At 41.1% G+C, this 70324-nt stretch overlaps 1 pseudogene across 1 annotated transcript; it reads right to left on the bottom strand.

Moving 5' to 3' along the window:
* Positions 1-21701: 21701 nt before the first annotated feature.
* On the bottom strand, positions 21702-69342 carry LOC144373979 (phosphatidate cytidylyltransferase, mitochondrial-like; annotated as a pseudogene). The gene is made up of 10 exons (XR_013433520.1): positions 68950-69342; positions 66426-66608; positions 63491-63583; positions 53579-53729; positions 41557-41702; positions 32890-33055; positions 31295-31357; positions 27930-27963; positions 27719-27816; positions 21702-21842 (listed from the first exon to the last, which is right to left on the bottom strand). The product of XR_013433520.1 is annotated as a phosphatidate cytidylyltransferase, mitochondrial-like (transcript).
* Between the last annotated feature and the right edge of the window lie 982 nt (positions 69343-70324).

Here is a 70324-nt window from a genome sequence, read left to right as displayed (position 1 = left end):
AATTGCATTGTCCTAATGACTAACAATGTTGAACTTTTTAAAATTTGCTTACTGGACATTTTATTTACTTACTTATTTATTTATTGGTACTGGAGATTGAACTCAGGGGCACTCAACCACTAAGCCACATCCCCAGCCCTATTTTGTATTTTATTTAGAGACAGGGTCTCACTGAGTTGCTTAGTGAGACCTCTTTTGCTGAGGCTGGCTTTGAACTCATGGTTTTCCTGTCTCAGCCTCCCAAGACACTGGGATTACAGGTGTGCATTACTGTACCCAGCTTACTGTACATTTTAATATTTTCTTTGGCTGGAGCTAGAATATTCAAAAGTCCTAAATGTACTCAATGGTAAACTGAACGTGACAATGTGTTTCCTGCATTTTGATGTTAGAAAAGAAGAGAAAAACGTGTATTTTATCCACTTGCATACTCATTCAGATATTTTTTTGAGCACCAGTGTTATTCCATCTCTCAGGAGGTACAAAGATAAATAAGAAACCCAACAGCCAATTACAAAAGGTGGTACAGAAGAGTCTGTTTCTGACTCAGTTAATTATCCAGATGGTTCTTCTCCCTTCCTGGCAGGGGCAGAAAGGCAATGAGGCAAGGACCCAGATCTCGAGCACAGCATGCACAAGGGCATGACCAGTGATGTCAGAGATGAGGGGGAGTAGAAGTAGTGAATGAAGATAGGGACAGAAGGGAATGTGAACCACGTCACAAAGATCCACGCTAAGAAGCATCCACCAATACAGTGAATTTTGAGATTTTTTTTGTAAGCACAGAGTGATGTGATTGGATATGAATCTTAAGGGATCGCTCTGAGACAACCAGGTACATGGATTATGAAGCTCTTACTTACAAAGCCAGGTGAGGTGGATATTTCTAGAGGGCTATAGTTTAATGACTTCTAGATTAGACTTCGGAAAGAATGAAAGCAAGTAGACTTTTGTTCTGACTATGTGGAAATTCTCTTACTGGTGGTGAAAATCAAAATGGCAGAGGAAGCATGGCTTTGAGGCACAGCTTACCTTCAAATCTTAGGAGGATTCAGTCCTTGAACACAGGCTTTGCATTTCCTACTAAGCAAGGCAGAGTCCCGTAGGTATGTCACAGTGTATCACTCATTGGGGTCACTGTAGTGACACAGGAGATATGACAATCCTGCCCAGGGAAGGAGAAGTCTTGAAAACTAAGGAGAAAGTCTTGGAAAAGCACCATTCGGTTTGACATATAGAAATGCTTGATTCCAGATATTTTAAGTAGTCTTTGTTCAGGATACTCGTAGAAATGAAGAGGGGTGTATAGTTAGTTGATCCTGGACTCCAGGAGTCTGAAAGTCAGGGGGAGGTACCCCTCCTGGCCTACCTTGGGCTACACAAACTCTTTCCTCCATGCCTATTCTCATCTTTGCACAATGACTTGCTTCCTCTATGTGTAAACGGCTAATCAGCCCAAGTGAGATAGAGACAGGGAAAAAGGTTTAGAATTATATGAGCGCAGCAGCACCCGGAGGTCACTCTGAAGCTGGAAGGTCCCTGCTGCTAATACCTCTTATGTGACCCTGGTCAAACCCCCTTCCCTTCTTGGGGCAAATGAAGGGAACTGGGCTACATCACTGGTTCTGAACTGGGATTTCCCCAAGAAAGTAACGAGGTCGACCTGCAAGTATTTGCAGGCTTTCCAAAAACCATTTGAAAGGCTCTGTGTCTGCTGACAAAAGCTGTCAAGTTTCTTTGCTCTTGGCTAGGATTATGTCAACCCAGGTAGTAACACTGGTTAGGGTAGCTGATCAGAAGCTCTGATTGGCTGTTGGTGATGTAATAGGAATTCCAGGAACGTGATTGGCCAGCAGTTTCTCACCAGCGGAGCTACAAACCAGGAAGCCAAGGCAGCATGCTTAAGGTTGTGGAGTCGGGGAGACAACCAACCAACGTCTTTTAAAGCACTGGGTCCACGTTCCAAGATAATGGAAACTATGCACGTTCCTAAGGTGCTCTGGGTTCTTTTGTATTACTTCTGCTTCTCCTCATGTCCCAGGTGTCCCTCTCTCCCCAGGGAGGGCTGGGCTGAGGTTTGCAGACAAGTGCTGACACGTTCCCCCTCCACTCCCAGTCCCCTCCTCTCTGCCCAAACCTGCTCTCTGCAGCCCCGGAGCTGGCAGCCAGCCCTCCGCCCCCAGCTCAGCAGCCTCTGGCAGGTGTGGACCCCAGCCCTTCTCTGCCCTATTGGCCACAATACCAGAATCTGAAGCTGTGGTCTCTGCAGGGACAGGCACCCCCCACACCGACACTTTACGAATTCTCCGAACAGAGGACAGGAATAAAAATAACAAGGAACACAAACGCGTGGGCACAGTTGAGAGAAGAGTGTTTTCTTTAACAAGGAAGAGTCAGAAGGGATTGGGGACTGGCTCACCTGGTGAGTCACCAAACATTCACTCCTTTTGGCTGGCTACCAAAAGAGAATGCAATAGCCTGTGGCCTCCGGGGAGGCATGTGGGGCATTTTAGAGAGGCCCTGGGTTTGCAGAAGAGAACAGCACAGTGTGGGAGGAGAGCCACTGGGAGCTGGAATTGTATACCTGGCTTCTACAAACTTGAGGTGTCTGTGACTCCGGGCTCCCCTCTGAAGCTGTGTTACTTGCTCTGTGAAGGCCTTTTCTAGCTAAGTCTGTCCCTCCTAATGGAACACTAGTGTTTAATGAGACTGATAATATTAACAATACCCACGAAGCCACCTACCTAAGGCCAGGGGCTGTGCTGCTGGCTTTGCACACGGTAATGTGAATCTCCAGAATCACTCTGCAAAGGAATTATTTCCACCACTTTCCACAAGAAGTAAGCGCTGGGATTTAGTTCCATGGTATAGCACTTGCCCAGCCTGTGCAAGGACCTGGGTTTAATCCTTGGTTGGGGAGGGGGTGGATATTGAAACCTAGGTCTTTTTGACTCCAAAGCCCCTAAAATATGATCTGTTTGGAAAGAAAGGGGAGCTAATGTCTAATATTTGTCAAATTTAATTTGTTCTCCCAACATTTTTCTTTCACGTCTACTATCAAGAACTATCAAGTACTAACAGTACTTGATAGTAGACATCAAAGAAAAATGTACAAATTAATAGCTAATCCAGCTATTAGCTAGTGAATAGTAATGGAGACACTTGGAAACTTGAGCCCCTGTAGCTGTACTCCTTGTTTTCTCCATGAGCCGGCATGTTTATGGCTGGAATTTTTTGACTTTACAACAGTATGAACCTTTTTTTTTTTTTTAAGTGGTACTCAGGTGGGTGCTATCACTGAGCTTCATCCCCAGCACCGCTCCCCCTCTCTTCCTTTTGGGCAAAGGCCTTGTTAAATTATTGAGTCTGGCCTTGAATTTGAGCTCCTCTTGCCTCAGCCTCCCAAGTCAAGTCCCTGGGATTACATGTGCGCACCACTAGGCCTTGCTAAGATGCACATTTGATTAAACAGAATGTTTCTAGTTCAGCCTAAATGCTAAATCCATCAATGTGTTCTGAGCTAAATCATGGCTCATATAATGAGAAATGGAAATGTCAGTGCTTCATTATCTCATGCAAAGGAAGCTAAGACTTCCAGGTGTTCTGCCACTTAAAACAGGTTTGAGCACTCTTGTGCTTTGGCTCTATGAATGCACAATTTATGCAGAGGAAAACTTCCTGGAGAAAACAGCAAGAGAGCTCCCTTACCAGCTAAGAATCTCTGGCCCTAGGAGTCGTTCTGTTTTCTTCCCTGGGAATCAGAGGGTGCTCTTCCCCTTTTTGTGTGCACCAGGAAAGTTCTCCTTCAAACCGAGTTGACAAAGAGAGGCCCTTCACCCTGTCAACAAAAACAGAAATCGAGTGTCAGAGAGGCATTATCTAGAAGGCCAGGAGAGCACAGAATAGGTCAGTTGTGCCAAAAGCAGAAGAGGAAGCACTTTCCATAAAGCAGCCACATGCAGAGGCCCAGGGCTGGAGCCTGCAATATCCTGGACACAAGTCGGCCACAATCCTCTCTCTGTCCCTTTGAGGCTTATCTTTGTCTCCTTTAACAAAACACCATAACTGGGTATCTTTTAAACAACAGAAATGTATTTTGCAAAGATCAAGGCCTTGGCAGATTTAGAGTCTGGGAGGGGGAGTTTTCTCACACCTGGCTGTCCCCTTGCTACATCGGTACCTGGCAGAAGAGAGAAAGGCTCTCTCTCAGCTTCCAGAGCTGCTGGTGATAAGTTTTAAAAGAAAGTTATGCAGGGTGCAGTGTGCCTGCCTGTAATCCCAGCAGCTTGGGAAGCTGAGGCAAGAATATTTCAAGTTTAAGGCCAGCTTCAGCAACTTATGGAGGCCCCAAGCAACTCAGTGAGACCCTGTCCTAAAACAAAAAAATAAAAAGGGCTGGGAATGTAGCTCAATGGTAAATTGCCCTTGGATAAGTTAATCATAACCAATAACCAATATTAACCAATACCTGGCCCCATTTTCCAAAAAGAAAAAGAAAAGAAAGTCAGCATGCTGGCAGAAGTAATTTTACTTAGATTTGGGTATAGTAAGTATTTCTCCAGCTTCTACAGAGTCTGGTGTCACTATGTATGTTATCTGGTGGGACCCTGAAGGTAACCACTTGAGCAGCATTGTTTACAATAGCCAAGAAGCAGAAACAACCCAAGTGGTGATGGATGAAGGAAAAAAAGTTGTACACTGTGCAGACAGGCAATGGAATATTATTTAGCCAATAAAAAGAAAGCAATCCTGCTATTTGTAACAACATAGATAAAACACTGAAGGACAGGACGCTAAATGGAATAGGTCAAACACAGAAAAACATAGACCATGATCTCATGTGTACGTGAAATCTAAAGGCAAAGAAACTAAAGAGACAGAGAGCAGAGTGGTGATTGCCAGGGACAGGGTGAAATGGGGTTATGAACCAGTTCCTGGGATCTACTGTCCAGTCTGGTGACTATTTACATAGGATTTACATGGTATTAGGTATTCAGGTAAAAAATACTGTATTGTATACCTGATATATGCCAAGAGAGTAGCTCTTGAATATTTTCAATATGCTCATAACTACGTGAGGTGATGAGTATATTAATTAACTCAACTGTGGCATTCATTTCATTACATATATATATATATGAATATATAGGGCTGGGGTTGGGGCTCAGAGGTAAAGCACTTGCCTAGCATGTGAGAAGCACTGGGTTCAATTCTCAGCACCACATGAAAATAAAATAAAGATATTGTGTCCACCTATAACTAAAAACTAAATATTAAAAAAGATATATTTAGTAGTAAATATAAATAGTGAGGTGAATTTATTACCATATAAATATAAAAAATAGAATAATCACATGGTATATCTTAAATGCATATAATTTTATTTGATAAGTATATTTCAATAAAGCCGGAAGAAAAAAAGAGCCATTGGAAGTGTCACTTTTTTTTTTAAATTTTTTTTAGTTGTTGATAGACCTTTATTTATTTTACATGGTGCTGAGAATTGAACCCAGTGCCTCACATATGCCAGGCAAGTGCACTACTGCTGAGCCCCAGCCCCAGCCCAGCTGTCACTTTTTATTTAGAGCTAATGGTGCTCTAAAAGATTGTAAGCCTTTTCAAAAAGGAATTAAGGGGCTAATAAGTGATATCAGGATTAATACTACTACTTTTTTTTTTTTTACAGATAAGAAAACTGAGCGTTAGAATAAATGAGGTCCCCAAGGCCATGGAAACTTTAACTTCAGTCTAAAATGTCTAGTGAGGAGATTGCAAATGGAAATATTAACAGCCTACCTGGCAGAGTTATGGTAAGGAAAATGATGCAGCTTATGTAAAGTACCAGGCTGACAGTGGGTACTTATTAATGCTATTCTCTTTCCCTCTTGGGACTTTACGTCCAGAGTTCTTGCTATTGCACCACACCACCTCTTCATGACTGCAATTCATCAAAGACAATGTTATTCATGAACTTCAGCTACCAAGGTCATTTAATTTGAGACTCAAGCCACCTTTGGAAGGTAGGTATTATTATTACCATTGTCTCTTAGGGACAAATGATCTCCCAGGGCCACTCAGCTGACAAGCAATAGGGTTGGGGTTTGAATTCAAGTCTTACTTGAGGCCACAGTTTTCCCATGAACCCACACAGCAACTTTCTGAATTGATGATTAAACTTCTAACAGCAATAGAATTAAAAGAATATGTATTTCCTTTGGATAAGTTAATCATGTAGAGAGAGATAATTTGAGAACTGGAAAGTGAGAATGCTTTCTTCTCTGTCCTGTGAATAAAAAGGAAGGAGAGGCATTGGAGGTGTAGTTCAGTGGTAAAGAACTTGTTTAGCATCCATTAGAACCTGGGATTGAATCCTAACACACACACACACACACCACACACACACAGTGTGTGTGGTGTGTGTGTGTGTGTGTGTGTGTGTGTGTGTGTGAGAGAGAGAGAGAGAGAGAGAGAGAGAGAGAGAGAGAGAGAGAGAGAAACAGAAGAATGTGGCTACAATCAATCATATAATCGTTATCTGTAAAATAATTATGGGAGGGGTTTACTGGGCATTGAACCCAGGGACACTTTACCATGGAGCCACATCCCCAGCCCTTTCTTTTCTTTTTTTTTCCTTCCTTTCTTTTTTTTTTTTTTTTTTAATTTTGAGACAGAGTCTTAGCTAAGGTGCTGAAGGTCTGCCAAATTGCCCAGATTGGCATCAGACTTGTAATCCTGCCACTTCAGCCTCCTGAGTCACTGGGATTATAGGCATGTGCCACTGAGTTGGGCAATAACTGAATATTTTAAGATCTACACACCAATCTGATGTCAACAACCTATTTAGCACATATCGACAGTTCTCCCTCTTCACCTGAAGGTTCCCCATCTGTAGATTGGACCAAGCAGATTGCGACCTGAGTACTTAGACATAAATATCTACACCTATACTGAACTTAACACAGACTTTTCCCCTTTTCATTATCCCCTGAACAATTTAGAATAACAACTATTTACACAGTATTTCCGTGGTAGTAGGTATTCAAGTAAAATAGAGATGATTCAAAGTCTTTAGGAAGATGTATATATAAGGGACTTGAACATCTGTGGATTGTGGGATTGTTGGGGGGTCCTAGAAGTGATCCCTTGCAGATATTGAGTGTATTGAGTGAGGGACTGTAGGCATATAGTTGTAGATGGACAGCATGCCTTTATTTTATTTATTTATTTTTTTTATGCATTGCTGAGGATTGAACCCAGTGCTTCACATGTGTTAGGCAAGCACTCTACTACTGAGCTATAGCCCAGGCCAGGACTATATTTTTTAAAGTGTATTTTATATTTGTAAATGAATTCGCATTAAAACAATTCCCATTCCTTTATTGGGAAAAAAGTCATTTTTTCCCTTCAATAAAAATATCTGGAGGGGCTGGGGATGTGGCTCAAGCGATAGCATGCTTGCCTAGCATGCTCGGGGCACTGGGTTCGATCCTCAGCACCACATGAAAATAAAATAAAGATGTTGTATCCACCGAAAACTAAAATAAATAAATAAATAAATATTTAAAAAATTCTCTCTCTCTTTCTTTCTCTTTAAAACAAATAATATCTAGAAAACATGTTTGTTGTTTAGTTAAATAAAACCACTGATACTCTACATTTGCTGACCATGACTGTACTCCTAATAAAATGTTTACCCCCAAACCCTGCCCTGGACTGCTGAGCCGGAATGGGGTCACCTCCCAGAGAATTCACAGTTATCTGCCTCCATTAGTTTCATGTTCTGAAATAGCTCCAAAATTTGAAAAAATACATAATTTTCAGCATCTGTTCCTCCCAAAAAAGAAATCTTAAAATTATCTTTGAGTTCAGAAAGATACATTACAAGGTTATGTCAAGAACTACAATGTATTACAAAAAAAATGTAAATCAAATTTGCTATACTAGGGACCAAATCATGTCTTCATAAATATCTGTAAATATTTAAAGATTTATAAATATTTAAATCACAACGTAAATGTATTTTATTCAAAAGTTCAATGGTGCTTACCTATAGGCCTAGCCTTTCTTAAGAGGCTGAGGCAGGAGGAGCACCTGAGGGCAAGAGTTTGAGGCTGGTTTGCACAACTTAGAGAGGCCTGTTTCAAACACATAAAGAAAAACCATATAAGTTGAGTCCAAATCTTTGAATTAAAATTGAGTGGTTTGGGCATATAGCACTTAGCATACATAAGACCTTGAGTTTGATCTCCAGCAAAGAAGAAGAGAAGGAAAAGAAGACAATGACTTAGATTCAAACCCCATTCATTTGGTTTTAATCAGTTTTGGAAAATATCTATTTTAAGCTGGGCGTGGTGGCGCATGCCTGTAATTCCAATGATTCAGGAGGCTAAGATAGGAGGATCACAAATTCAAGGCTAACCCGGGCAACTTAACAAGATCCTAAGCAAGGTAGCAAGACCCTGTCTCAAAATAAAAAATAAAAAGGGCTGAGGATGTGGCCCAGTGGAAAAACACCCCCTAGGTTCAATTCCTGGGACCAAAATAAATATTTATGTATAAAAGAAATAAATCTATATGTATTTATATAAAATTTTATAAATAAATGTTATTTAATAATATTATTTGATAAGTAAGTATTATTCAATTTATTTTATAAATGTTATATAAATTTATTTACATAATATTTATATATTTATTTACAAAATAAAAATTTATTTATTTTATTAACACATTTATTTGTATGTAGTAGTAGAATTCAGTATGATATTTTCACACATGTACACAGCTGCAATGGATCATATCCATCCACTCTTCTTCCACCTTTGACCCGCAGTTTTTTGCTTTTTTGTGAAGCTGGGGTTTGACTCTAAGGCCTAGGACATGCTAAGCATGCATTTTACCACCAAATGACACTCCCAGCCCCCTTCAATTCTTTTTGTCAAATATTTTTTAAAATATACTATTTATATATTAATAAAAATATACTATTTATGTATTAAAATAATATAGCATTATGTTTGAAACTATAATATTTTCAAATATTAAAAATATATAATTGGCCAAGCAACTGTAGTCAGAACCTCAAATCCCATAGTATCAGCCAGGTTATATAAAATAGAGTTTGGAGAGACAAAAGTTATCTCACCTGTGAAAATAAGGACATTAAAAATATACACCTCAGAGTAACATTATGAGGATTAAGTTAGAAAATACCCATGAAAAGGCATGCAAGAAAGTCACTTTCTTTTTGTTGTTCTGGGGCTCAAACCCAGCAGCATTCTACCTCTGATCTATATCCTTAGTCCTTTTTTTAAATATTTATTTTTTAGTTGTATTTGGACACAATACCTTTATTTATTTTTATGTGGTGCTGAGGATCAAACCCAGGGCCTCATGCATGCTAGGCAAGCACTCTACCACTGAGCCACAACCTCAGCCTAGTCCTTTTTAATTTTATTTTGAAACAGGATCTCACTATGTCTCCCAGGCTGGCTTTAAACTTTCGACCCTCCTGCCTCAGCTTCTTTTGTTGCCTTACACAGCCCAGCTAGAAAGACATTTCATAGCTGTTGAACTCTGCAAAGTAGAGGTCATTGTTATTGGACAATCCTCATCAGATTGCTTTCTTTGAATGATATCACTACTTCCAATAAGCCACTCTTCCTCTCACAGACCTTTGACACACCCACAACCTTTCTTCTTTCCCAGCTGTGATGAAGCTGATAAATAAACTAGTATAGCATCCTCCACAAGAGAGAAAGAAGCCAAAGCAGGGGTTTCTTAATTCATCATTTTCCTCAAAAAATTGGTGAAAGCTTACTGTGGGCCATGCGTGATTTGCCAGAGGAAATGAATATTAATTCTTACTTGTTATCAAATGAAGCGGAAAAATACCCCTGCTTCCTTCCCACTTCCTTCTGAAGAGGTCCATGGCAGCATCGGACAGTGGGAACCACACATGTACTTTCAAATCTCCTAGGAGCATATTGAAAGAAAAAAGTAAAAAGGAATAGGTGAGATTTGTATTGAGATTAGTATTACTATACTGTAGTCAATATATCTAAAATATTATCATTCCAATACACAATCAGTATCTTAAAAATTACTAACGAGATATTCCTCATTCCTTTCTTCATACCAAGCGTTCTTAATCTGGTGTGATTTGACACTGAAGGTCACTTCTCAATTTGGACCAGTCACATTTTAAGTACTCCACAGCCACGTGTGTCTAGTGGCCACCATGTTAGTTTATGAAGTCTTTGAGGGCTTTGTAAAAAAAATGTTAACATACAAATATTTAATATTTGATTGCTTCTCCTGCATTAGAGAGCCTCTAAGGTTTTATAGATAAAAAATAAATAAATAAAAGGTAGCCCTTTTGACTTTGGTACCATACAGATTTCCCCTTTGGAAACAGGGCAGACATTCCTCTAGCTGCCAAGACTTATTGACTATTCTGTGGGAATTGGCCACCAGTTGAAAGAAGTCACCTACTCAGAATCAGCCTTTAGATCTGATAACTGGTTCTTGCTGTGATTCAAAAGGCTACAGTCTCACCTCAAGTTGAGACCAAATTCTGAAGGGCCACCTATGTTAGTTAGTTTTCCGTTACTGTGACATAATACCTGAGGTGTTCCATTTATAACGTGGAAAGTTTTATTTTGGCTCTTAAGTTTTGGAGGTTTCAGTTGCATGATCCTTGGTGCTTTGGGGCCTGTGGCAAAGCAACAAATCATGGTGAAGAGGATGTGGTGGAGCTCCATTGTTTACCAGGAAGTGAAGAAAAACAAAGTAGGTGAGTCTGGGATCCCAATATTCCTCCAAGGGCACTCCTCCAGTGACCTAACTTCCTTCTATTAGGCCACACTTCCTAAAGGTTTCACCATCTCCCAATGGTGCCACAGGCTGGCAACAAAGCCTTTAACACACAGACCTCTGGGGGTCACTTATCTAAACCATCCCCCCACTTCCAGGTTTTCCCAAGGGATGCAGGATGCACTGAAGCCTGCAGTGTAGCTATTTCATGGCCCTAGTGTCTCTGCCTGTTGCTACTTCCTTTGCTTTCTTCCAGATGTATTGATGTATTGATTGATTGATTGTACTGGGGATGGAACCCAATAAATAATAAACAAACAAATAAATAAATATTTGTTGCTCTATTACTGAGCCACACCCCCAGCACTTATTTTTAATTTTGAGATGGGGTCTCCCTGAGTTGCCCAGCCTAGCCTCAAACTTGACATCTTCCTGCCTCAGCCTCCTGAGTCACTGGGATTACAGATGTGTGCCTCTGCTCCTGGCACTTGCAGGTGTTATTCGTAAGAGCATTGCTCAATAAAACTCCTGCAGGTAGAATGCTTCTCAAGAGTCATTTCCCAGAGAACTCACAAAGACAAGTGCCATGGCACACATCCCTGTGTTACACTATCCTCTAAAGAAGCAGCTGTTACCAACAGACTGAGAATTGTGTTAGTCAGATTTGCACAAAGATGCCCAGATCCCTGGGTCTCTTGCCAAGCAATTGGCTACAGAGCTGTAGCGTGGGAGAAAAATATGCAGTCGCTGCAAATTCCTCTTTAAAGTCCCTTCAGTTTTAGAAATCATATTGGCTTCTCCAGTTTCTATAAAAGAATGGGGAAAAATTTGTTCTTTGTTATGCAAATGAGGTAAGATCTGATGTCACTATTGGGTCTGCCATTTATGTCTTGCTTTGCCACCCAAGGGTGAGGTCTGTACATAGTCAACTCTAAGGTTCCCATAACCTTAGATCTTCAAGGGCAGTGCCAACTCTGGGGCAGGCTGAAGACTTCTATCTTCTGTTAGAGGGCTGGAGGCAATGAGCAAAAATATGCAGGTATTTTCTGGAACAGACTTGACAGGAAACAAAGGCAGTTTGATATCCTTTATGCCTGTGTTCCAAAATTTAGCTTTGTTTAGTGATGAGAGGTAGCCCTGGCTTAAAGCCCTAACACAAAACCCTAATATCTAATATAAAAGAAAAAAACATTACTCTTTCCTGTTCCCTGTCAACTCCTTACTTTACCAAGATTTATGCCCCTCCTACTTGTTCTGCCTTCATTTATTAAACTCTTACCATTCTTTTGAGATCATATCAAATATCTTTTTCTCCCCGAAAACTTTGTTAAAATTTTGAATGGCCTATACAATCCAACTATTTAAGGTGCACAATTCAGTGGTTTGCAGAATATTCAGAGTTGTGCAACCTTCACAATCAATTTTATAACATTTTCATTAATCCAAAAGAAACCCCCAGTCCCTTAGCTGTAACCCCCAAGCCCCCATTATCAACCTTTTCTAGCTCTAGACAGTCACCAACCTACTTTCTGTCTCTATACACTTGACTTTTCTGGGCGTTTCTTATACATAGGATCATACAATTGGGGTGTTTTGAGTGTGGCTTCTTTCACTTGGCATACTGTTTCCAAGACTGAGCCACGTTGTAACACATATCAGTACCTCATCTTTTATTGTGACTATTCCATCTGTTATGGTTTAGATATGTGATGTCCCCAAAAGCCCTTATGTGAGACAATTCTAGAAGGTTCAGAGATACAATGATTAGAGGATGAGGGTTGTAACCAAATCAGTGGATTAATCTACTGATAGCTATGGAGTCAGTTGTCTGTGGACTGAGATCTCTGAAACTATGAACACCAAACAAACGTTTCCTCCACTAAAATTGTCCTGGTCAGGCCTTTTGGTCACAGTGGTGAAGAAGCTGACAAAACACCATTGAACGATACATGTCACATTTTAATTACTCACTCATCAGTTGATGAACATGGGGATGTTTCCACTTTCCAGCTATTATGGCTAATGGTATTGTGGACTTTCATGTATAAGATTTTGTGTGGACATATGTTTTCATTTCTCCTGGGTAGGTACTTGGGAGTGGAATTGCCAGGTCGTACGGATACTGTTCAGTCATGTGAGGAAGTGCCAGATGTTTTTCATACAGCTGGGCCACTTTACATTCCCACCAACAGTGTAGGAGCATTCTGATTCCTCCACTTCTTCCCCACACTTGTTAAAACATCCTTTTTACTTTAGCCTTCTCATTCTGGGTCCATTTGCATTTCCTTAATGATTGGTGATACTGAACATCTTTTCACGTATTTTTTTTGTTTTAATTAGTTACACATAACAGTACAATGATCCTGACAATCATACATTTGAATCAGATGGGATATAATTTCTCATTTTTCTGAGTGTACAGGTTGCAGAATTACATTGGCCACTTATGTATTCTCTGGGGAGAAATGTGTATTCAAATCCTTTGCCCCTTTTAAAATGGCAGATTATTTTTTGTTATTGAATTATAATATCTATTTTATGCATAAGCACCTTACCAGATAAAGGATTTGCAAGTATTTTCTCCCATTTTGGGGGTATCCTTTTCACTTTCTTGATGATAGCTTTGAAACACAAAAGTTTTACATTTTAATGATGTCCAGTTGATCTATTTATTGCTTATGGTTTGGTGTCTGAGAAGACAGTGACTGATCCAAGGTCACAAAGATTTAACTGTACATTTTCTTCTTAGGCTTCTGTAGTTTTAGTGATTACGTTTCAGTCTTTGATCCAATTGAGTAATTTTGTACATGGTGAGAGGTAAGAGTCCTTTGTCAAAAATCAATTGACTACATGAAACTTTTATTGACTGGATCTCCCAGCTGCCTCTGACTTTCCCCATCTTGTCTAGGCTAGGTTGTACTATAGTAATGATCGGTTCCAACACCTCAGAGGCTACAGCAACAAATGTTTATTTCTCACTCATGCTAAGTGTGCATCATGGGTCAGCTTTGACCCTGCTGCATGTTGCTCCAGGACCTGGCTGATGGGAGAGTCTCTGTCTGGAATGTTGCCAGTCCTGTGGCAGAGGGAAGACGAGACACAGTCAGCTCTAGGCTGGCCCTTACTTTTCTGCTCAGAAGTGACCCATTTTGCTCCCATTCTCAATCTATTAGCTAAAACAAGTCATAAGGTCAAACATGACGTCCATCAGGGAGAGAAATTATTCCTCCCATAAGGAGGGTGATGCTGCAGGGAGAAAAGTAGGTGGTGATTGTTATTATTGTAGTAGGGAACTAGTTCAATAAGAAGGAGGGCTCTAACACTGAGCTACATCTCTAGTCTTTTTTATTTTGAGGCAGGATCTTGTTAAGTTGCTAAGGCTGGCCTCAAACTTGTGATCCTCCTGCCATAGCCTCCCAAGGAGCTGAGATTATAGGTGTGCACCTCCATACCCTGCAGGAAAGTAGCTGACTGGCAACATCCCAGACAGAGACTCTCCTATCAGCCAGGTCCTGAAAGTAGGAGAGGAACAGTAACAGGACTGAACACATCTTCACCATCTGTCCCTATAGGGCCTGATGTTCTGTCTTCCTGGTTGCCCTCTGACCTTCAGTTATTCCTCTGATGCCTTTGGCGCTTTCTTTCATGTTGCTGTCCATCAGTGGTGTCTTTGGTTCTCTTTTCTTGGTACTCTGCAGATGTCCTGGGGGCATCTCATCCATGGTGTCTATAACCACCATCATCTCTGCTGCAGACCTGAATAGGTAACTACCTGCTAAACATCTTCCACAGACATGCCCAGGCACACCACTGTCCTCATGCCACCTCCAAATCTGCCACTTCTCCTCGATCCCCTGCTTGGCACACAGGCACATGCTGTTCTAGTTTTCTTGGCCAGAGTCTTGGAACCAACTGCTTCCCAGTCGACCACCAGGTTGTACTGAGTCTACTTTCTATGCATTCCTGGAATATACCCTCTTCTGGTCCATTCTCAGCACTTCCGCCCTACGCCACAGACCTGCCCCTTCAAATTCAGTCTCCAAGCTGCAGCCATACTGCTTTTAATAAAATGCAAATCCTGTTTCGTTACTCTCCAGCTCAAAATTCCTCACAGGCTCTCCAATGCTCTGGGGATAAGGAATAACAGACTACCAGGCCAGGATCTTTCCTAATCTGGCCTCGGTCGTTGCTCCAGCCCTGCTCCTGTGCAGCATCTGCCTGGCACTTCATTCTTCTGGAGCTAACTGGGTTCCCTAGACACACTCATCTCTTCTTCATCCAGGGCTTTTGAATATCCATGTCCCTATGCCTGGACTACCCTTCCTTCTCTGAGTAACTCCTTCTTGTTCTTAAAGCAACAGACTGAGCATCACTTTCTCTTTCCCTTCCAACTGGGAGAACACAAAGTGACTAAAAGACAGTCTAGGAAAGCGTGAATAAATGAGTGAATATATTGAAGGTGCTGAGCACAGTGCCTGACACACTGAACTGGCTCAACCAATGTTTGCCATTACCTTGACATATCTCCACAGCAGCCAATAATTACACCTATAATTATGCACTTATAAAAAAAGGAATCTACAAGTTATTTGCTTACTTACTCTTCTGCATTGTAAGACCATTAGAGCTGGGATGACTCTCTAGGACTTCAGTTCCTAACATGCAATAATCATTTACTAAATAGTTATTAAATATTTGAGAAAAAACATTAAATGAGGGAACTTTGTTACTTCTCATTTTGCATTTTGATGCACAGGTAAATTTTGTTCAAACCTTTTAAGCTTATTGAATGTTCCTCTGGGCATATTCCTTTGCTCTCTGACCTAATATCACTTAGCAATATTTTATTCTTGGTACACATTGAATTGAAACCTATTCAATCAAACTCTCCTGAGATCTGCCTTAAGACTTTTCCTGTTTTCCACCTACCATGTCCTGTGATCTGTTTCTATATAATCCACTGTACCCTGGAATTCTAAGGAAAGACTTTCTTCTGAAGCTCAATTATTAGATTAGCTATACAAGATGGGTGGAGGGCAATGAAACCCAAGTCAGAGGTGGCAGTTATATTTAGGTCAGGTATCGTGTAATTTTTTAAAAATAGGGAGCCCAGAGATTTTGTTCCTCTATATCTAAGGCCTGAGACCCTGTTATAATTCACCCATATGTTGCGTGAGTAGAACACAATGCTGAAGCAAAGAGGGGATTAAGTAGAAAGTAAGAGACTCAGGTTTCAGTCCAGCCTGTCAACAAATAGACGTGACCTTGGAAGTCACAACCTGTGACTGACTTACGGCACTTTGAAAGTGAGGGAGTTTTAATGATTTTTAACTTTCCTATCAATTCTGACATGTAATAGACCACCTCTCTCCAGAGCTGCTCATTCTAGGATGGAATTTTCTATGGCCTCACTTGATCTCAGAAGGAAGAGAAGAAAGAGAAAGAAACAAGACCAGGTGTCTCTAGCTCCATGGCCAGTAATGAAGAATAAAGGAGAGATCATCTGGATAAATTTGGAGAGAAACGTCCATATCTTGTAGGCAAGGCCCAAAAGGCATGGTGTGATAGGAAAGTTGAGAGGAGAATTAGGAGTTACATAAAACTGAATTCAAATTCCAGTTATTGGGCTGGGGTGGTGGCTCAGTGGTAGATCGCTTGTCTAGCATGTGTGAGGTACCAAATAAGTATAAATAGAGGTTAAATTCTTTTTTAAAAAAAACATATTTCAGTTAACACCTAACCTTTGTAATCGTGTTTCATTGGTTGGGGGGAAAAATGGGACTGAGCCTTTGTTGTAGGATTAGGATAAGGATTAAATGAAGCTGTTTATATATCATACCTGCTATGTAAAAGCCTCCCATAAATGTTAGACTATTTTCCCTATTTTATACAATCCTTCACTACATTAAAGGTAGGTACAAGGATACTAGCTTATACCTATAAAACTTTACTCACTCTTCACCACAAGTTAGAATTTGGGATAGATACTTTTGTGGGTCAGAATAGCTGGCTGTGATTTGGTGGCATGCAGTAACTACATCAATGTGCATCTTCCAAGTCTGGTAAGATTCAGTCCTATGCTTCCTGTAGCTCACAGTGGGTGTTTTGGCAATTAAGGTGATCACCAGCTCTGGAGCACTAGAGGGCAGGGCTCAGTTGGGACATGGGACCTGAAGATTCCCAGGCACCTAGTACCTCAAAGAGTAAGAAGTCATGATTCAGAACTTCAATCCAGGCTTCTGGCTGTGGAGACCCTCAGCAACTCATAGGGAACCATTAGACTTCTTATTTCTAAGAAGTTCTGCTCATGTGACTGAGAATAAAGGAAGCTGAGTGCATGGCTATTTGAATTCTCGTTTGGGTTCCAACATCACATTGTGAGCACACGAAGTGTGGAGCTTGCTTGCATTTATTGCTTTGCTGAGCCACTTTTTCCTCCAATCTCTCAAAGACTGATCATCTTGAAGCTCAACCACCAGCAAGATCAGACCCAATGTCATTGGGCTGATGTGTGGCAGAGCCAACTTGGGATGCAATTATGTAGTTTTGGTTATCAAATCCAAAGCTTTTCCCACCTGGCTGATAGAGGAAAATGTTGTAACTGCAAACCAGGACCCTCAATTCACTTTCTTTTGGGAATCAGATGTTTCATGACACAGTTTTAAGTTCTGAAACTGTTTTAAGGAATTGTTAAAAATCAGAAAGATACCCTTTCTTTGATGGACATTGTTTAGCCAACTGATTGTTTTATAAGGCAGAGAGTAAAAGATTTACAATGCCTATTGAATGAGAGTAACACCAATAATAACAGCTGGTTTTTACTAGGCACTGACTGCATGCTCAGTATTTTTTGGGTTTCTTTGTTTTTTGCAGTACTGGGGATCGAATCTCAGGTCAGGTCTTGCACATGATAGGCAAGTGCTCTACCACTGAACTATACCCCCAGCCCTGCACAGCAGTTAGAAGTACTGAGACTGAATTTAGACTATTCAAAGACACAGATTTGAATCTTGGCTCTACCACTTAGCTACTAGCTGACTTTGGGCAAACTTCTTAACCTCTTTAAGACTCAGTTACTCAGCTGTCAAGTTAGAATAATAGTCCATGCCTTATAAGGTTACTGTGGGGATAAATGAGTTCATATGAGAAATGCTGTAAGAACTAATCAAATTCTCACTATCCAATATATGGTATGGAGCCATGTTCAATGGAAGAAAAACAACAAAAGCCTGGAGCAACTCCATAAAGACAGCTCTTTAGTAATGAGGGCTCGGGTCATTCTAAAAGGTAAGGAAATGCCCAACAGAAGTGCAGGCTAAGGACAATAGGAACACAGGATGGGTAATGGAAGAAATATGTTATAATCATCAATAGGATATCATGATCAATGTTAAAATGAGCTATGAATATGTATTTCCTTCCTTGCTTGATAAGGTAGATGTATACACTCTATCCCTCTCTCTCACACAGGCACATATGTATTTTTAACCCTCTTTGTTCACCTATTTTTCTATATAGAGTGTGGGTGGCTAGCCAGTTTCTAGGTTATATAATATCCAGCTGGGATTGTAATTAAAAAGGAGTTACTATTGCAGAGATTGATGAAGTTCAACTTCAGGGACTTTACTCTTCTCTCTCCTGCCAGAGTGAGAGCCTCTTCTATTGGGTGAAGGTGAGCTGCTTCATGATGGATGGAAGGGGCTGATTGCTGCAGTTGGGCAGAGGTCTTCATATGACTGAAGGGCACATGTGGATGCTGTCCCCACAAGAGTGGACCATGTCAGTTATCTGGAGTCTCTGCACTCAACACCTATTTTTCTAATACTCATCTCTGTTCTGCTCATATTCAAGGAAGGAAAATTAAATTCCACATACTGATGTAAGGAGGGCCAAAGAATTTGAGGATGTATTTTTTTAAACCACCATAGGCAGCAACAGCAACTGCAAACCACAGTCCCCAGCTTCTATTCAGTTCTTCCCATTGGAGACAGTGGCAGATCAGGTGTGAGGATGAGAGAAGTTCACAGGGTCGACTCAACAGCAGCAGCAAGCACTGGTGATTGACAAGTGGCATCTCCAGCAGTGGTGGGGGCACTATGCCAGTTATCTAAGGCTGCCCACAAGCCTCCCCCAAACTTACAGACTTCAAGAATTATTGTTTTCTTAGATTTTGGGGAGCTGATTTGGCTTGGCTAAGTGGTTCCTGCTTGGGGTATCTCCAGCTGTTGCAGAAAAGGGGCTGGGGCTGGAGTTGTGGCAAAGCCTTGCTCACTCACTCACTTGGCAGTTGATGTTGGCTGTAGCTGGCTGGCTGAGTGTCCCAGGATTTCTTATAACATGGCAACCTTAGAAGCTGTTAAGGGTGTTAAGAGGCATTCCAAGAGCCAGGCTGAAGTTTATTAACTTTTGTTCTCTTTCTTGAGATCTAGCTTCAGAAGAAGGCACATAATATCTTTGTCTACTGTATTCTGTTACAAGCAAGTCACTAAGGCCAGCTCATATTCAAGGAAGGAAAATTAAATTCCACATACTGATGGAAGGAGGGCCAAAGAATTTGAGGATGTATTTTTTTAAACCACCATAGGCAGCAACACAGCATTAGATGTTGGCCTGTAGATTCTAGCACAGGGGTGTAAGCAGCTCCCTGCTCTCTGCACACAGCCCCTCTTCCTCCTTTAGCACCCCCCTTCTCTCTTATTAGCTCCTTCAATATTTTAACAACTATTTCCCTATATTAAATTCCTTCTACTTGATATACTTAGGGTAGTTTCTTTCTTCCTAACAGGACTCTAACTAATGTGGGATTACCTCTAGCTATCCAAATTCACCATTTGAATTGAATGGCTACGATACTTGTAGAAATATTAACTATGTACCAAGAACCACACTAGATGGATTATGAATTATCACACTTAATTCTAACACCAACCCTGACAGAGGGGTGTGAGTATGCCTACATTACAGATGTGGAGACTGAGGCTCTTAAGTTTTAAACAACTTGCCCAAGGACACAGCTGGAGAGGGAACACATTTCTTTCTTGGATCTTCAGTAACAAAAAGCACTACTTCTTGCCAAAGGGCTCCATCTTCCCCACAGGAACGCTCACCTCTCATCCTTATGTACCAGTTGGATAACTCCCAACTTAGAAAGTATGTACCTTTCAACTGGATCAAGGAAGAGGAATATGAGAATGCATGTAGGGGACAGAGGAACACAAAGACTTGAGTGTTCATTTCTCATGAGAGCTGCAGGGTGTGTGGGAAAAGGCACGGGACAGACGCTTGGGAGCTGGGTTCAAGTCCCAGCTACGTCACTCACCTGTTATGACCCCAGGCAGTCGCCTTCTCTCCAGATGTCTCAGATTCCACATCTGTAGAATGGATCTGCTATTCTGACACTCTCTACTTTGCAAAGTTATCTACCTTGGGGATATAAAAAGCTGTATCAGACACAGGGGCAAAGGTTTAAGTAAAATAAAGCCCAATTATAGAAGGTATGGTTGAGGCTGGTAAGATTCTTCCTTTTGGGGAGGGTTCCCAGGGTGTTTAACCACTGAGCCACATCCCTCAGCCTTTTTGTATTTTGAGACAGGGTCTTGCTAAGTTGCTCATGGCCTCACTAAATTGTTGAGGTTGGCTTTCAACCTGCGATCCTCCTGCTTTAGCCTCCCAAGCTCCTGGGATTACAGACATGTGCCACTGCACCCAGCAAGGCAGGTAAGATTCTTATTTGTCCTATAAGCAGTGGGAAATCATCTTAGCTTTTTAAGGAAGAAAATAACAAAAACCATGGTACAAAAGATGATGGCAGCAAATGACAAAGAATGAATAAATCTTAGTTCTCAATTCATGAAATATTGTAATGTTATCCCTGTTTCCCAGATGGTGAAACTGTTGAGAGATTAAATAATTCATCCAAAGTCACATGGCTGTGAAGGAAAAAAGAATCTTGAGCTTTGACTGGACAGATCCATGTAATGAGATGGATATGGGCTTGCTTCTTGATGCCCTTCCTCCTCAGTTTCTATTCAGGTGTCCAGTCCTTCTCCGCAGTCCCAGAGCCTGTGGGGAAGCGGCCTCTTGGAGAGGGGTAAGGAGCTCAGGCCCGAGCTCATCAGCATGGTCCATCCTTCTGTCACTTAATGGCTCAGGAATGAATATGTCACTCAATTAGGGCCCATGAATACAAACAGAGGCTTGCTGGGGGCTGCTGGGAAGTTTTCCTTCTTGTGTTTCTAAGATAAGTCCTGAAAAGAATCTTCTGTCTCCTCAAAATGGGACAGGGAAACGACAGCCCTGGAAATGGTTGCCAGCATTCTCACAACTATGAGGGAAGCCAGCTTCAGTAAGACACCAACACTGTGAAGGGCGAACAGCAGAGAGATGGAAAGAGACTGGGGAGAATGAATGAGTCCATCCTGTTAGTCCAGGTAACTGTCATGGGGGTCCTGTTGCCTAAACATGTCTGTAGGCTCTGTAGTGTCTGTCTCAGGCTCCTCATCTGAAAGTCACTCTGTCACACACCTTGGAAAACAAAAAGATAAAAAGCCTAATCCAGAAAAATCCTCACACGATACTCTTGCTGGCAAAGCCAGAGGAAACAAGAGAGACTATGGACAGAAGCAGACAGGCCAAGCTCCGCCTACTCAGCCTGCAATCCTCCTGGGCTGCATGTCCATCTGTGCACACATCACCTGTCGTGTCTCCGATCTCCAATGTCTACAAAATGCAGGACTCATGGTTCTCTTCTTTGGCTGCTCAGCCCTCTTACATATTTGGAATCCCACCTGGGTAAATATCTGATGAATACATTTCAAAAAAATCAAATAGAAGACAAATAGCAGTCTCTTCAAAATTCACGCAGTGGGTCAAGGTAACAAACACTGTTCTGTTAAAAAGGATCAAACACTTTATTCATCTATACATAACACTTATAAAAAGCAAGCAAAATCAGGATGTTTTCCTCAGCCATCCTTTCCACATTTTGTGCAGTTTTAGTGAACTGTAAATCACTGAATTCTTCAAGCCTGAAAGAGAAGAGAGGGTGAGAAAATGGAGGCTGTTGGGATGGATGTGCAGAGAGGTTCAGGGATGTTCTATGGAAGATTTTTCTAGAAGTGGGGCAGTGATGGGCAGACGGGGATGCTCCGAAGCTCAGGGAGTGAAAGGTTACCAAAGGTTATCGTGACTGGTAAGGGGGAAGTGATTCTGGTCTAGGTATCTATCTGTTGAAACAGTGATATGGATGCCAATAAAACCTGAGTCCTTGGGATAAGTGAAGTTTTGAGTTATGAGTGTGTTGTCAGCCTTTGGATTTGGTAGATCTCTTAAAAAGGAGAAAGGCACAGATAAGAGCCTGTATGCAGCCAGCAGAGTAGTGCATGCCTGTAATCCCAGAACTTGTGAAGCGGAGGCAGGAGGATCCCAAGTTCAAGGCCAGCCTCAGCAATTTAGTGAAACCCTGTCTCAAAATAAAAAATAAGGGCTGGGAATGTAGCTCAGTGGTATGGCGTTGGCCTAGGATGAATGATGTCCTAGGTTCAGTTCCTAGCACTGAAAAATAAAAATAAAATTAAAAGGCTCAGTGGTAAAGTGCCCCTGAGTTCAATCCCTAGTTATATATAGGAAAAAAAAAAAAGTCTGTGATTGGGCATCCTTGCTCCTTCCCCCTCTCAGGCTTATATTCCAAGCACCTCAGCTTGCTGCTTTTGTGTCCCTGTGTATGCTGCCTACCTGCTGTTCCCACCACTTTCTGCCTAGTAGACTTGATACTTGCTTGAGGATTCCTACTCCAAGAAATGCCAAGATGGTCTCATGCACCTGTGCTTGCTCACCTCCCGAGTGGCACTTACCCCATTGTATAGTGCCTATCAAAGGACTTACCCGTCCCTCTGGCTAGATTGTGAGCTCCTTGAGGATGGGGACCTTGTCCGATAAATTTCTGCATCCCCATTGTATAGTACAACACTCTGAAGCACATAGTAGGTGCTCAATAAATGCTTTTGAAATGTCAGAACAAATGCACCTTATTCAGATAGGTAACCCTCTAGCACCCCTAGGTGACCCTCTAGCACCCCTAGCTGACCCTCTAGCACTCCTTGATGACTTAATCATAACTACATGATGAGACAGAAGAGCTGCTCTGGGGGGCGCTCAGGGCAAAGACATAAAATGGGATAAAATAAGTGGGAATGCTATTTGTCTGTCAGATCTGATAGGCTCCTACTCCAGGATGTTACCATGGACTTGACTTCCTTCATGTGGAGAGTGATATCATTCAGGGTGTATGTGGCCCAAAGAACCCAATAGTCTTTTTCACTTTTAGATGTACACAATGACCGTGCTGTGAGTCTGGAATGCACATCCCCAGCACTGTGCTTGTGAGCATGCTGACAAGGTAACAGGATTCATTCCAGACATGCCCGGTATTGGGGTTTGAGTGATCTCTTTAAAATACCTGGCTCTGCCTCCTGTATACTGCCTAGTCTGCTTAGAATCCGACATGTTTTTGAACTACATCTCCAGCTCTTTAAACAATTAAAAAACCATTTTTTTTCTTTTTTTTTTTTGGAGTCAGGGTCTTGCTAAGTTCTTGAGGCTGGCCTCAAACTTGCGATCCTCTAGCCTTAGCCTCACAAGTCACTGGGATTACAGGCACATGGTGCTGTACCTGGCTCACTGAGAACCTTTGAAGGAGTTACTGTGGGCAGTGACAGGGAGAAAGCCACAGGTACAGGTAAAATTATTAACAACTCTGGCTCCTGTGGCCTGGCCCATCTACCAGGTGACTACTTGTGAACTGACATAGGCCGACAAGAAGCTCACAGCTCCTTTCTCTGCTTCCACCCTTTTTAATTTTCTCCCTGGAGCAACCATTCTGGTAAACCTCACCCACTTGAGAACAGAGGCCGGTAACTTATTACATAAGGCGCTTTTTAAAATTACAGCCAGAACTAACCAGGAACTGGAGCAGAATGCAGGGAGTTAGCTGCACACTGCAAAGTTCAATGCAGCAACCCCAGGGCGCTGAGTCACGGCTCGAGGCAGATGCACAGACCATGATAATTCCCAGCTCACCTTCAGGAAGCTTAGTCACAGACTCCTTGGAGTTCAAACATTTAAGGTAAATACACAAAGCGGAGGAACGTCACCATGCAGCCATCTTCTGCTACTGGTGGACAGAAACCTCCTCGACTAAACACATTCTCTTCTGGGCTCTGCCAAACAGAGATTCTCAGAAGGACTGTAGCAGGGAAAGGGGTTATAAACAGTACTGGAACAGAAGTCCAGAGACCTGGGTTCTAGGCCCGGCTGGGCCAAGCTGCGTGGTGCGTGACGCTCGCTTGTTGGTCAATTACCTCTTCTGTAAAATGTTAGGGGCTCTAAAAAGGGGCCCGTAGGAAGCTTGGACCTCAGTTAGAACTCTCTGAAACTGCAGGGAAGTGCGCCATGTATGTGTTACATGTGCTTCTATGAGAGGGTTCAGAGTTTTAGACAGATTTGCAAAGGGATCCAACATTTGCAAAGGGTCAAAACCCAGCAGATTAGAAAAAAGGCCCTTTCTGCCTTAATGTTTTCATTTCAACAAAAGTGTTGGACTTAAACTCCCTGTATTTGAAATAGACTGAAATTTCCTAACAAAACACAAAAAAACTGCTAACCATAAAGAACGAAGTTGATAAACCGGACTAAGCAAAATTAAGAATTTCTTTTCACCAAAAGTTATCATTAATAGGGTGAAGTAATAATCCTCAGATTACCTATATAACATATATAGGACATGTAGGCTGTAGCTCGGTGGTACAACAAGTATTTGGCATGTGAGGCCCTGGGTTCAATCTCCAGCACCAGTAAACAAATAAATAAAGGACTTTTATCAAGACTATGTAGAAAATTCAGGAAGAAAAAGGCACACAACTCAATAGAAAAATGGGCCAAAGACTAGGCTAGATATTTCTCAAAAGAGGATATCCAAATAAGCATACAAAAAATGCCAAGGGCTGGGGTTATAGCTCAATGGGACAGCACCTGCCTATCTCATATGCGGCACTGGGTTTGACCTCAGCACCACATAAAAATAAATAAATAAAGGTATTGTGTCCTCCTACAAGTAAAATATATATACATATTAGAAACAAACAATGCTCAACTTCCTTCGTCATCAGAAAAATGTAAATTAAACCCCAAGATGGCACCAATACCTAGTTACTGGAAAGAACATACACTATCAAGTTCTAGCCAGTGGGTGCTGCAACAGGAACTCTGCTAGTGGGACTGTAAAGCTGGACAACTATTTGTTATTTATTAACACTGAACCTTCACATGCTCTGAGACCTAGAAATTCTCCTGGAGTATACTCCTGACCAAAATGCATGCGCATGCTCACTAGAAGATCAGTACAAAAGCATGCACAACTGCACTATCTGACATAGTCCTAGACTGCAAACCGCCCAAGTGTCCATCAACAATAGGGTGGATGCACCGGGAAGACTGCAATGGGAATGAATGGACTCCTGCCACTCCCAACCACATGATGCGCCTGATGTTCTGAGGACTAATGAGAAATGAAGATGCAAAAGAGCACATATTCTCATAAAGCTCCAGAATGGGCAAAACAGAACCATGGCATTGAGAGTCAGGCTGGTGCAGAGCCTTGGGAAGCAGCGCCTGTGGGGGGGAGTGGGAGAGTCCTTGGGCACTCATGCTGCTGTGCACACTGGGCAAGCTGTTGGGGGTGTTGGCATGGATGGCGGGTGGTCTCTGACCTCACAGAGCTTACAATCCACAGGATCCTACTGAGCATGCATTAAGCTTGTTCTTTGTTTCTGCTTTCTTTCTAGAGAAAAGGGTAGTGATTTAGAAATTCTATGACTCCCCAGAACACTTTTAGATGGTCTCTGAGAGAAGAGAGCCTGGTGAGAGAGAAACTTGGCTCTGTCTTCTGCTCCTTGCTCAAAATGGTGCAATGTCCCCTTAGAAGCATCCATCCTCTGCAGTGAGATGCTCAGGCTAGTCATTACGATATGGATTAGTGCTGCAGAAGGAAGTTTTGCCTGGGAAGAACACAGAAATCTCCATCAACATAGGGTTCCTGAGGCATCTCTTATGCTGAGGTCCAGCCTACTTCAGTGACCTGCAGCAAAGTTAATGAACACGGAAGGCCTCTGTGTGACCTTAAGTGGAAGGGTCCCTGACAGACAAAATTTCCAGAAAACACTATGAGCCAGAGATATGACTAGGATGACTGGTCTCTATATTCCTATAATTCTATATTTAGATTTTTTAGGGAGCAAATCAGGAAGCCCCTTACACTCTTCCCATTAATTTCCAACCATAGCCAGACATACCTACAAAGAAAATTTCTCCTGAGGCAAAAGTACAACTTTTTCTAAGAACTTTCAGCACGGCATAGTGAGTGGTGTGCACCTATAACCCCAGTGCCTGGGAGTGTGAGGCAGAGGTGTTACAAGTTCCAGGCCAGTCTTGGCAACTTAGCAAGACCCTGTCTCAAAATAAGATCAAAAGGGTGAGGGGTGTAGCTGAGTGGAGAGAGTGTCAAGGTTCAATATATAGTACTGAAAAAAAAAAGCATTGGAAGAAAAAACTTTCATGTTTTTGTTTAAATTCGAAGTGAAAAAAAATTGGGAGAAACACTTTAGTTTTAAGAAATCAGAGAGGAAATGGTGACATTCTATTGTGTTTCAGGAAAGGGCTGGAGAGGATCAACTGAGGCATTCCAGAATCTCTTCAGGAACAAGACCAAACCTGCCTTGTTAATTCACTTGAATCTTTTGAAGCTGAAGTGGTAAAGAGGTATCTGACCCAGAAGTTAGTCTGACTGTCCAAAGCCAGATGGAAAACAAAGCAAGACTTTGAGAATCAGGCTCAGAGCCTCTTCCAGCTCAGAGAGCAGCCTCTACCATCCAAACCAGAACCTGAGTTGGGTCTGACCCCTCCTCTCCCTCTCTTCCTGTATTTTTTCATCACCAACTTGAGAAGTGACACCATCTGCTGCCACCATGACAGGCAGAGAGGCAGGTATGAGGAGGCCACAGTCTTTTATAGTATTGAGCTGTCTGGCTTCAGCTGCTGACCTGTGACCTTGATGAGAAAGACACTAGTCTACTAACAGCCTGGTCTAGGAGAAGTTGATATTATTTTCTAAACAAGAAACTCCCAGGAAAAAGAGGGGGAAAAAAACAATAGTGCTTAGCTTTGGAAGCATTTCTGTTCTCACACTGGAACATAGGTGTATCCAATGTTCAGGAAATTTTAAAAGAACTATGAGAGAGTGTCAAGCTATATGAGAATACACTACCATGTCCTCTAACAGAATATACTAGATGCATAATCCTCTGAGCTGGTTACAGATACCTGATTTCCATTTCTTTCTAGGAAGAGTGACATTTATATAGCATCCTAGATGCCTTTTTAGGCCTCGGAACTCCCTGTGAGTTGGGTATTGGTATCCCTGTTTCATGGGAGACAGGATCGTTAACATACCAAGGTTAAACAATGAAGAAACGAAAAAATAGAACCTCAAACTAACGTCTTCTAACCCCAAGCTTAGCCCCTTTGGTTAGCTGTCTCCCCAGGCTTAGCGGAATTCTAGCTAAGAGGAAATCTTCCTTTCTACCCCTGTAGGGGTAGAGGCTTGCGAGGGAAGGAAGATGGGGACTACCTTAACGTCTTAAGATTTTCACAACCTAGTAAGACAGGCATAATTATTTCTGTGAAATTAGAAATCAGAAAAACTAAGCAAGTGGTTCAAGTCACAGAAGTCAAGATGTGAACGCTAGTCTCCAGGGTTCACAAGTCCCTGTCCCTGGCATTGCACTCAGCACCTCATCATAGCCCATGACTGCCATAAACAGAAACCACAGTACTACGTAGGGAAACCCACAGAATTTGAAGAGGTGCTCGCCATTCTCCAGTTTCTGCAGCCTCAGTGCCAGGTTACATACTCTCTGTTGCTCTACTTCCACGGTGCAATGTGGCATCCTTAGAAGTGAAAGAGAAGCAAATAAGTGCTCAGGGGAAGCAGCGTCCACACCCCCCCCCACCCCCCACCCCCCCCACCCCCCACCCCCCCCACCCCCCACCCCCCCACACACCTGGGCTGCAGGCTCTGCAATCCACTGCCCCCTGCTGGCAATGAGAAAGAATAAGCAAAAGAGGCTGGATCAGTCTCATTCCAGGCTGGAGGTATAAGAGATCATGATGATGATGGCACTTTTATTAGAGGAAAAAAATCACGCTTATTGGAAAAAAAAAACCCAGAGCCTGTAATGGTGGCACATGCCTGTAACCTCAGCAACTCAGGAAGCTGAGGCAGGAGGATTTCAAGTATGAGGCTAGCCTCAGCAACTTAGTAAGACCCTGTCTCAAAATAAAAAAATAAAAAGGGCTGGGGATGTGGCTCAGTGGGTAAGCATTCCTGGGTTCAATCCCCAGTACCAAACAAATACACCAAGAAATAAAAAACTCCAAACAAAAAACACCACACAGAATAGTATGACAGATCTCCACATTTCCCCACTCACTATAACAACATATCGGCTCAAGACTAATCTTGTGTCATTCACTCCTTATTCACTTCTCTTTATCATGCTTTATTTTGAGGCCAGTGCCAGGCACTGTGATATTTCATCCACAGATATTTTAGTATGTTATCTCTGGAAGAAAATGGTCTTTAAAAACCCCATAACCACATTATTAACACAACTAAAAACGTAACAATAATAATTCTAATATTCCTTATAGAATAGAAAGCCAAGATCAAGAAAACAAATCGTCAAGCCTGGAGAAGGATCATGGCAAGGGAGTGGCGATCATGCAAAGCCTTAATTAACAGCCTGAATCACTCAAGCAAACAAAAGCACCTCACCTGTAGTCTTGCCAGGATAAACCAGCAAGAACATAGATTAAATGATGATCTTACTTTGAATTGCAAAGTTTTGCACCCGCAAGTGGTAGGAAGATCCTTACTTCAAATCTTTCTAGAAGTTCAGGAGGGCGATGCTATGTCCTGAGGCCCAAATGTTGAATGGGCCCCCAGGCAGCTGGGCTGGAAGACACTGAAAGACCACACCAATGCCCAGGAGATCACAAATGCAGGGGGAAGGTGCAGGTGGAAAGATCACTCCCTTTCTGGGGCTACTTCAGTCCTATTTGCACCTAAGATTACCAGTTTCTATTAATACATCTGTATTCTCTAGATTTCGAGCTCCTGGAAGGCAGAACAGTACTGTGTTTGCTTCTATATCCAGAGTAGCTAGCACGTGAGAGATGATCAACATGAAGGAGGAAAGCCAATCGTTCCTTGGGAAGAATGGGGAGAAGAGCAAGTTCTCACACAGTACTTGTGGGACTATGAATCAATATGGTCACTTTGGAGGGAAAACATGGCAATATCTAAGGATATGTTCAAATGTTTAAGGCCATAACACAAGAACAGGATGTAAATAAAAAACAACAACAATAACAATAAAAGGGAACATTCAGAGAGTAAAAAAAGAGCTGGAAGTGAAAAATGTAAGAGCAGGGCTGGGGATGTGGCTCAGTGGTAAGGAGTTTGTCTGGCATGTGGGAGGCCCAGGTTCCATCCCAGCATCACACACACAAACAAGAAGGCAGAACAAAAACTCAACAGAAAGATTGGAAACTAAAGTTGAGAAAATCTCACCAGAAATTAGCAAAAAAGCAAAGAGGTAACACACAGGAGACAAAAGAAAGAAAACTCTGCTGGGCACAATGACGCACAACTATGACCTCAGCAGCTTGTGAGGCTGAGGCAGGAGAACCACAAATTCCAGGCCAGCCTCAGCAACTTAGCAAGGCCTTGTCTCTAAAAAAAAAAAAAAGATAAATAAAAAGGGCTGGGGATGTGGCTCAGTGGTAGAGTGCCCCTGGGTTCAATCCCTACGACTGCAAAAAAGAAAATTCAAGTACTAGTCTGGGAGTCCAATATCTGAAGAAAAGGAGTTCTAGAAAGAGAATAAAAACAGATGGGAGGAAATCATAGAAAGATTCAAAGAATTTTTTCTTGTATTCTTATATTCTGAAGTTTCTAAACTGAAAGGACAATGATTACCCAATACAACAGACAAAAACAGAGTTATATCAAAGCACATCACTGAGAGATTTAAAAGCCTTGGGAAAAAAATAAAGACCTAATGGTCTTCCAGAAAGAACATGCATGCATCAAGGATTAAGAATCAATGGCTTTGCACTTCAACAGCATCTCGCAGTGAGAACATATGGCAGCAATGATCTCAGAATTCTAAAGACTAGAATTTCTAATTCTAAAGAGAGATGATTTTTAATTGATATCCAACTTAAGTATTAATTGTGTGTGAGGGTAGATAAAGAAATTTTCAGCCATGCATAGCCCCCAACTTTGTATCCTACGCACCCTTTCTCAGGAAATCACTGGATCATGTGCTTCACTTCATCAAAATGGGTACGTACACTAATAAAGCGAAAGACACAGTGACACTGAATTCCCACAAAAGACAAAAGGACAGGTGGAGACACTCTCCACTGCAGGGGAGGAAAAGATATCATGTGGCTCATAACAATGTTAAATGCCAGCTGGGTGTGGTGGGGCACATCTGTAATCCCCGCTCTCAGGAGGCTGAGGCAGGAGGATCATGAGGTTGAGGTCAGCCTGGGTGACTTAAGGATGCCCTAAGCAACTCAGTGAGACCTTGTCTCAAAGTAAGAAATAAAAAGGGTTGGGGATGTGGTTCAGTGGTAAAGAGCCCCTTGGTATGATTCCTAGTACCCACCCCCATGAAAAAAAAGTTAAATGCTAAATGCTGACTTGGCGAAACTACAAGTATTTTAGGATGGAGACAACCAGAGAATAAGCATGGTGAGGGTGGATGCAGGAGTCGAATTCTGATCCCCCATAGTGAGACACCAACAGATTGGACCTGAAGATAAACACTGAAGGAGCAAGAGAAACTCATTATTCTCAGAAATGGTAATAAAACCAAAAATAACTCTAGAGACCTGGAATTATCTCTGAAGTGGGGGAAGAAGGGGCGGGAGTGCAGGGGACTGCTGTTTTACAATGTTCTGTATGTGGAACTGCGATAAATATAAAATCATAAGGAAAGAAGCCCTGCCAGGAAGGAGCTGTTGAAACATTTGACAGCACCTCAACTGGTGTGGCTTTTTTGGGCTACCAGATGACACTGCTCCTGGGCCTGTTTTTATGTTACTAAACATCTCAGTGTGTGACACTCAGAGTTCAGCCTTTCACCAATACTCAGGGAAAGTTAGTCGTATTTTGGTTTTAACCAGGAGCACTAAGGCCACTCAACCCAGCTGGTGTGTGAATTATGGCTTTTCTCTCCTTTCTTTTTCTGTAGGGTGCTGGGGATCAAGTCTGCAGTCTTATGCATGCTAGGCCAGCAGTCGCCCACGGAGCCACAATCCAGTCGCCGCCATATGTATTTCCTAAAGTTCTTACCAGCAGTAAAAATGCCTTTGGTACTCTGTCTTATACTGGAAGGTCTCACGATTGCTGAAAGCCCTGTGAGAAAAAAACAAACAGGACACCAAGAAAACCGAAAACAGATGTTAGTTATCTTAACAGTTTTAAAACCTGAAACTAAATATTCTTTCTAGTTATCTAGTAAAAGCAGCAAATCCAGCTCTTCTGCTGCCACAGAGTGGCAGTGAAAAGGGCATCAGGACTGAGGGTCAAGACCCTGGAGGGACCAGCTCTGGCACCGCCCAGCTCTGTGAGCTCGGAAAAATGACTGAACTGCTCTGGGCCCAGGCCAGCTCACCTTAAAACAAGAAACAGAGAGCAGGGAACCCTCAAAGGCCATTTTAGGAATTTCAGTCCACATAAGGTTTTTGGTTTTCAATTCCAAAATGTGAAAAGATCAAAATAAAACAAACAAACAAAAAAAACCCCAAGTTTTTTTTTTTTGTGTGTGTGTGTAGTTTTTGTTTTTTTTAAATCTAGGAGAAAAATCTCCATCATGAAAACACATGTATTCAAGTGAGGAGCCACAGTACAAGTCTTCCATCCCTTCAAAGCAGCAGAGGTCAGACTGTTACTAGGACACGTTAAAACAAACAACAACAATGGGCCTCAGAACTTTGCAGCAGGGAACATAAAAATGTGTGCTCTGAAAACCTGGGCAGGTCCTGATGGAGAGCGAGAAGCCACCCAGGACAGCAGTGTTCAGCACTGTGATTGAGAATTACATCTAGCAGGGAGGCCTACACCTGGGAGGGGCTCACTAAAAGCTTAATAAATGATAAGAGGAGAAGGCACTCATTTGAGAGACATTCTCAATTTGTAATTATTTCTTTACTGGCCGACCTCGTAAATTACCTTTACCACCTCTGGGGAAGTGGATCTCTGTAGTTTCCGATTTTTTCTGACATTTGGGGAGGCCCTGGGGAAGATGCTGTGAAATGTGGGCCATGCCAGAAGGAACCTGCTGAACACAGACTGAGACACATCTAGTGGCTGGGGAGAGCAGTGTCCCAGCTGGTGTGATATTATGAAAACATTAAAAATGTCACCAGTCTCCTTCCTTCTTAGACCACCATGGAGAACACAGGCCCATCTTTTAAACAACTTCTAGAAGTTATGCTCTTGGAACGAAAAGCAGTGCGTCTTCTCCCTTTGACAGTGATTTGGGATATAGAAATCTGAAAAAAGGATTTCCACCACCTTATTTCAAGCCAATGAAAATGTAGATTGGGGGCTGGGGATGTGGCTCAAGTGGTAGCAAGCTCACCTGGCATGTGTGCGGACTGGGTTCGATCCTCAGCACCATATACAAAGAAAGATGTTGGGTCTACCGAGGACTAAAAAATAAATATTAAAAAGTTCTCTCTCTCTCTCTCCCTCTGTCTTTAAAAAAAAAAAGGAAAAGAAAATGTAGATTGGGAAAAACCCCAAAGTGTTGGAGCTTTTCTTCTTCCCTGAGGCAATCTCTCTCTCAATCTCCTGGGGAAGAAGGAAGAAATAATACCTCTCCACTGCACACAAAGCCTGCTTTAACTGTAGCTAGCACGTCCTCGCTTCAAACACAAACATACCCAGCCGCACCACATCACCGCAGTCAGGATCATGAGCAAGTTGGAGTGAAGTTTCTTCCACATCTCTGTTTCTTCCTGGAGGATCCATAATGTGATTTATTCGTTGCTGTAAGGTTTTGGGCAATGTCATCAGCTGAGTGAATTGTCCTTCTGGGCTTTTATCTATCTGAGGTGGGGAGAAAGAGAGAGATGATGTCTATGGAAGTGCTTTGAATTCTATAAATATTCAGAGACACATGGCTTCTATTTAAAATAACAAAAGCAGGGATCTCATATTATGTGGGGCTCCCATGCATACATATGTAATTAAGTGTGTTTTTTTATTCTGTTAAAAATAAAGTAAAATCAAATCAAATCACACAAACAATAAGCACCCACACCTAACCTAGGCAGCATGCTAGGGAAACTCTCTTCTTTCTTAAACTCAATGTCTTCATGTTTAGAGTACCAAGTTCCTTCAAAAAGGATAATTCTTTTCCTATAATACTCCATTTTGACAAAAGAAAAGAAGAAAAGCCTCTTTTAAGGATGAGTTTCTGACTTTCAGTTAAAATTTCTATTTGTCTCTAGTAGTTACAAAAGGTGGGCTACAGGTAACAAATACCTATCAAACCAGGGCACTTAGATCATCTTCCCATGTTAAATGCAGCCTTGAGTTAACATCACTGGATCACACATTCAGTAATAGAGGGAAACATGTGAATTTGTGCTTCTTGTCCTTACAGCCTTTTACATACTACATTGGACTTCACAAATTGCAGGAATATACTGACAAGGAAGACTAATATTCACTTTTCATCCACTGGCACATAGTAGGTACTCAAAATATATTAGATGAATGAGGGAATGAATCAATATAACTTAGCTGTTGTCACTTGCTAAATAAGACTGAGCAATGTGAGTGGCTCTATTCCTAATGAGTTCTAAAGTACACTGTGAAAGATACATGAATAAAACATACAAAACTATGCATTAGACTCTTCCTGGAAACCACTGAATCAAAAGGTAGTCACAGGACTGTGACCAGACCAGCTTCACCGTTACACTTTACTGTGCTTCATGGAATCACATTTTTAAAAAGTCTACATGTAAACACTGCTTGCCTGCCAAGAGGAGAATCAGCAATGCTGCCGCAAGCAGCACAGCATGTAATTTTATTTAAAAAAAAAAAAATATATATATATATATATATATATATTCACTTGTAGATGGACACAATACCTTTATTTAATATACTGCTGAGGGATCGAACCCAGTGCCTCACACATGCCAGGCGAGCGCTCTATCACTAAGCCTCAAAATGCAGCCCCCACCACATTATTTTCTAAGTAGGAATTTCTGTTATATTCTTTTTTTTTTTTAAAGAGAGAGCGAGAGAGCGAGAGAGCGAGAGAGAGAGAGAGAGGAGAGAGAGAGAGAGAGAGAGAGAGAGAATTTTTAATATTTATTTTTTAGTTCTCGGCGGACACAACATCTTTGTTGGTATGTGGTGCTGAGGATCGAACCCGGGCTGCACGCATGCCAGGCGAGCGCACTACCACTTGAGCCACATCCCCAGCCCTCTGTTATATTCTTTTAAAAAATGTTTGGGCCTTAACTTATTTAAGAGAATAGTTAAAAAACAAAAAACCTTGACAAATAAATGTATGAAATTTTAGATTCAGGTTTTCTAACTTTGATCAATTTTCTTAATAATTAGAATTCACTCATTCTATTATATTTTTCATTCAACAAACATTTATTTTATTATACTTTTTAAAAATATTTTTTTTAGTTGTAGATGGACACAATATCTTTTATTTATTTTTATGTGATGCTGAGGATTGAACCCATGAGATTTTTTAGCAAATCTGCCCAATCTGGACCTTACACAACTGGTGCCAGCGGCGGTCCTAGAAGGAGACTCCCAGCATGTAAGGCAAGTGCTCTACCACTGAGCTACAACCCTAACCCAACAAATATTTATTAAGTCTACATATATTAAATGCCTGAATTTTCTAGTTTTGTTTAAAAAAATATATGCAAAGAAGAAGGAAATACCATTAGTGGCTCCATTAAAGATACACAGGTGTTTTTTACAAAATCTAAATACCTCATATTTATTACTAGGATTGTTCTACATTCATAGGTTCCACCTTTATGTATCATTGGCTATACAGATGACAAAAAAATGTTCATATTTCTGTAGAATATCCTATAAATGATTTTTATAGATTCTTGTTTTGAAGCCATGTATTGAAATAGGTCAAAAGGATATTATATTTAAGTTATGCTTTGGCAATGAAATATAGATTCTAGGAATTTTAGAAATGCCAAAATGGCTTGAGTAATATGAGGAATTAGAAAATAGTGTTTGCCAATGCTTTCTCTTGAGGAAAAGAATGCACTGGAATTTTTATTTGAAATCGTATTTAAAGAAAAATTACTAGGTGACATGTTCAAGTAAATTAGTAAAATGATTATTTTTATTTTTAGATTCTCATTAAAGTGTGAAAGTGAAAGCAGTTAAATTGTGAAAGTCAAAATACATTTTAAAAGTAGATATAAAAAGGCTACATATTATATGATTCCATTTATATGAAGTGTCCATTATATGAAGAGTAGGCCAATCCATAGAGACAGAAAGTAGATTAATGGTTGCCTGGGGGAGATGAAAGCTGGGGATTACTAATGGGTATGGGTTTCTGTACAGAGTGATGGAAATGTCCTAAAATTAGACTGTAGTGATGGCTGCATAACTCTGTGAATATAATAAAGGCCAATGAATTGTGTACAACTATAATCCCAGTGACTCAGGAGGCTAAGGCAGGAAGATCTCAAGTTCTAGGCCATCCTGGACAACTTAGCAAGACCCTGTCTCAGAATAAAAAAATAAAAAAGGGTGGTGGGTATGGCTCAGTGGTACAGTGCCTCTGGATTCAATTTTATGTTACATAAAAAATACATCAATAAAACTCATATTTAAAAAAAAAGTAGACAGAGTCCTGTGATGGTAGACACTGTGGCCCACCACCCGGATCTGAGGTGGACCAAGGTACTGGGAAAGTCAGCCAAGTCCCCCTCCCGGAGTCCTTCTTAGAACTGTCTCCAGCCAAAGGGAGTTGCCTGTATCCAATAACTGGACAATGCCAGAGTACAAAGCCTAGCCTCTGGGTCAAGTTGGGACAACTCTGAGGGGCCCTCTGGCTCCCAAGCACCACCGCAGGACCAGAAGCCTTTTTTAGCAAATCTACCCAATCTGGACCTTACACAACTGGTGCCAGGGGTGGTCCTCGCAGGCAGACTCCAAGATGGAATTCTGGAGCTGCTATGGAGCAGAAGACCAAGTGGAAGTCTGTGAAGTTGACACTCTTTCTGTTGGCCAAAAGAGTAAAGAAAAAATAAAACATCACCCTGGGAGAGATGGTAGTGATTAGTACCAGCTGCAGCCCTCTAGGATGTGGTGGCTAATTTTGTGTTTCCTTGGGCTGGGCTGTAGCGTTCAGCTGCTGAGTTCAACACCAGTGTAGATGTTGAGTGGAAGGTATTTTTAAGATGCAAATAACATTTAAATCAGTCAACTTTGAGTAGAGTTGAATACCCTCTGTGATTATGGATAGTCCTCATCCAATCAGTTGAAGGACTTAAGAGAAAAGGCTAAAGTCTCTCTCCCAACCCCAGGAATTCTGCTTCTAGACTCAAGGCTGCAAGGCTGACTCCTCCCTGGGTCTCAAAACTCAAAACTTGCCAGACCTCATCAGGCACAGTAGCATATGCCTATAATTCTGGTGACTTGAGAGGCTGAGGCCAGCCATCAACAATGTCAGGAGACCCTGTCTCAAAATAAAATAACAAAGGCTGGGGATGTAGCTAAGGGGCAGAGCATCCCTGGGTTCAATTCCCAGTAATGAAAAAAAGAAATCACTGGATCCCACAACTCATGAGCCAATCTCTTAAAATCAATCTCTCTCTCTCTCTCTCTACACACACACACACACACACACACACACACACACACATTCATTCTCTCTCTCTCTCTCTCTCTCTCTCTCTCTCTCTCTCTCTCTCTCTCTCTCTCTCTCTCTCTGTTGGTTCTGTTTCTCTGGAGAATCCTGACAAACACAAGGATTGATGGACCACCATTATATCCCCATTAAGTGTGGCCCTTATAGGGGCTGGGGATGTGGCTCAAGTGGTAGCGTGATCACCTGGCATGCGTGTGGCCCGGGTTCGATCCTCAGCACCACATACCAACAAAGATGTTGTGTCCGCCGAGAACTAAAAAAAAATAAATATTAAAAATTCTCTCTTTCTCTCTCTCTCTCTCCCTCTCTCCCCTCTCTCACTCTCTCTTTAAAAAAAAAAGTGTGGCCCTTATAAAACCAAATAGAGCCTGGTGGGTTTCAGCAGACTCTGTTACAAACTCAAGCAAGTAGGAACCCCAACAACATCTGCTGTGCCAGATGTGGTAAATCTTCTAAAAGCAGATCAATAAAACTATGGGAATGCCTTTGGGATCACAGACATAGTGAATGAGCGCACTTTTCTCCATCTCAATTAGGTCAGAGGATGAGAATCAGCTCTCCCTCATGGGACAGAAAATAGTACACTTTATGGTTTGCCTCACAGCTAGAAATCCCCCCCCCCCTCTGTTATACTTGAAGGAAGCTAGTTTATTTAGACATTCGGTATATCACCATGTTGATCTAGATCACTGACATAACGTGTCACCTGGTGAGCTATAAGGAACAGGTACACCGGAGGCCTTGGCAGATAGATTCATTCCAGAGGATCTGAGATACTGATGAAGATTCCCAGAGCCTACCACCTAGGTGAGATTTTTAGAGGTCAAATAATCTTTTTTTTTCTTTTTGGTATTGGGAATTGAACCCAGGGGCACTTAACCCAGAGCCACATCTCCAGCCCTTTTTATATTTTATTTAGAGATAGGGCCTCACTAATTTCCTGAGGCTGGCTTTGAACTCACCATCCTCCTGCCTCAGCTTTGTAAACCACTGGGATTACAGGTATGTGTCACCGTGCCTGGCAGGTCAAGTAGTCTTGATCCCTAAATGCTGGGACATCTTCTCTAGAGAAGAGATTAACTTATGGCATCTCATGTCTCTCACCATTAAGACAGAAGCACAGTGATGTGCTGGGCCTCCTTAGGTTCTAGAGGCAGAACAGAGAACAATGTTCAGACCCAATACCAAGAGAGAGGAGAGGATGACAGCTTTACCTTTCCTGTCCACAGAATCTAGCTAGTCCACTGCATGGGGCTCAGATTCATCAACATGGTGTACTGTGACAGAAATCATGGGGCTCACTTTAGAGAAAAGGAGGAGTGGAGGGACAGCAAGTGGGCACTGGATCACGGCTCCACTGTACTACCACCCAGTGGAACAATGGTTCTCAAAGGGGGACAATTTTTGCCCCACACAACAAATAATTTTCTGGCTTAAAATTTTAGCAGGTCGCATGAAAAGGTCTATGACAGATACCAAGGAACAGCTAAGGCACCAGCTTGGCAATGATACCCTGTGGGGATGGTGTAGTAGATGTCCCAAATTAATGACCACTGCATCATAGCATTCCAATTGACAGAGACATAGGTCTGGGAACCAAGTGACCTGCTTAGCATCACCTCCAATGACCACCTGGGAATTAGTATGTCTCATCTTAAAACTCTAGATCTGTGGATTTAAAGGTCCCAGTTCTTAGAGGAGGATGGCTTCTCCCAAGACACAGCAAATATCTCACTAACTTAAAGTTAGGACTTCGATGGATCACTTTAGAATTCCGTGCTGAAAGTCCAGGAAATGAGGTACTTACATATCAACAGGAGTAAATGTCCCTGATCAGTAGGAGATAGGGTTGCACATACAGATCCCTTAGCATCCCTTGCCAAGATTTTTTTATATTTATTTTTTAGTTGTAGTTGGACACAATACCTTTTTATTTATTTATTTATTTATATTTTAAAAAGATATTTCCTTTTTGGGATGGGGTTGTGGCTCAGCAGTAGGGTGCTCGTCTAGCACGTGCAGGGTGCTGGGTTCGATCCTCAGCACCACACAAAAATAAAATAAAGATATAGTGTCCAACTGCAACTAAAACAAATTTTTATTTATTTTATAAATACCTTGGACACAAAACCAACTGAAAACTAGATCATACATCTGCTTCTGCAGATCACAGGGAGTTTGAATAAGCTTAGCTTTGTACTAAAGGAAATTCCAATCCTTTTCTTTTGCTCAGTTTTTAGAAAAGTTGGCATGTAGAAATATAACCCTTCACTGTCCTCTAGATGTCTCTCTGAAGAAATTCTACGGATACTGACATTTGGGGTCCTCTAATAAAATAGCCAAGTACTTGGAACATGATTCTATATGAAGCGCATCAGCTGGTATACCCTATCTGTCACAAGGAACTCTCAGTCTGCATTTTAGTGCCTCACTTTGTAAAAAGAGGCCAGAAAAAGCATCCAGATATTTGAGGAAGACCTCTAATATAATAGATGAGCGAATGAAAGGAACTAAGAAAGACAAATAAAGGGAGCAAGAAAAAAACTTCAAAATTATGATAAAGATCATTAAAGAATTGAGGAAGAGATGATGCATTAATAAAGCAAGAAAAAAGAATCTCAATGGGACCCGAAAATTCAGTAGAAAAGTTAAACAATCAATCTTGAAAGATTCTTCCAGAAAGCTGAACAGAAAAACCTGAGGAAACAGGAAAGAAAGGAAAAAAAAAATCAAAGCAGGAGTTCTACAAATAACAGGAATTCCCAAAAGAATAAACTAAGAAAGTGGGTATGAGGACATTATTTCAGAAACAATAGATTTCCTAAAACTAAACTTCATAATTTTCCAGATATAAAAGGCCCACCAAGTGCTCAAATAATAAATTTAAAACAGACGTGTACAAAAATAAAGGCAAGTCATCACAAAAGTTAAAAATAGTGGCTGAGTGTGGGGGCACATGCCTATAATCCCATGACTTGGGAGGCTGAGGCAGGGGGATCGCAAGCTCCAGGCCAGCCTTAGCAACTAAGTGAGGTCCTAAGCAACTTAGCAGGTCCCTGCCTCAAAATAATAAATAGCTCAGTGGTTCAAAGCCCCTGGGTTAAATCCCCAATACCAAAACAAATAAACAACAACAAAAGTCTGCAAAAAGGAAAATATCTTAACACTGTCAGAGAGATTAAAAGGGGTCATATACAAAGGATAGGCAATCTGAATACCACCAAATATTTAATGCAATACTGAAAGAAGAAATGAAGCTATGACTTAACCTTCTGAGGGAAAATGACTTCTACCCTAGAATTTGATATCTAGCCTATTACTGACTGAATGATCCATCAGTGAGAGAGATTTATCAGAGGTATCTGATCTCAAACACTTGCCGCTCTCACAATCTATGTGAAGAAGGAATTAACAGAACATGCTTCACCAGAATTATGAAGGAGGAAGACACAAGATCCAGAAGACAGAATAGCAAAGGACAGACTAACAAGGGAAATTCTCAGGGTGATCACAAAAAGAAGTTAGGTCCCTAATCCTAGAAAACAAGTAGCCTAGGAAGGGACAGAACAGAGGCCTCATGGAAGAATGTCCTCAAGGGGCTGGGGAGAAAACACTCAATGTACTTGATATAAGTAGATGAGTTTTATAGATCTCTGAGAGGTGGAGGATTTTTTTTTCTTTTTCCTGTGGTGGGATTGAACCTAGGGCCTTCCCCATGCTAGGCAAGCACAAGCACTCTACCAAATAAACCAAGCAAGCGGGAGGGGGGAGGCAATTAACTCCAGGAGAAACAAGTTGTACAGGAAAGGGAATTTCATAATACTGTATCTCAGCAATAAAAGAGAAGCTGTCAGAGCCCTGGGAGTGGTGCTCAGTGGCAGGGCACTTGCCTAGAATGTGCAACATTTTGGGTTCCATCCCCAGCATGAGGGGATTGTCATAATGAAGTAAATGCTGAATATTAACTTAATGAATAGTTATAAAATAATTATAGTGGAACATGAGGGGGTGAGGTAAGAGGGGAAAAGTAAGAGTGAAACAGGAGAAAAATACTTGTGTGTGTTGATGGAGTAGTGTAAGAGTGAAAAAAAATCCTCGTTCTCACAGTAGGATGGCAAAAATAAAGTATAAAGCTGAAAACAGTCAAGAAAGAAGTCAAATCCTATTATTTAGAAGGGGGTGGTAAATATCACAGGAATCAGCTACAAAGCTGAAGAAGCTGCCTCTGGAGTAGGTAGAGAAAACAGGGAAGGGCAGAGCAGGGAACTGCTATTTTTTGTTACAAACCTCAAGGTACCACTTGGCTTTTAAACCAGGAGCAGATATTTTGATAAAAGTAAAAAATTTAAAAAGCAGAAAACAAAAATACTTTAACTTGAAGCAAGCATGGCAAAATCCGTTAAAATGAGCAATGATTGTTCTGGCATTTCACATTATCTGTTCTTTTCTTGTTTTAAAAAGAATTCCTGCCACACAGTGGTGGATAACTACAATTCAGCAACTCAGAGGGCTGGGGCAGGAGCATCACAAGGTCAATGGTAACCCAGTACCAAAAATAATAATAATTCCTGTTCCTTAAAGTTGTCTTTTCAGTTCAATTCCCAGTACCTCATGTAGCTGTTGCCTTAGGAGCGATGGAAGTTATTTCCCACCTACGGTTTACCTCCAGTCTGCCTTGCTGGGTTTTATACACCACTTGGGGATTCTCCTGTAGAATGCTGCTGTACAGCTCGCGGAAATGGGCCATGTTGGGCAGTACAATGTTCAACACTTTTGTCTTATCCTCTCCAATCACCATCCGAAAGTCACCTAGTTAAAACAGACAGAAAAATAAACTCCCATTTAGAATCCCCATTTGCATGTAGAACTGTAGCCCCCACACAGGGGGGCTGCTTCGGCCTGGCAGGATCTCTCACCCAGACACTTTGCTTCCTTAAAACTGTGAACAACTTACCCAAGGAAGAGAGGTACTTATTTAGAGCTTCTCAAATCACAAAGCCCTATAGACTAGTGAAAACACAGTTACCTAAGTACACAAGGTAATCATCAGGGAGAAGCTAGTTTCTTTTCTTTTTTTTTCCTAATGCAGAAGATTCTATACTTATAATCCTTTATCTTAAAAGCAATGCTCTGCCTGTGGCCATTCATGGAGACAGGAGCTGTGTATTAGCACTTGAGATTTGTCCTTGTCATTGCTCACTCATTGTGGATCTGTTTGCATTGGGGCTTCTGGGGAACTTTATGAATGTAATTAACCTTATTGCATTTGATGAGGGCAAGAGCAGTGAGTCTTAAAAATCCCAATAAGAAGAGGTTTATATTTAAGATGAAATTAAAGGCAGATATAATCTGAAAAGTTGCAAATGGTGAGAAATGAGGGTTATGTTTGCCTGTGACATGAAATGAGCTGAAACATCAATAACAAGCACAAAGAGCAACTTCTGAAACAAAATGCAAAGTGCCTGCCTCTGCTACTGACAATCATCAGAGAGACTCGGAGGAAAACAGAATGTTTGAGTGAATACCCAGTGGGCGAAGTGAATTCAAAAGAGGCTGGTAGGAGTTGGGGTGCAGCTCAGCGGTAGTGTGTGCTTAGCAATTGTGAGGCCCTGGGGTTCAATTCCCAGAACAAAAAAGAGAGAGAGAGAGAGAAAGAAAAAAAAAAGGAAACTGGACTCTCCCAGGTTAAGCACAGTGAGAAAAAATATGGCTGAAACCTTTCTTGGACAGAGAGCTAAGTGCCAGGGAGGTGGCAAGTAAGGGCAGATGCCCCAGCTTCTGAGAAGCCCCTGGGACTAGTAGGATGGTATAATTTGTTATCCAAACTAGGTCATTTTAGAGGATGAAGAGAGCACTACAGACAATTACACCAGAACAAGTATTAACTGTCAAACCAGGGCACACTGGTTATCCTTGCCAATTTACTGTCTCTAGATGGGAGAAGAATTCAGAGACCTCTGCCTGCCACATGGATTTTTCTAGAGCCAACTGGTGTCTTATTTAAGGAAAAATAAAAATATAAAGAGGTCTGCCAATGGTCTGAATAGGATTTGTCCCCTCTGAAACTCATGTTGGAGTTTAATGTCTTTGGGGAGGTATTAAAAGGGAAGAAACTTGACTCTGGGGCTTAGAGGTGGGGCCTTTTAGAGATTAATGAGGATTAGATAGGTTGGTCAGGGTGGAGGCCCTGTGACTGAACACCGGCAGCCTCCCAGAAGACAGACATATGTAAGTTCCCTATCACTATGTGATGCCCTGCACCATGTGGGACTCTGCCAGCAGGGTCATCACCAGATGTGGTCTCTTGGCCTTGAACCAGAAGCATGACCTCAAATAAATCTCTCTTCTTTATAATTTATCCAGAGAGGCTGCATTTCAGTAAGAAATAAAATACGCTGTTTTTTTAAGTTTCAAAGGTCCAACTTACACAATAATTTGGTAGAATGCAGCTGGGGATATAGGTTTCAGAAAACCAGAATTCTAAATACCCTGAGGAACTTGACCTTGGCATAGGCATTGACTCTTCAGGTGAAGGTGCAGAAGAGATCCCACCATAAGACACTGCCCAACTTTGAATGAATTTGTTATTTTGTTCCAATTTGACTGATTGATTATAGTGAGGGATAAAAAGCAGGGCCTCACTTCTGCTAGGCAAGTGCTGTATACCTGCTGCTACCCTATTTTAAAGGGACAGAGAGTACATAGTTAAAACCAAGGATCACTGCTAATGAGGGTGTTGAGAAACTGGTCCTTTTACATACTGCTGTTGACATCAGAAACTGCCAAAATCCTTGGAGGGCAATGAATCAAGAAACCCCAAGGCTGGTGAGCAAGCCTAGAGAAATAAGAGGTAATGTTTACTAAACATCTGGTACACATCAGGCACTGCTCCCCGGGCTGTTGTGCTGCCCCATTTCACCCATGTAGCTCTCCTCTCTGACAGACCATTCCTTCTCCAGTTAGTAGACAAGGCAACCGCCACAGAGATTAAGTACTTGCCTAAGACTTCCCAGGAAGTATGAACATATCAACAATAGGCTGAGGCTGGGCGCAGGGGCACACACCTGTAGTCCCAGTGGCTTGGGAGGCTGAGGCAGGTGTTCAAAGCCAGCCTCAGCAATCATGAGGTGCTAAGCAACTCAGTGAGACCCTGTCTCTAAAATTCAAAATAGGGCTGGGGATGTGGCTCAGTGGTCAAGTGACCCTGAATTAAATCCCTGGTAGCCCCTCCCCCTGAAAAAATGGGCTGAGGACATAGCTCAGGGGTAGAGTGCTTGTCTGACATGGGTAAGACCCTGGGTTTGCTCTCCAGCACCACAAGAACAACAGAAACCCTGTTCGTTGAAGTGTTATTTGCACTGGAAGCAAGCCAAATGCACAATAGGGTAAATGGATAAGCTATGATGGTAAATCCATATCCTATCACGGAGCAACAGTGTACCACCATTAAAAATTACAGCCATCATATATAGCAACATGGAAAATGGTCGTATAATAATGTGGGTTGTATATAATGAGGGTTCAGAAGTACAACAAAAAAAAATGCAAAAAAGAAAAACCATGAACAACTAGACAAAGGGATCTTATAAAGATGGGGGGTTACAGGGAAGCTCAGTGGCAGGGGGCCTGCCTCGCACGCACAGATGTGGGTCCATCCTCAGCACCATGCACACAAAAGAAGTTATTTTTGCTCTAATAAAATATACACTTATTCTGGGTTCTGGATATATGTTCTGTGCTATCTCTTAGCCTTAGCAAAGCTTCATAAAGTTGAAATGATTCCAGTTTTACAGATGAGGAGATTAAGGTTCAGAGATAAGGTGCCCAAGGTCCAAGTGTCTCTCAATATCAGAGTAGTTAACATTTTAGGCAACCATTTCCTCTGCCATTTTTCCTCACTTCTATAATGCTGATGTATTACTTCTAACATTTAAAAATAAATTCACAAGACATACAGGTGTGATGACAAATGTGAATGGAGATGTGGCTGGGTTAACTTCCAAATGTGCAAACCCTGATGCTTTTATTGAAAACTCCTATTAATCTTTGAAGGGATGAAATGTCATCAAACTCTAAATTTCACAGGGCTGCCCCTGAAATGAAAGATTACTTTGCACCACTGCTGAGTCCTAAATATCCATGTTAATCCTTTTCTTTCTATACTTTCCACACACACAAAGTTCTTAGAGTTTAGATAGTAGATGGATAAGCTATGATGGTAAATCCATATCCTATCATGGAGGAACAGTGTAACACCATTAAAAATTATAACCATCATATAAAACAACATGTACTCAATTGATTAAAATGTAAAAGCAAATGAATTCCAAACCTCTCCCTAAAGAACAACTGCATGCCATGACTATAGGACCTAGAGAACACCCTGGACTCTGAGAACAAGGACTAGGCTCGTTCAGTTCTGCAACCCTGGCCCCTCCTACACTGCCTGACACAGAGAAGGCACATGGATAAATGTCTGCTGAATTGAATTTCTCCAACTGCCGCACAGCAGAATCCCGAGCCCAGCCACAGGGGATGGTAGGTAAACGGGCTGATTACTTGTTTCTTCAGAACAAAGTGAATAAAATCATGGGCACAGTGTGAACCAGCATCTGATCATAAGAATCAATTTTCTTATCTTTAGAGATCTGTTTGCAACAGATTGAGAAAAACTGACTCTTAGCTTTTATTTTATCTTTATTGCTGGTTTTAACTCTTGAATGTTCTACCCAGAGAATTGCCAGAATAATTCAATAAGGCAAACAAAAGAATAATCTCTCTTTGGATTTGATGCTCAGAGATTTGTAAATCATCTATATCTCTGTGATCCAGGCATGCAACCAGCAGCCAGGGGCATAATTATGAACTTGAGGGTGGGAGAGGGGTGCACAGCACCAGGGAAAGATTCTTCCAAGGTTGGCAATGTCCCAGGGTGATTTGAGTCAAGTTATTTAGCTTTTCTGAGTCAATTTCCTTCTCTGTCAAATGGCTTTACAATCCTACTAATTCCACCACCTCACAGTTGCTTTCAGATTTACAGAGCTAATGTATTAGAGAATATTTTGTTAAGTAGTAAAGCAGATACTGCTGATAGTAAGATTTGTACATAGGATGGGCAAACTGGCACCGTGATGCACACCTGTAATCCCAGCAATTTAGGAGGCTGAGATAGGAGGACTCCAAGTTTGGGGCCAACTTGGGTAACTATGTGAGACACCATCCCCAAATAAAAAACGAAAAGGTCTGGAGATGTAGCTAGCTCAGTGGTAAAGAGCCTCTGGGTCCGGGGTTTAATCCCTGGTACCAAAACCAAAAAAGAAACACAGGATAGGCAAAGGATAGAAGAGAGAGGAAGCCCTGCATCTAAGATAACAATTATTGGTTAACTTTTCCTTTTTAAAAATTAGTCACAATATTGCTGTTTTAAAAATTAGTCACAATATTGCTGTTATTTCAGTTCACTGAACATCTGGGTGGCTACTAAGCCCCAAGAGCTGTGTTAGACACTGGAGATAACAATGATCTAGGCCCTACCTCAGGCAGCAAATGACACAATTTGTTCAGTGCAGGATTTTATGTGGTAGTTCAAGGACTGTAGCCCAAACTAGATAGTTTCTTTTTGCAGTTCTAAGGACTGAACCCACGGCCTTAAACATGATAGACAAGCATTCTACCACGGAACTAAATCCTCAGCTCTTTTAATTTTATATTTTGAGGCAGGGTATCATTAAGTTACTGAGAATTTGCGATCCTCCTGCCTCGACCTGCCTAGTCTATGAGATTACAGGTGTGCACCACTGCGTGCGCCTGGTGTGTCTGTCCTGATACCACAGTTATCTTGTTCTGAAGTGGTGTCTATGTGGCTTTGACAGGCACTTCCCTAATACAAATAACGTTGAGCATCTTTTCATGTGCTTATTGTCTATTTATATATTCTGTTTGACAAAATCCTCGCCTGTTTTTAACTTGGGTTATTTTTATTGTAATTGTTAGAATTCTTTATATAGGGGCTGGGGATGTGGCTCAAGCGGTAGCGCACTCGCCTGGCATGTGCGGGGCACTGGGTTCGATCCTCAGCACCACATAAAAATAAAGTGTCCATCAAACACTAAAAAAGTAAATATTAAAAAAAAAAGAATTCTTTATATATTTTGATAATAGTTCCTTGTCAGATATATATTTATAAACATTTTTCCTACTTTGTTAGTTGCTTTTTACTTTCCTGATGATATTACTTGCAGCACAAGTTTTTAATTTTTATGTGGTCTTATTTTTTTTCTTTTATTGTTTCTGCTTTTGGTATACATTTTGGAATATATCTGAGAAATCATCTTTCTAATCTAAAGTCACTCTTTTAAGAGTTTTATCTCTTACATTTAACTGTTCTATCTATGATTCATTTTGAGTAATTTTGTGTGTGGTATGAGTTAGGGATCTAACTTCATTCTTTTGAAATAGGACAAAATAAGTACTTTGTATTTTAAAAAATGAGTAAAGCAAGCAATGACACATTCTTTTAAACCCAGGTACTTGGGAGCCTGAGGCAGGAGGATGCCAAGTTTGAGTCCAGCCTGGGCAACTTAGTGAGACCCTGTCTCAAAATAAAAAAAGAAAGCAAGGGCTGGGAATATAAACTCAGTGGTAGAACACCTGGTAATTTAATCCCCAGTACTGCTAATAAACCAAAAAATAAAAGAAACCTAAGGCAGTTTTTCTAAGAGCCAGCCTAATGCATTACTCAAAAGGCATTCTCAAAAATATCTCCATAGCTGCAGGAAAGACACTGTACTGCACCAACTCACACACAGAAGAGGGTGAGGTAAGAATAAACTACTGAAGTACTGTTATATAAATCTGAATTATTTTTCTTTTTTCTACTTTAGAGAGGTATAAAGTGAGACCCTGGGTTCAATCCCCAGCACCAACCTCCTCCAAATCCTGGAAACACAAACAAAGACAAAAATTCCTTTCCTCCCAAAGACAAATTAAACCAACCAATAAATAAAATGTATGTGTGTCAGACAGTGGAAAATGTTGTAGAGGAAAAAAGTAGGGGGCATGGAAAAACAACAGGCAATATTGGGGTAGCAAGGAAGACCTCAGATAATCCAGGATGGAAGCCTGTGGGAGCCCTGGGAGCCAGCAGGACCATGAGGAGAACTGTCCCAGCTGTGACCCAGTGCGTACCCTTCACGGAACAGTGGGGGGTGAGAGCAAGGGTTCTGGGATTAGACTCTCTGAATTCAAATCACAGACTGGCACTTACACGAGCTACAGCACCCTCAAACGAAAAATGGGAGCCATATAGGAATGAGCTTTCCCGTTGGAGGGAATGAATGAGTTGATACGTGTAAAGCACTAAGAGAATCCCGACACAGGAGTTACCAGGGAGTCAGATGTTACTCATGATCTGTGTCCTTTGGAAATGCTACCTTTTAAGAAATAATCAAGTATACACTGGTCACAGAGGTTCCAGCTGTGGCCTCAACCAAAGGTTAAGTCGGTCAAGGAGACAGCAGGCCTCCCAATCCTGATGTGGCCTCCTGAATCCTCTGAGTCCCCCTGCCCCCATGACCAGAGCACCCAGTGGCACTGCTGGCAAAGTTCTGGAAAGTATTACATCACAGAATAAATCTGTTCACTCCAGAGAAAAACATGTCTCCCTACTGGCTTTCACCAGAATCTAGGCATGAGGAAGTTTACTCCTGCTTTAGAGCGCGGGCGCACACACTGATTTTCCTCCCCCAAGAATCGACTGGCAACTCCCTCGCTGCTTTGCTTGTTCCTAGAAGTCAGCTTGCCTGTGTTCAGGCAATCTGGCATGGACAGCAGTCCATTCATTCTCTCCCTGGACAGTGCTAGGAGGTGTTTTTTCACTCCTTAAGGACCTTAAATGGACAGATGAACTAGGGCTGACAAGTTCCCATCCACCTAAATTTTCTAATTTGAACATTTTTTGTCAACATGTAACACGTTTTCTAATTCTGGCTGGGCTGGTGATATAGCACAGTGGTCAAGTTCTTGCCTAGCAAGTATGAGGCCAGGGTTTAATCTCCAGCACCATTCAATCAATCAATCAGTGGGTACGGTACACACACACCTGAAATTCTAGCTACTAAGGGAGGCTGAGGAAGAAGGATCACAAGTTCAAGGCCAGCCTCAGGAGCTTAGTGAGACCCTGGTCTCAAAATAAAAAAAATAAAAAGAACTGGGGATATAGCTCAGTGGTTAAGGGCCTCTGGATTCAAACCCAAATACCACAGTAAATAAACAAAACAGTAACAACCATTTTCTGAGCACTATCAATGAGATAAGATGCTAGGACTTTTATATATATTATCTCACTAAAAACTTCTTTATGAGATACTTATTTCTACCTTATAAATAAGAAAACGGGGGGCTTGGAAAGAGTCAAGCAACTTCAGAAAGCTGGTGGTAGGTCCACCATGTACTAGATGAGGGACGATGGTCAGGTAACCTCTCTGAGCATCAGTTTTCTCATCTGTAAGATGGGACAATAACACAGCAACCAAATCAAAAGGCTCTCATGAGGATTATTAAACTAGTTATCACATCCCAAATATCGAGGGTAGCTCCTGGCATACAATAGTGAGTGTGGCTTTCTCCAGCCATAGACTTAAGGTCATGGACCCTTCCCCTAGACGTCCCCTCGTCTTCTTGACATATGCTGTTTTTTCAGTTCACCACTGACTCACCGTGCCTGCACATGTTTACCAGTGTGAAGTTCCTTAGAGCAGAAGTTCTATCTTCAGCTCTTTGGGTATGAGTCGATGACTCATTTGATAAATGTTAAGCCAGGATCGTTACCTAAAATTAGTCATTTTTATAGTTTGCACTTACTTAAGAAAGCTCCAGGTGACTATTTCAAAGTCATTTGGTATTCTTTTCCTGTTTACTGAAGTGCTGACTTCTAAGAATAAGTGAAGGACTAGAAAGCTTTCTTGTCCCTAATTTTGCAGGCCTTCTTCCTCCACCTACTCCTTTCTCATCCATCATTTACAATAATGCTGCCATAAATAGGGGCCCCAGAGCAGTCAAAGTGACCTTTAAGTACTAAATAAAATGTACAGGTTATTATTATTCATAGTAATACCGACAGATCTTGACTCTGCCAGTAACTACTAGCAGGAACTTGTCCAATTATCGCAGAGAGGCACTATTTTCTCTATCCCTTCCTCTTCTCTTCTCCTGGAAGGAGAAATGTTGAACTTCACAGGCAAGGGACCCCATATAATCTCTCAACTGGGAAAAGATAGAAAATGTCAAAGTTGTAAATCAAAGAGAGGCTGGGTGGGTACTTTCAATACTGGAATATTCTGAGGTCCTGGGAGATTTGGATTTAACAAACGGTCAGAATTCTTTCAATTCAAGGATACTAGGTTCTCAGAAGCCTAGGAAAAACAGGAGGAAAATTGGCCTTTTGACACAATGCCTGAAGCAAGTCTCAAAGCTGTGAAAATGACCTACTCACGGGACCTACATCCTTTTCTACCCTTACCAGTCTAGTTCTAGCAAAACTCAGCTACAGATTTATAGCAACTTGAATGACACTTAAGAAAATCAAAGACTGGGGACATTGCTCAGTGGCTGAGCATGTGTTCAGCAAGCATGAAGTTTGGATTCAATTCCCAGGACTAAAAGAGTCAACAGACAGGTAAAAGTAGTTCCATTACTCTCTAGTCAATATTCAGAATTTATTAAAGAGAGCTTCCAGCCAGAATCCACCTTGCACTATGCAGATGTTATTACATGGGAGAAAAAAATAAGAGAGGTAACACTGTGGGCCCCAGAAAGCAGTCTCATCTTCTCTCAAAGTGTACCCATCACAAGAGGCTTCTTCTCTTTTTGAGGTGCTGGGGATTGAGCCAGGGCCTTGTGCATGCAAGACAAGCACTCTACCCACTGAGCTCTATCCCCAGCACCACAAAAGGCTTCTGTGATGCTTTTTTTCCACGTGGGAGTTTAGGGAGGGAACAACTCCAAAAATGGACTCTCTTTTCCCACTCACTGCATGCACGTGGACCCATTTATTCTGATAAGTAGTCACGCTATTCTTTGCCTCTTTTTTTTTGTCTTTTTGTTTTTTTGTAGATGAACAGCACACCTTTATTTTGTTTGTTTATATGTGGTGCTAAGGAGTGAACCCAGTGCCGCACATGCTAGGCAAGCACTCTACCACTGAGCCCCGGCCTCAGGCCTACTCTTTGTCTCTTGATGAAGGGCATGGATGCTGCCAGGTGAAGCTGGAAGCAAAAAAAGGTCAAGGTTACTTCACTTCTGTTCTTTCCAGTGTTGCAAATACAGCTGTGCTGTGCTAGATGCATTTTAAGAAGAAGAAAGAAGAATAAGACCTCTGAAGGCTCTTACAGCATTAAATTTCCATGAAATATTATCTGTGTTGAGATTTGGAGAATAAATAAGCTGTTTTGAGGACCGAGTTCTCTGACTTACACTTAAGAAACTGGGAAAGACATAATTGATTTAAGACAGTGGTTTTTAAACTTTTTAAGTAGCAGATAATTTTTCTTGTCAATGAAAGAAAAAAAAATCTTTTTTGTCTAATGGTGCTGGGGATGGAACCCAGGGCCTTGTGTATGCTGGGCAAGGCCTCTGCCACTGAGCTACATCCTCAGTTTGTAACTGAGATCTTACACGGGACCTCACTGTATGAAACAGGCAAATGTGATGCTCCTCTGGCTGCAGCTTGGGTGAGGAACAAGGGGCCCCAACCTTTCAGCTCTCTCCTCACCCTTTATAGGACCTGTTCCCATCTCTGAGGAACACAACTGGCGGAAAGGGAAAGAAATCAACATTTAGACAAATTAACAAACAAATATATTAAATGAATGGGGAAGAAGGGAAAGCTTTTCCTTCCTGTGGAGTAAAAGGATTTGGAAAATCACTACTTTGGACCAATGCAGTAAAGACTGGTTTGAGCAAAACTCTTCCATGGGCGCTTAATTCAGGAGGGAAAGTTTGGTAAGAAGCAGGAAATTTCTGTGACCTTCATACAAACAGACTGCATATAAGGGAGGAAACACTGGTTACAAAGAGGCAAATGTTGCTGGTCTGTAGACTTCAGAAATGTGAATGTCATGTAAGAAAAGGAAAAGTGAGGTTAGCATGCATGAGGCCTGAGGCTCAGTCCCCACCACCAGACGATACAATAAAAACTAAGAGAGGTACAACTAAATTCAGTATATGATTTTTGACTAGGTCATGTACTTGAGAAAAAACATGTTATAATGGACATTATTGGAATGCCTGATATTTGGAATATGGATTATCAGTTTGATCAAAATTATCATCATCACCATCATCATCATGGGGACTAAACTCAAGGGTGCTTTACCACTAAGCTACATTCCCAGCCCTTTTTATTTTATTTTCAGATAGGGTACCACTAAATTGCTGAGACTTGCCTAGAACTTGAGATTCTCCTGCCTCAGCCTCTGAAATCACTGGGATTATAGATGTGGGCCACCTTGACCTGCTGCATCAGTATTAAATTTCCTGAATTTGGTAACTGTACTATGGTTATGGTCTAAATTGGACATGATATGTATGACCTCAAACACTTCAGGGAAAAACAACATCAACAACAACAACACAGTACATTTATATACAGAAAGAGCAATAGAAAGCAGGGTCCCGAGAGGAGCATCAGCATCACCCCAGAACTTTGTTAGAAATATAAGGTCTTAGGCCATTTCCCAAACCTACTAAATCAGCTGTCTGGGTTAAGGTCAATAATCTGTTTTTTAATTAATTTTTTATTTTGGCAGTACTAGGAATTGAATCTAGGGGTGTTTTACCACTGAGCTACACTCCCAACCCTTTTTATTTTTATTTTAAAATAGGGCCTAACTAAGTTGCTGAGGCTAGCCTCAAACTTGCAATCTCCTGCCCCAGTCTCCCAAATCACTGGAATTAAGGTATGCCCCACCACATTCTTTTTTTTCCAATAATCTTATTAGTTGTAGATGGACAAAATACCTTTATTTTATTTATTCATTTTTACATGGTGCTGAGGATCAAAAGCAGTGCCTCACACATGTTAGGCAAATGCACTACCACTGAGCCACAACTCCAGCCCTCCAGTTGTTTCAAGAAGCCCTCAGAGGCATACTGACTTTGAAAACCACTGGTACAGAGAGAATGAGAAAACATATAGTAAAATGTTAAAATTGGTGGATCAGGAAAATGGGTTTATGGGAATTTTCTGTTATTATTCTCAAAACCTTTCTGTAGATTTGCAATCATTTCAAAATAAAAATAAGCAACAGCAACAACCAAAAATCACCCTTGGATAATATCTAGAGGGGGGCTGGGATTGTGGCTCAGTGGTAGAGCACTCGTCTAGCACATGCGAGGCCCTGGGTTGGATCCTCAGCACCACATAAAAATAAATAAAGGCATTGTGTCCAACTACTTCTAAAAAATAAATATTAAAATAAAATCTGGAGGGTTGTGGAGAGAAGACGGGAGACACTGGATGTAGGCAGGCAAATCAGAAAGCTACTGCAGTAAGTGACACAGGAAGTGATAGAATTTACAAATAAGACCACTGCAGTCCCAGGGCAGGGTGAGGAGCAAGCTATTTGCATAGCGTTCAAATGACAAATCTCCTTCTTGAAAAAGGTTTGGACACACAGGACACTAACCAGAGTAGGAGAGTCCAGCGATCTCTATGAAGAGGTCTTCCTCAGAAAAGCTTTCGGGGAGCATGAGGAAAGCGGCAGTCACAGCGCTCTTCAGATTTTTATCAAGTGCTGACCTAAGGATGACGTTTTCATTCATTGCGATAATTTTCACCTGGAAAAGGCAAACATTCAGAAGAAAAATTTTAGAAAAGGAGTATTGCTCAAGCCACAGGTTGACACATATAGCTGGAACCATCCCAGATGCCGACCACTGAGGATCTTGGAATATTAGTTTGGTTGACATGAAATGATTACTATTCTAATAAGTAATCCCAGAATCTCCTCTTATGCCAAAATCAGAGAAATCTATCACATAGGAAGGGATCAGAATGCCAAAGAAAACAAAATTAATATTCTTTTTAAATGAGCAAACTCACCACAGGCTTTGAAAAAGAATAAACATCCTTTGGGAATATCAATATTTTTATTTTTTCATCTCAGTTTTTAAATTTTCTAGTGAGAGAAGGCATTTTCTTTACTCAGAACTCACCTCTCTTCTTGCCCACAAATAACCTAGGCAGTTCATGCTTTATGATTTTTAGATACACAGATTTGAAACTCGGTGAAGGAAAATGGAAAGAAAATTAGCTACAATTGAAAGATCGTGGGTTTTAAATATAGATCTGGGCTCAAATCCATGTACTTACAAACTGTGTGAGTTTGGGCAAATGACCTAACTTCTCAGAACTTAAGTCATCATCTATAAAATAGGGATAACAGATTTGTATCAAGGAATTGTCAAAGATTGAAAACAACAATAAATGTAAATGTTTGAGTTCGTGTTTTGCTAAATACAAAGCATTATTCTCCTAAATATATGTCAGAAGCAGTTGTCTTTGACTGTCTAAAATCCATGTCAGAAGCAGCTGTCTTTGACTGTCTCCAAATCCATTAAATACATTAGAGCTCCAGTCTGTTCTCAGAGTCTCGGTTTTTAAAAACAGTAAGGTAGGGCTGGGGATGTAGCTCAGTGGTACAGTGCTTGCTTTGCATGTGTAAGGCCCTGGGTTCCATCCCCAATTACTTACACACACACACAGACACATACACACAGACACATACACCACACACACACACAAAATGCACTCTAGTTAAGAGAATATGTTCAAGTCTCAGCTCCATCTCCTCCTAGCTGTGGTGATGGGCATTGCTCCTTATCAATAAAATGGGGTTAACAGACCAAATGAGATACGGTACATAATACATTAGCTGAAGTGAGCTTCCTTTGGTGTGCTACTTGGTACACAGGCAATGAATTTCTCTAAGCCAGGGGTTTTCATCTTTGCTAGCATTAACATCATGGGAGAGTTTATTAAAACACATAATAATGGGTCCAAACCCCAAAGCTTCTGATTCAGTTGCCCTGCAGGAAGGTTGAAAATGTATATTTCTAACAAGGTCCTAGAAAATGTTGAGGCTGTTTTGGGTTCAGGGACACCTTTCCCCCTGCCTTTTAAAATTTTTTTTTGGTGATTGAACTCTTGGGTGCCTAATCAATAAGCCACCTCCCCAGTCCCTTTTATTTTGAGACAGGATCTCACTAAGTTGCTGATGCTGGCCTCGAACTTGTGATCCTCCTGCCTCAGCCTCCTGAATTACTGGGATCACAGGCATGCACTAAAGTGCCCAGCCAGAGACCAAATTTTGAGAATACTTTTAGCTATTCTGCTTAGAAGGAGAATTACCAAATTGCTCTTCAGAATGGTTATATCAATTTATATTCCCACCATAATCTTTTTAAAACATCTGCTACTGACTGATTTTCTATACAAAGAAAAGAGTCTAGAAGTCCTTAATAAGGACTCATAGATATCTGAAATGTATCAACTGTCTCTAAACAACTTGGTGTTGTTGATAAATTTTCCTCCTTTAATAGAAAACAGGGCATATAAAATTGTTTTTTGCCAAATAATAATGCATTAAGATGGCATACAAAAGGCACACTCTAAGAAACTCCAAAATAAAGTTCTACTGGAAAGAGGAGAATGATGTTAGTTTTTTGTTGTTTAAAAAAAAAAAAAAGTGGTAGCACCATAAGACATAACTATAAATCAAGCTTAACAACCTAAATTCTAACTTTTGCCTTGTGTTATCCACCTTTTTTCTAAGGGAATATTTCCAACATCTATACCTCATATATGATAGGTAAGCCACTTGGTTCAATATCACCTCCTCCACCCTTATAATTATGAGAACTTAATAGACCTTAATTAAGCCTTTTGGCTTGGGTGAGTTTAGTATCTTTGCCATCATCTGCAGATTATAACACCAAGGAACAGCCCAGGAACAAGACTCGCCTAAGGTTGCACAATGAACCAATGGCAAAACCAGGGCCACACCCTTGCACTATGCAAATCAAGTTCTAAATATTTTGAGTTATCATCATGCATTCAGTTAGGGATGTATTCTGCTTGACTTATTTTGACAGAAGTTTAATAAAACAATTTTTTTTCAATGTGGAAATTGAACTGGGGGCTATAAATATGCTAGGCAAGTACTCAACCACTGAGTTGCATCTCCAGCTCCTGAAATTTTTAAAATCCTACAACACCTTAGAAGTAAAATTTGTATTCCATATGGAATCAGTGATCTAGGAAGGCAACTTACTCAACTTACTGGTGGAAAAACTGAGGGCTAGAGAAGTCAAATACCTTTCTCTAAGAAGTGACACAATGGACCAAGCGAGGTCCAGTCCCCTGATGTGTCCCCTGTGATACCATTCTGCTTCCATATTCCTACCCTTCAGTCTTCATCCTAATTCACCAGTCCTTATCATAATTATTCCCTCTCTCTCTCTCTCTCTCTCTCTCTCTCTCTCTCTCTCTCTGGCTATTACAGAAACCCAGTGAAATCAGAGGCTATTTTAAGGCGCTAAATACTCAAAGAGGCAAACAAAAGAATAAGTTTGGAAGATTTTCTCCTAGTTAACAGAATAACCAATTGTTCTCCAAGAAATCTGTTCTACTTAGGTTGGAAGAAAGCAGTCCAGTACTTAAGGTGAAGAGAGTGCAAATAAAAGCATCCTTACTCAAAGGGAAAACGTGAATTCTGAAGGCTCTGCTACTGTGCTGATCTGGTTCTTCAACGAAAGGTGAACTAGGAACTTGTCTCGGCAGCACTGTAATTTGTTGTTCAGAGTGAAAAGCCAGTGAACGCTTGGGGCACTGCCAGAGAGGCCTGGGAAAAGAAGAAAGTCCTCAGAGTTGTGAATAGCTGTTTGTACCTTACTGGGAATGCCCCGACCTGAACTGCATAGATAACATTAGCTCTAATGCCAGGGTGCAGATCTTGACTGCAGAGAGGAAGGGACAAAGCTCGGAGGGACTTTAAAAGGAGAGATTTGTGAGTACCTTTCAAGACAGAGAAAAAAAGAAAGCCACCCTCCATCTCTATAACAGTCACTGGGAAAGACTACTTGAATTGTGAAGAGTGAAGTTTCAGTTACAAAGAAGGCAACCCTACCTAGTGCTGAACTACTCAACCGTTGGCCAGAACTTTTTGATTCCAAATGGTCAGGAGGGGTGACTCTTCTAAATAGTCACTGCTTGAAAATGAAGAAGGGCAGAACACAAGAATGGGATCAAACCTTATCTATCTACTGGACTGGGGGATCTTCAAGGACAAATAATGTGGGGGGTCTTTTTTTTTTGGCATGCACAAAGAAGAACCTTAGTTGTCTTTTGAATAACTAAATGAATGGCTCAATCTTTGCATTTCAAAGGCTAGAAAACCAAAGGCTGGTTCACAGCAGGGAAGAGCCAAAACTAGTAAACCAGGTTTTCCAATTCCCAGTTCAGGGATCTTTTATACCAGGGGGATTTTTCCCATTTGAAATACATAAATAAATACAACTCTAATATGGTGATAGTTACAGGACTGTAAATATACTAAAAACCACTGAACTTTACACTTTAAATGATTGAATTATGGTATGTGAAGTATACCTTAATAAAGCTATTACAAAAAAACCAATGCTGCATTACTGGCTGGGGTGTAGCTCAGTGGTAGACACCTTGGCTAGCATGCCTGAGGCCCTGGGTTCCATCTCTAGAGCCCTGAAAGATAAAAAGAAACTTCAAACAAAATTATCTCTACAGGGCTAGGGTTGTGGCTCAGTGGTAGAGCACTTGCCTAGCATATGCAGGGCACTGGGTTCTATCCTCAGCACCATATAAAAATGAATAAATAAAATAAAGCTATAAAAAATGTTAGGGCTATTGTTGTGGCTCAGGGGTAGAGTGCTCACTTAGCACGTGCAAGGCCCTGAGTTTGATCCTCAGCACCACATAAAAATAAATGAATAAAATAAAGGAATTGTGTCCAACTAAAACTGGAAACTAGATATTTTTTTTAAAAATTTTAAATGTTACAAAATCATCTATACATGAAAAACAAGTGAAATACAAAAATCCCAAATTATGTCAAAGTAATTAGGGAACTGACTTTAACTTGCTTTAGTATTTTTGTTTTTTTTTAACTTACAAAAGATTGTTCACATGTTCTATTAAGTAATTTAAATTCCATGGTTCTTCACTTAAAAAATATTTGCAGGGCTTGGGATGTAGTACAGTGGTGACTTGCTCAGCCACACACACACACACACACACACACACACACACACACACACACACACACACACACACACATAGCAAATGACTAAATGACTCAGAAACGTAAGTCTGTACTAGAAATCAAAACATGGTATCTCCTCAATTATAAGGTAAGTTGCTAGTAAAGTATAACAGAAATTTAATTTTAAATTCAATTTTTCCCAGAAATGTCCATCTTTTTAACTCCTGTATATTCCTTTTAAAGATTTAACTTGCAAGTAATTGAGGAATTCTATTTCAATTTGCAAAGTGCAAGACAATTTTGGAGTTTTAGACAATATAACAATGTAACTGCGTTTAAAACATAAAAACAAAGAATTCGTACTCTTTCTCATAATTCTTAAAATAACTACCCATTTTTCTTGTTGAAAATGCTACTATCCTTTCAACAGATTTGCTCAAGTTTGATTAATACTTGCTGCCATCTAGAGGGAAAAATGATTGCTGAAAGACTTACCACAGAGAAGTCCACTTAACTGTGATTTCCACAGGAGTGGAAAAAACTGGGGGCAGGAGCAGGAGGGAGTCACTTCACCTGTTTATCATTTTCACTTTTTAAAAAGATAAGTCTTTTTTTTTTTTTGGTACTAGTGATAAAATCCAGGGGTGCTCTACCACTGAGATACACCTCCAGCCCTTTTTATTTTTTCTTTTGAGACAGGGTCTTACTAAATTGCTGAGGCTGGCCTCAAACTTGTGATCCTCCTGCCTCAGCCTCCCAGGTCCCTGGGATTCAGGTGTGAGCTACCATGGCAAGCTTTTATTTTATTCTCTAAATTAGGCAAGAAATGCATAGTTTTGTTTAAGGTAAATGTAGCTGCTACTCCTTGTCTTGGACTGCTTTTATTTTACAAGAACATATGACATTTAGATAAATTCTGAGATCAGGCCATAGGGTGTAGCTCAGCAGATCACATACTTAGCATGTGCAAGGCCCTGGGTTCGATCCCCAGAACAAAATCAAAACAACAAAACAAAACAAAAAGATAATTTCCAGTACTTACATTCTTAGATTTCAGGGCATCTCAGGTTTCTAACACCATTTTTTTTTTAATTTAAAAAATTCCAGGCATAAAGTATAGTACAGAGAATAACGCAATATTTTTGTATTTGATCTTATTTGATCTCAACATAACTGAGATAGCCAGGGATGAAGAGAAGGGAAATATCATTTTTCTGAATGGTTCTGAAGTATCAGGAATTTCAGAACCCTTGTCCACAGATGAAAATATCCCAAGGTGTGAGGGACTCTATCGGTGGCACAAGGTCACAAGATTAGTAAGGGTCACAACTGAGATCCTAACCTTAGCTCTCTTAGACTCTAACTAAAATGCCCATGTTCTTCCCAACATTAATACTCTGTTTCCAATTTTCAACGCTTTTGGGGCGTTGGCAGGGTAAGTACTATTATCCCTATTTTACACATGAATTGACTGACATTCAGAAAGATAAAACCAGGTGCCTGAGTTCGTATAAACTCCTAATAAGCAGTAGGAATTAATATGACCAAACACTTCTAATTCCATATTCATTTATCTTCCTATCAATAACATTTTTTAAAATATTTATTTATTTTTTAGTTATTGGCGGACACAACATCTTTGTATGTGGGGCTGGAGGATCGAACCCGGGCCGCACGCATGCCAGGTGAGCGCGCTACCGCTTGAGCCACATCCCCAGCCCCTATCAATAACATTTTTAAAATTATAAAACCCTTAGAAGTAAAATGAATATTTATATATTTTCAATTGCATTTATTTACTTAATTATGAGCTTTACCTGTTATCCAGTCTAAGAATGAGAAATTCATCTATAGATATTTGAAATTATTTCAGTAAGCTTATTGTTTCTGGATGTTTAAAAAATGTATGTATGGGCTGGGGGTGTGGCTCAGTGGTAGAGCACCTGCCTAGCATGTGTGAGGCCTTGGGTTCCATTTCTAGCACCACACATACAAAACAAAACAAAACAAAAAGCACCTGGCAAATTCTTTTGTTTGTCAGACACAGAAATTTTTTCTTTTTCTATTTGGGGCTATTTATGGATTATAGAGATTTGGTAAAGTATACTCCAAAAGGAAATTACAACCTTTCCTTTCTCCCTACTTAATCATCCCTGAAAAATTTTAAAATTTATGGTGAATATTCTTATTTTACAGTAATATAGTTATATTCCTTAGGTTTAATAAGAATCTGTTTCTTGGGCTGGGGCTGTAGCTCAGTGGCAGAGCACTTGCCTAGCATGTGTAAGGCACTGGGTTTGATCCTCAGCACCACATGAAAATTTAAAAAAGGTAAAAAAAAAAAAGAGTAAAATAAAGGCATTCTGTCCATCTACAACTAAAAAAAAAAAAATTTTTTAAAGAATCTGTTTTACTTGGGTGGGGAAATATAGCTCAATGGTAGGGCACTTGCCTAGTATGTGCAAGACCCTAGGCTTGATCCTCAGCACTGCCAAATAATAATAATAATAACCATAATTATAAAATGATTTTACTGAAGGAAAATTTATAAGTGTACATATTTGAAAGATTTGGCTTGATAAATTTTTATACATGTGTATACATGTATAATATGCTCAAGTATTTCTGCATATTTTAATGAATTATACAATTTTTTCTGTTTTTTATTGGTGCATATTATTTATATAGAAGGGTGGGGGTTTCATTGTGGTATATACATATATAAATAAAGTGTAATTTGGTCAGTTTCACTTTCTAGCATCCCCCAATTCCCCTCCGCTTCTCTACTTCCTCTACCTTAGTGGTTGGTCTCCCTTCTATTTTCACTGAATTCTTTTTTCCTCCCAGTTTCATCCCTCCATCTTTCAGATATGAAAGAAAACATATCTCTAGTTTTCACATATGATACTGTGAGTCTGACTTATTTCACTCAAAATTATGATCTCTGGTTCCATCCAATTTCCTGCAAATGACAGAATTTGTTCTTTGTTGGGAAGAGTTTTATTCTTTCTGAATAAAATTCCATTTACACTACTAAATTTTAAGCCCAGGTTCAAAGCAAGAGCATCTTGACAGCCCATATACACAAATAAAGAAATTTTTCTGACACAGAACAAATGAACTATGACAGTAGAAATCTCTTATTTTTCCCCATAGCTCACTATAAAAGGAGGTAGGGGTTGCTGTTATGGGAGATACCTGAGAACAACCCATCTGCTATTTTTGGAGCCTAAGACCCTGGTCAGTATAATGAAAATTTTCCTTGGGAGGTGTATGAGATTGACAACTGTGACTAGTTAGCACAGTTCTTTCTTTTGCTGTACTGGGGATTGAATCCAGGGGCACTTTAACACTGAGCTACATCCCCAGCCCTTTTTATTTTTTATTTTGAGATTGGTTCTTGCTAAGGTGCTGCAGCTGGTCTTAAACTTGTGATCCTCCTGCCTCAACCTCCTGAGTTACTGGAATTCTAGATGTATGCCATTGCACCTGGCTCAAGTAGTTCTTAAAAAAGAAGCTTTCTCAGAAAATAGGCCATACTTTTGAAAAAAAGAAAAAAGATGATAGTTGCAAACACTTGTTAAAAGTTCAAGTTCCTTCCCACTTCTTTGTCCCTGTTCCTTTCTATCAAAGCCATGGAGAAGCCAAAACCCCACAGTCTCTTTCAGGAGCATCCCCAATGAGGTAAGAATATAGTGACAGGACATCACCACTGGCCTCAGGAGGATAAAACAGGGTCCAGAATACCATTCTCCCCTGGAATGACGGCCTGACTCATTCATTCACTCAACAGTTACTGACTGCTTTCTGTGTGACAGACATTGTCCTGTCTTTTTCGAGGAGACAACAGTGGACACGTAGTGCCCTGAGCTTCTAGAAGAGAAGATGAGGATGTACATAGTACAGACAGAGGTGCCACTAAGGCACTGGACACCTTCTCTGCCAACTCCCCAAATGGACTGACCCTGTACCTGAGGGGGACAATCTGTCTTTTACTCCCAGCATCTGACACCAAATGTGTGGGGCTTTTCTGTCACACCAACCAATTCTCCAACTTTTTGGACACCAGTTGTGTGTCCTACAATAGAATTTAATTTTGATATTATCTATCTCGAGCTATATAGAGAATCCTTAAGTTAGGGGCTCAATCCCACACAACTAAGTAGCTGTAAATTTCCACAATCCCTTCCTCTGGGTTGATAATTTGTTAGAAGGGCTCACAGAACTCAGGAAGGCTTACTTACTATTACCAGCTTATTCTAAAGTATCCAACTCAGGATCAGCTAAATAGAGTGATGCAGGGGTTGGGGATGTAGCTCAGTGGTAAAATACTTAACATGTGCAAGACCCTAGGTTTGATACCAAGCATATGAAGGAGGAGAAGGAGGAAGAGGAGGAGGAGGAGGGAGGAGAGATGAGGAAGGAATAAGTAGGGGGAAGGAGTATGAAGAAGAAAAGGAGGAGGGGGAAGAAGAAGAAGAGGAGGAGAAGGAAGGAAGGAGGAGAAGGAGAAGAGGAAGAGGAGGAGGAATAGTAGTAGTAGGAGGAGGAGGACAAGGTATCGTTGGGTGGGACTGGGAACTGAGCTCTGCGCCCACTCTAAAGACCCCATCCTCCCAGCACCTCAATGTGTTTGTTCATCAACATGGAAACTCTCAGAACTCTGTTACTGAGGGTTTTATGGGGGTCCCACTACCTAGGCATGATTGATTAATTCACTGCCATTGAGAGTAACTCAATCTCCAGCCGCTCACCCCTTCCAGAGGTGGGTGGAAAATGGGAGGTAGGGATGAAAGTTCCAGCCCATTAAGCACATTGGTGGTTTCTCTGGTAACCAGCCCCTATCCTGAAGCTATCTAGGGCCCATCAAGGGTCACCTGGGAAGGCTGGGGATGAGGCTTAGTGGTTTAGTGCTTACCTAGCATGCACATGCATGAGGCCCTGGGTTCAAGCCAGAAGGAAAAGAAAAACAAAAGAGTCCCCTCATTAGATGAACTCAGGTATGGTTGAAAGGGACTTGTTATTCCTAACACTTAGGAATTCTAAGGCTTTTAGGAGCTCTGTGCCACAAGCCAAAGACAAAAACCAACCATATATTTCTTATTATGTCACAATATCACAACATAATATCTGGACATTGGTAATGAATTATAAAGGTAATTCATTAAAGGTAGAAAGAGGAGGAATCTAATAGGCATTTCCATTTCCTAGAGTTCCATCTCATTGCAATCACAAGGATTAAAAGTCAAGTTAGGCTCAGAGACACCCTAATTATGGCAGCCTAAAAAAACACACACTCACCGGTTTTTGGAGGCGTCCAGCAATGTATAAGTTATTCCAGTTGAGGAGATCTTCAATTAGAATACTGGTGCTAATAACCCCATATTTGATAAGCTGAAAAAGGAAAGAAATGGGTGAAAAAAAAAGCCAAATATCAGCTTGTTTCTTATGCAAGTACAAAACATAAGGAAACACATCAAATTCTGGACCAGAGTAGGACCTTGATTTCCAAAGTCACTCAAAATGCCTTCCATGGAAATACCCACATCTCCACCAAAACTCTTTGAGAGGTTTAATGTCTAAAACAGATTTGGAACTCAGATATGGTTCAAGATACAGTTCAAAGTACAGGAGGTGAGGTGATCACAAACTTAGGTCCATGTGATGTTAAAGGCAGAATGGCTCTTAGACACCATTCTGCAAAAAAACCAAAACAAATAAAAAAAAAAACTAGACCTTTCCAAATGTTTGAGAAATATTGTTTTAGTTCATGTTCTCCATCTGAGAAATAAAAAGCTGAGGCCCAGAAAGAATAAATTAAATACTCCAAATGGCAACAGTACTAATAGAGTTAAAACTAGGTCCTAGAGCCAGGCATAGTATGCACCTATAGACCCAGATATTTGGGAGGCTGAGGCAGGAGGATGGCTTGAGCCTGTAGTATGGGACCAGCCTAAACAATTCCGAGAGACCCTGTCACTTTCCAAAACAAAACAAGGCTGGGAATATACTCAGCAGTGCTTAACTAGCATGTATGTTGCCCTAGGTTTCATCTCTAGTACCACAAAAACAAACAAATAAACAAACTAGATCCTAGAATTTTAGTTCCCAATGTTCTTTTCATTGCAAAGTAACAGAAAGTTTCTTTAATTAAAAGTTTTAACTGATATCCTTTACCTAGTCAATTCCTCTATTGCTGTTGACTTTGAAAGGCTTATAGTTACAAAGCAACATCCCCAAATAAAACCTCTTTATCAGTGCTAAACACATGGAATTATGGTCAAGTCAATTTCCATAATAATTTGTATAAACCCTGAATGTAGATTTCCCAGGTTACAAAGTCCTATTTGTGTTAATAAATACCTTCAGATCCACTTTACTCAACTTTGGTATCCAAATAGCCTTCTCAGGCTGCACATATGTAAAAAGTATCTAAAGAATTTCAATTAAAATGTACAGTCCCCTTGGTATACAATTTTGCCTAAACCTTTAGTTACTGGAGCATGTAATACTGTTTGAAAGTTACTAATTAGAGATAGGCTCAGCATAACATTAATTATGGATAAAGAACACAGTTATGTGTTTTGCATGAATAAGTGGAAGTGGCAGGTTGGGCTTTTCCCTCCACTAGGCCACAGGACTGCAGAAACCATTCTTGCTACAGGCAAATAATAGCTGGGGGGCAGGAGGGGGGACAGTAGAAACAGCACAAGCCTAGAAATCAAGGAGCCTGTCACTAACTAGGGGCCTGACCTTACAGAAAGTGTTCTCTCTAAACCTTCATTTCCTCATCTGCAAAATGCAGGTGCAACTAGGTGTAGTGGTGCATAGCTGGAACCCCAGCTACTCAGAGGCTCAGGCAGGAGGATTATAAGGATGAGGCCAGTTTGAGCAACTCAGCAAGAAGCTGTTTCAAAATATAATTTAAAAAGGGGTGAGGAAGTTGCTCAGTGGTAGAGTGCCCCTGGGTTCATACCTTAGTACCATATAAAAGGAAAAAAAAATGCAAGGGAAGCAGGATAGGACCTCAACCAGAAAAGCACATAGATGGCCTTAAGGATTTACAAACATCACCAGTCAATCACAGCACATTCCTCAGCCAAGTTCAGATCCTTCTCAAGTCAGTATTCCAGTCTCCTGCCCTTTAACGCATGCTCCTTTGAGCAGTTACATGAGCATTACCAGACAGCTTGTAAAATATGCAGCATCTCAGGTTCCATACCAGATTACTCAATCAGAATCTGTACTTTAAAAGATCCCCACATTATTCATATGCCTATAAGTATGCTCCAAAAATCAGCAGGAGTGTCAATCTAGCAACTGAAGCCCATACCTCATTCTTAACCCAACTAATCTCCAGGAGGCAACTGAGTTAGATCCCCACTGGTCTTCACATTTTGGGGATCCACTTAGCTCTTGACAGTCCTCTTAAGATACTGACATGCTTCATCTGGTTTGCTTTTCATCTCGTTTGCTTTTTTTTTTTTTTTTTGGTAGTGCTAGTGCTATAGATCAAACTCAGGAACTCATACATGGTAGGCAAGCACTCTACCACTAAGCTACAACCCAAACCTCTGGGCTGTTTCTCATCTAAAAGATAGGCAAGAGTCTCTGATGTCAGACAATCCCTCTTTGGGGACCTTTGCTCTCTAACACCCCACTCTTGAATCCCATTCAGGTGTTAACACCAAGAGGTTCTTGTCTATTACTTGGCCTCACAGACTACCAGCCTCCCTTAATGCCCGCTTCACTTCCAATTTCTTCCTGGGGGTGTCTGTTATCTAGAAGAGATAAGACTGATCTCCACCCTGATCTTGAATAGGGCTGCCTATTCCTCACACTGACCAAACCAGGGTTCTCAAAGTATGGTTCCTAGACCTTTGGTTTCAGTGTCATTTGGAAGCTTGTTAGAAAAGCAAATTCTCCAGCTCCAGCTAGACCTACTGAATCAGAAACTCTGGGGGTGGATCCCTGCAATCTGTGTGTACAACAGATTAAAACTTGGGAACCACTTGGCAAAAAAAAAAAACAAGTAACATTCAATCACCTTCTCACATTGCAATCACAATGAAGGGGAGTTGAGGACTCCAGTGCCTGCTCTGTCCCTGGGTTCAGAACATCCAGCAGGAGTGTGACCCTTTCCCACCTGCACAAACATACATATTTCACTGGTGCTCTTTTAACAAAGGTTAATAATTAGCCAAGTTAAGACAAAGGCCCAACGAACGTCACTTACCCTACCATCACACATAATCAATGGATTGTAGTAAACTCCAGCGCCATAGTTATCCTGGACAGATATGATCATCTTGGGCCCTAAAACTTTTAGAAATGAGTAGTGGCTCCAATTCTTTTTCAGGTTTTCTGAATGCCATGCAATAGGGTCATCTACTGTGAACACAAAATCCAGCATTGCATTCTGTAAAGAAAAGAGAATGAGTTCATTAATTCCTGGAAAAGTGGCTAGATAGAGTGGAACCCTCCCAAATATTGTGCTATTATGATTAGCAGAAGATCTAGGGTCTCCAATCTCTGAAAGCAATGTGAGCTTTGTTTTAATACAAATACTAATTTAATGTGTACTATGTCAGCACTTTATATATAATACATACAGCAACTTACTTTATCTTCACAATAATTCTACAAAGTAGGTATGCAATTATTCCAATTTTATAGGAAAGGAAACCAATGTCCAGGATAAGCACTGTGCCTTGGTACACAAGGCTAATTAGCCACAGACCTAAGTAGCATGGTAATAAATTCTGTGTGCTGAATAATTGTGCTCATTACCTAACTGCAGTTAAATGTGTTCCACTTTTCTTCCAGATCAAAGATCACTTGGACAAACTCTACTAAGTAGTATGTAAAAGGAAATAAGTCATTCACAACTACTAATAAAGTACCTATGAGTTCTGATGGGTCCTAGGGTAGAAGAGCTCAGTCTACTGGAGGGAGTATACAACTTGACTTGATAGAGGAATGCACAATGTACTAATATCACTTAAGAGTGGGGGCAGATCCCCAATGGCTTAGGAGGCTGAGGCAGGAGGATTGCAGGTTCAAAGCCAGTTTCAGGAACTTAATGAGGTTATAAGCAACCTACTGAGACCCTGTCTCAAGATAAAAAATAAAAAGGGCTGAGGATGTGGCTTGATGGTTAAGTATCCTTGGGTTCAATCCATGGTACAAAAAAAAAAAAAAAAAAAAAAGATCCAAGAGAACAAGAAGTAGGAATGCTTCTAGGGAACTTAAGTAGGAGTCTTGAAAAAGGCATTCAAGGGAAACAGGGCTGGTAAAAGTACTTGGGGAAACATGAGGAAGGCACAGAGCCATGTACAGGAAACTACTTCTATGGGTAGGAGACAGTCAGGCATGTTCTGGACCTGCAGTTTGGTGCTACTGGAACAAAACATACTTATGTTGTGGGAGATAGGACCAGAGAGGCTGTTTGCCATGCTAGAAAACTTTCCTGCAGAAGAACTAACTTGAGAGTGGAGATAAAGGATGAGGGAAATCTGATAGGTAACCACTAAAAAATTCCAGGGGAGAAACAAAAAGGTTTGAGGCGAGGCACTTGGGGTAGAGACTGGTTTGGAGGAGATTTAGTATTAGAATATACAAGGTTTGTTAACTTGAATGTAGGGGATGAGAGTGAGGGTAAGGAAAGAATCTTTTTTTTTTTTTTTGGAGGGAAATCCAGTTCTACTCAAAGGAAAACCTTCACTGAAAAATGATGAAGAGTCTACAGGAGACTAAAGGATGCTCTGGGTTTCCCTCACTGTGATCCACAAACCACTGGTGATACTTAAGATGTGAGAAGACATGGGTAAACATTCTTAAATATCTATAATTATGTAAATGTATATTAGAAAAGTAATTAGATCATACTATAATTTCTCACACAACTTCATATGCTGCCAATTTAAAGAACAACATTGTAACAGCATAGATAGGAAATCCAGGCTGTAGATAGCCTCACCAGGAAGTGAATAGGCAAACTTTAACCAAAAGGCAAATTACAGCCAAGTATCTAAGTCCCTATTGCAATTTTCACACTGAATTCTGTAAATCACAATGAAAATTATATTGCTGTTGTGCTCAGCCAACTCTGAAGAGTAACAATGTTTAATCCCCACTAGACACTTGTTAAATATGCTGAGCATGAAGTGCATACACCGGCTAGCCACTAACTGTTGTCCTTAGTTACCTTCACGGTACCTGCCCTGGCCCTACAGACAATTCATCAATTTCCTTGAAATCAGAGGATTATTTTGTATTTTCTCCCACAGCAGCAGATAGGAGGAGCTCAAACGTGGCTTCGCATGAGAATCGAGCGACGTTTTTCAAATTCCTGAAGCCCAGCCCCATTCTAGACGAGTTAAATCAGGAATCTCAGGTAGAACCCAGCAATTCTTTTTTTTTTTTTTAAGCTCCCTAGAAAATTCCAACGTAGTATCCAGGTTGAAAACTGAATTCGAATTTAGCAACTGTTTTTCTTTCTTTCACCGTGCCTAGGCAACAGTTTTTCCCTTCACCTAACTGCAGCTCCCAAGTGGATTCCTAAATTATCCTTCAAAACTCAGCTCACGTTCTCGTTATACTAAGAACACTTCTGAACGATTTGCATCCTCCTAATTGACGCCTGGAGTGCGCAGCAGGCCACCCTAGGGGTCCGAAGGGAGAACAAGCAGAATCCTGGCAATGGGGTGGACCGCGGGGAAGCCACATGGGGAAGGTCCGGTCTCTGGGGCCGGGCTCACCTTCTGGTCTGAATTGGGACCCGCCTGGCGGTACACCCCGGAGCCATAGGCGAAAGCTCCTCGGGGAAGTGAGACAGGATCTTGCGGAAGGCCACCCCCGAGCTGTGCAGCGCCTGCAGCGCCATGGGTCAGAGGCTGACAGAAAACCGAAGACCCTTGGCAGAGCAGGGCGAAAGAACACAGTAGCAGGGACAAGTGGTTAAGGGTGAGGAAATGGAAGTGGGGACACCCGCTCAAACGTATGACGACTGAGTGGAGAGGTGGGACTTCAAACACTCGCACGCAGTTGGAGCGGTCGGTCTGTCAGAACCGAAGGTGAGAGGAGCGCCGTGTGAGGCTCAGGTGGGCGGCGGTCTCGCAGGCGCAGCTTCCTCTCCCGGCCCCGCCCCTCACGCACACGCGCTTCAAAGGCGCAAGAGACGGCGCGCGCCGGTGTGTGAGGACGCGGGAGCTCTGCAGAGTCCCCTGGTGGTCGGAGGAGCGCTCTGCAGGCCTGGCTTGAGGCTGCAACTTTAAGCAGGTCTGGGGGATGGGTGGGAGGTGCAGGTTCATGTCAGCTTACCTAAACTGCTCTTGTGTCTAAGGAATCTTCTGTAACTCTCTCCTCAAAGCCACAGTTTTAAGAAATGACTATAAAATCGTGTGTGTTGAAGGTTTTTTTCCTAATGAAGCAAAGCCTCATATATAGAATTAACTATTCAAAAGTACACACACAGTTCAGTGCTATTTGTTCTTTAACAATGTTGTGCAACCATCATTTCTTTATGATTTTAAATTGAAGGATTTTTTTGGGGGGGAGGTGGGCATTAGGGATTGAACCCAGGGGCATTTTGTCACTGAGTTACATCCCCAGCTCTTTTTAATTAAAAAAAAAAAAATATATATATATATATATATATATATATATATATATATATATATATATATATATTTATTTATTTATTTTTGAGACAGGGTCTCACTAGGTTGCTAAGGCTATCCTTGAATTTGTGATCCTTATACCCAAGCCTCTTGAGTAGCTAGGATTACAAGCGTGTGCCACTGCGCCCAGCTTGAAGGAGATTTTGAAGGTTTAAAACACAAGTAAATTTTAAATTATGCCAAATTCCACCATCTGGAGATTAAAAGCTGTTAATATTTGGCTATGGTTTCTTCCTAATAAAACCCTTTTCAAATCCAATGAAGGATACGAAAGTGCTCCACAAATAGAAAAGGACTGCACACATGTCCTCTGATATTTGAGTTTAATTTTAAGGGCAGAGAAGACTCTCTGCCCATTTGTCTTGGGGATTGGTCTCACATCAGGCGAGATGTGGTTTCTGGATCAAACAGAACCTGAGGGTAGAAAAGATCTTAGAGGTCTCTTCTTCATTTA

Source organism: Ictidomys tridecemlineatus, unplaced genomic scaffold (genome assembly GCF_052094955.1).
Source record: "Ictidomys tridecemlineatus isolate mIctTri1 unplaced genomic scaffold, mIctTri1.hap1 Scaffold_54, whole genome shotgun sequence".
In the NCBI taxonomy this organism is placed as follows: Eukaryota; Metazoa; Chordata; class Mammalia; order Rodentia; family Sciuridae; genus Ictidomys; species Ictidomys tridecemlineatus.
The sequence above is the reverse complement of the archived record's forward strand: the minus strand, read 5'-3'. Positions and strand labels throughout refer to the sequence as shown.